This window comes from Clinocottus analis, unplaced genomic scaffold, assembly GCF_023055335.1.
Source record: "Clinocottus analis isolate CAN_PGR_092001 unplaced genomic scaffold, fCliAna1.0.p SCAF_10, whole genome shotgun sequence".
Classification (NCBI taxonomy): Eukaryota; Metazoa; Chordata; class Actinopteri; order Perciformes; family Cottidae; genus Clinocottus; species Clinocottus analis.
Window position 1 is genome coordinate 2,549,969 of NW_027175821.1, and position 68,717 is coordinate 2,618,685.

At 47.8% G+C, this 68,717-nt stretch overlaps 6 protein-coding genes and 1 long non-coding RNA gene across 11 annotated transcripts in view; all 7 read left to right on the forward strand.

Annotated features, from left to right (window-relative positions):
* The window catches only part of LOC137797522 (uncharacterized), a 2,796-nt gene extending 1,661 nt beyond the window's left edge, over positions 1-1,135 (forward strand). Inside the window, exons 5-6 of the long non-coding RNA XR_011078904.1 lie at positions 167-284; positions 878-1,135. This is a non-coding gene — a long non-coding RNA (uncharacterized lncRNA). The remainder of the gene's footprint in view (positions 1-166; positions 285-877) is intronic.
* Positions 1,136-7,086: 5,951 nt separating this feature from the next.
* On the forward strand, positions 7,087-10,093 carry LOC137796454 (ras association domain-containing protein 7-like). The gene is made up of 4 exons (XM_068594395.1): positions 7,087-7,189; positions 7,678-8,211; positions 8,294-8,562; positions 9,369-10,093. The coding sequence occupies exons 1-4, from the start codon at positions 7,087-7,089 to the stop codon at positions 9,516-9,518; spliced, it is 1,056 nt and encodes a 351-aa protein (XP_068450496.1). The 3' UTR covers positions 9,519-10,093.
* Positions 10,094-12,011: 1,918 nt separating this feature from the next.
* On the forward strand, positions 12,012-12,462 carry LOC137795303 (retinal cone rhodopsin-sensitive cGMP 3',5'-cyclic phosphodiesterase subunit gamma-like). The gene is made up of 3 exons (XM_068592682.1): positions 12,012-12,118; positions 12,204-12,238; positions 12,324-12,462. Exons 1-3 carry the CDS (start codon positions 12,012-12,014, stop codon positions 12,398-12,400), a joined length of 219 nt encoding a protein of 72 aa, XP_068448783.1. The 3' UTR covers positions 12,401-12,462.
* A 2,432-nt stretch (positions 12,463-14,894) lies between these two features.
* Positions 14,895-17,511, forward strand: LOC137793016 (guanylyl cyclase-activating protein 2-like). Its single transcript, XM_068588917.1, has 4 exons — positions 14,895-15,089; positions 15,812-15,961; positions 16,928-17,024; positions 17,390-17,511. The coding sequence occupies exons 1-4, from the start codon at positions 14,895-14,897 to the stop codon at positions 17,509-17,511; spliced, it is 564 nt and encodes a 187-aa protein (XP_068445018.1).
* Positions 17,512-20,019: 2,508 nt separating this feature from the next.
* Positions 20,020-21,893, forward strand: LOC137789013 (guanylyl cyclase-activating protein 2-like). Its single transcript, XM_068582251.1, has 4 exons — positions 20,020-20,220; positions 20,310-20,459; positions 21,565-21,664; positions 21,772-21,893. The coding sequence occupies exons 1-4, from the start codon at positions 20,020-20,022 to the stop codon at positions 21,891-21,893; spliced, it is 573 nt and encodes a 190-aa protein (XP_068438352.1).
* A 1,685-nt stretch (positions 21,894-23,578) lies between these two features.
* On the forward strand, positions 23,579-49,722 carry LOC137788990 (golgin subfamily B member 1-like). 4 transcript variants are annotated; one of them, XM_068582214.1, is made up of 29 exons: positions 23,579-23,795; positions 24,355-24,414; positions 24,970-25,128; positions 26,042-26,167; positions 26,244-26,357; positions 26,592-26,750; positions 27,064-27,225; positions 27,311-27,433; positions 27,551-27,664; positions 28,017-28,296; positions 28,618-28,733; positions 29,288-29,405; positions 29,536-29,627; positions 29,727-29,883; positions 32,498-32,586; positions 33,009-33,132; positions 34,103-34,236; positions 35,571-35,680; positions 35,767-35,935; positions 36,033-36,137; positions 36,263-46,732; positions 47,011-47,090; positions 47,199-47,235; positions 47,378-47,515; positions 47,638-47,754; positions 47,853-47,950; positions 48,338-48,427; positions 48,537-48,636; positions 48,717-49,722. In XM_068582214.1, exons 2-29 carry the CDS (start codon positions 24,370-24,372, stop codon positions 48,873-48,875), a joined length of 13,785 nt encoding a protein of 4,594 aa, XP_068438315.1. In that variant the 5' UTR covers positions 23,579-23,795; positions 24,355-24,369; the 3' UTR covers positions 48,876-49,722. The 4 variants fall into 4 exon arrangements, with proteins under 4 accessions (XP_068438315.1, XP_068438340.1, XP_068438331.1 ...); XM_068582239.1 differs by having other exon boundaries at positions 33,009-33,099; XM_068582230.1 differs by having other exon boundaries at positions 27,067-27,225.
* A 5,527-nt stretch (positions 49,723-55,249) lies between these two features.
* LOC137789023 (SH3 and multiple ankyrin repeat domains protein 2-like) overlaps positions 55,250-68,717 on the forward strand; it is a 92,521-nt gene continuing 79,053 nt past the window's right edge. For both annotated transcript variants that reach the window (XM_068582263.1, XM_068582274.1), the window contains exons 1-2: positions 55,250-55,353; positions 61,352-61,406. In XM_068582263.1, the coding sequence (XP_068438364.1) occupies positions 61,395-61,406 (12 nt within the window). In that variant the 5' untranslated portion in view covers positions 55,250-55,353; positions 61,352-61,394. The remainder of the gene's footprint in view (positions 55,354-61,351; positions 61,407-68,717) is intronic.

The following is a 68,717-nucleotide window of genomic DNA, read 5'->3' on the forward strand; positions in this document are numbered from 1 at the left end:
ACAACTCCAATGCAAAGACACACGAGTCACACTGGAGCATCATCAACCAGCTGACCAGGGGATTGTTCATCTGATCATCATTATGTTGAGATGAAAAACACAGACCTTATGAATGTTAGTGCAGTAGTCATCCTCAGGTGATCATTGTTTGCTTGATTGTTTTCAGGGAAGATACGGATTAACTTGGACTGATCGGTCTGGCGACAGAAAATACGGCCATTGGGCTCGTGGCCAACCAGACAACTCTTGGGGTCGAGAGGGTTGTGTCGAGATGAACTATGGGGGTAAGTAAGCTAAAGACTCAGGAGGAGAGGTTATAACTTAACAGAGATGAATGTAGACTTCTGAACCTCAAGAAAAGACACTTTCATGACCCCTGGTGGATGACCAACTACATGCATAAAAATCATCTCACGTGATGCTACTCAGTCAATAATATGTATTCTGATGAACTTCCTACTCAAGTGAGAGTTATACACACAGGAGAGAGTCTGAGAATATTACGTGAGTCAGAAAAGCAAACGTAACGACTCACATCTGAAATGAAGACAGAGAGAAATAAAGAATCTCAGAGCTCAACATGATGAGAACCTTAACACATGAATTTACTTCAAACAATGATGTTAACAGAGGAATCGAGCTGAAACAAGTGCTTTAATAACCACAGATGAAGTCCCTTTTTAGAAGATGAGATCAATATAACAAGTTTTCCGTGAAGGACGAGGCCTATCAGGAGCATACATTATTATAGTATAATGCACTAAGTACACACATTTATAGCAAGTTCACATTGTGTTAAGACAACATGACAATAAGACACTTCAGTACCACCAACCCTGAAATCCTGTTCATCACATGACTGTTTTCTGTTTTACAGGCTGGGGACTCTGGAACGATACAAAGTGTTGGTATAAAAGACCATATGTGTGTGAAGTGTATTTCTGGTAGTTCAGAGTGAGACTCTAGTAGTTCAGAGTGAGACTCTAGTAGTTCAGAGTGAGACTCTAGTAGTTCAGAGTGAGACTCTAGTAGTTCAGAGTGAACATGAAGAGCTGCAGTTGGACGAGTCTTCTTCAACTGTGACCACTTCAAGCTTTCACATTTACTTCAATAAATATTCAGCATCATAAAGACATCTTGATGGCTCCTGTGTCTTCTCTGTTTGTATTCAGCTGTATGACAGTTGATCATCAGTCTTCATGTTTACTTATTTCCTGTTATTTTCATGGGCGCGAGTATGAAACATGAACACATACCAAGTATGTACTGCCCATGCTGGTTAGTGATCTCTGTCCATAAACAGGCCTTTAAAACACAGGAACTAAAAACAAGAAATACAAACTCTTATTCTAAATACTTGACTAAAGATCCAGCATGTTCATATATTGAACAATATTCTGAAAAGTAATAACCAAGACAATTAATGATATTTTTCTTAAACTTTGGGATTCAAGAGGCAAAAGTTTTTCTGTCGTAGCACATTTTAATCTCCAGAGGAGGAAGTGCAGACAGATGTAAAGAATACGTCCTCAACTGTACCACTACTCAGCACCCACAAGGTGGCGCTCCAACACCACATAAGTCAAAAGGCTCCTTCGACTCAACCGCATTCATATTTTCAATATTTATTCTGAAGGCAGTAATTTGTGCTTGTGTAAACAGGTGTCTATTCTATAAGCAGCTATTTCATAATAGTTGGTTGTTAGAAAGCCGACCAGCAAACAACTGGTTTATCATACCAACAATCCAATGAAATATGTAAAATCCGGGATTATAAAATGACATACGTTAAAAGAGAACTGATGCAAATTAACAGGGTGTCCCGCCTGGACTTTAATGAGGACTCAGATGCAGAGAATATCCGTGAGCACGTTTAATTTGTGGTAATAAAACCAAACTCACAGCAGACTACTGACAGCACATTTGACCTCATCCTGTTCACAGTCTCATCACTTCATGAGAAGATGTGAGAACGAGGAAGAAGCTGTATTTATGGAAATGAGAAGTCCAGTTACTCTCAAGCATAATCAAGTGTTTTGATGAAGCAGATACATGGAGGGTCAATTACCCAGAGAAGAAATGACAGATACATTCTTGTAATTTTGGCATTTTTGAACATAATGAATGATCTTATTGGTAATTTTTCACATTAAAAACTTGAATTCAAACATATAAATTCAAATGTAAAACTGCAACAGAAAATTTAATTTGGAGAAAAACTTTGAAGAAAAATTATACATAAAGAATTGTCATCTTTATCATCTTGATCCTCGAACAATAGCGTTGTGTGATTTTTACCCGTGAGATACAGACGAGTCACACTGGAGCATCATCAACCCTAACCCTAACAATATTTGTGTCTGATAACTTTTTTTAATCACATGGTGTGAAATGCAAAAACAAAATGTAATACTGTAATAGTAACATAGCTGTGCTGTTGCACTAGTGTAGTACTGATACAGTAAATATATTATTGAACAATATTATTCTGGTTACTTTGACTTCTTACAGTCCAGTGACTTAGTATCCAGGAGACAACTCCAATGCAAAGACACACGAGTCACACTGGAGCATCATCAACCAGCTGACCAGGGGATTGTTCATCTGATCATCATTATGTTGAGATGAAAAACACAGACCTTATGAATGTTAGTGCAGTAGTCATCCTCAGGTGATCATTCTTTCTTTCTTTCTTTTTAGACTAATGAAGGATAAAAATGGCTCGATGGGTCTAAAGTCTCCTTCACCAATTGGGCTCATGGCCAACCCGACAACTCTTGGGGGAGAGAGAACTGCGTTGAGAGAAACACGGTGGTGAAACAGGACAGAAAAAAGAGCCTGATCTCACAGAAATATACTACCGTTTAAAAGCGACCAGCTGACTCCACCCTCCAACCCCATGCAGGTAGAGGACAAAGAGTCGTGTTCAGAGGAGCTGAGACTGTTTCCAACTGCTGAACAGACATTATTATTATTCATTTCTTCATCTAAGGATGAATCAGAGCTGCTAAAGACAAACACAAGTTCACTGTGTTTATATGTTTGCTGTGAAAGTCCTTCAGGGTGAGGAGTAGTCCTGCAGAGAATAAGTTTTATGATGTAAGCAAACAGAAAAATGAATTGTCTATGCTAATGAGTAAAAGTACAACACGGTGCTGCTGTGTTTAATAAACCGGTTTTATTCTCCTTTTTCACATTTGTAGCCGGGGGACGAGCCGGGGGACCAGGAAGCCGGGGGTTTGCCCTCAGGAGAGCCCCGGGGTGGCGGCAGCTCCGGGAAACAGAGTTGTCTTAAAACACAGGAAATAAAAATAAAAAATACAAACTCTTATTCTAAATACTTGACTAAAGATCCAGCATGTACGTGGTACAAATAATGAGTAGTATACACATGTTACATACAATGAGTAGTATACACACGGACATATAATGAGTAGTATACACATGGCACATGCAATGAGTAGTATACACATGATACATATAATGAGTAGTATACACATGTTACATACAATGAGTAGTATACACATGGACATATAATGAGTAGTATACACATGGCACATGCAATGAGTAGTATACACATGATACATATAATGAGTAGTATACACATGGACATATAATGAGTAGTATACACATGGTACATATAATGAGTAGTATACACATGGCACATGCAATGAGTAGTATACACATGATACATATAATGAGTAGTATACACATGATACATATAATGAGTAGTATACACATGGTACATATAATGAGTAGTATACACATGGACATATAATGAGTAGTATACACATGGACATATAATGAGTAGTATACACATGATACATATAATGAGTAGTATACACATGGACATATAATGAGTAGTATACACATGGCACATGCAATGAGTAGTATACACATGATACCTATAATGAGTAGTATACACATGGTACATGCAATGAGTAGAATACACATGATACATATAATGAGTAGTATACACATGGACATATAAGGAGTAGTATACACATGGTACATGCAATGAGTAGTATACACATGGTACATGCAATGAGTAGTATACACATGATACATATAATGAGTAGTATACACATGGCACATGCAATGAGTAGTATACACATGATACATATAATGAGTAGTATACACATGGTACATATAATAAGTAGTATACACATGGTACATATAATGAGTAGCATACACATGGTACATATAATGAGTAGCATACACATGGTACACGATACAAACCACCATCCATGAAGCAGCAGGAGGTAGAGAGGCAAGAAGATCACAGTAAAAAAGAAAGCGCTATGAACAGTTGGAGGCTTTCCTGTCGTAGCACATTTCAATCTCCAGAGGAGGAAGTGCAGACAGATGTAAAGAAGACGTCCTCAACTGTACAGGTCCTAAGCGCCCACAAGGTGGCGCTCCAACACCACGAAGGTCACAAGCCTCCTTTGACTCAACATGTGAATGGAAGCCACAAGACAAATACAGTATGTACAAACATATGTTGGTCTTTGAATTGTATCCATTTCTCAATAGAATATTGATCTGTTGACCGGCTTGAAAGGGGATATATCTATGAGTTGTATCTGTTACTCACAGGGGGAGGAGCCTGTTACTCACAGGGGGAGGAGCCCAGGTTCAGTGTCACGGTGACATCACTGTTCAGAGAGACAGTGGAAGTAGGAAGTATTCAACAACTTTTTATGAATTGAGAACACACTGTGAAAGGGTTAAAGATGTAAGAAGAAAACACGAACAACTTCAAAATCCAGACAACGCCGTGGTAGAGACCTGTCAATCACCCTGTAGCCCCGTCCCTAAAGCGTTCCATGCTTTATGGCCTGTTTGACTCTAACAGATCATAATGTACAAAATGAACATCATGCTGTATAGAAGAAGACTTGAAATCAGATATTGAGACATAAACTCATGTTTACAATGTTTACTGAGGGAATACATCAAGAGAGAAGTAGAGTCATTTATATAGACTTCTATACAACCAGAGGAGTCGCCCCCTGGTGGTCAGGAGAGAGAATGCAGCTTTAACACATGGAGCATATACTTCTATACAACCAAAGGAGTTGCCCCCTGGTAGTCAGGAGATAATGCAGTTTTAACTCATAAAGATAGACTTTTACACAACCAAATTTGTTCTATTCAAGAAAAAGTTTTTAGAGATTATCATAATGGAAAGAAGGTCAAAAATAAAGATGTGAGAAATGAAAGGAAGACGTTTGTCATGATTCCAGCGCACGCTAAAAGTGAGATGCAAATGTTTCCTTTAAAGATAAAGAGGAGTGAAAGGAAACTTGGGGAAATTAACTTAATTGCCTCCCACAACAGAGCGACACCACTTCTCATGCAACGCATCCTGAAAGGCAGCATTCCACAGCTACAATCCTCCTCCTCCTCTTCTTCCTCCTCCTCTTCCTCCACCAGCCTGAACACACAACAGTGAGAAAAGAGCATCAATGAAACGGAGAGCAGCTTGAAACCGGTAGGTGTTTAAAGTTTCCTCTCTGAGCTCTAATGACGCTGTAACCTGGTTGAACTGATTACGATCTCCTGAAATATTAGAGTTCTGTCTTTAAGAGCCAGGAAAAGGTTCACTGTAGATGTGTGTGACTTGTTTTTGGGTTTATCCATGTTATCTGTTGGAATGGAGCATAGAAAGACATCTTTCCCTTCATGCGTCTTCATTATAATCAGGTTCATGTCGGACATTATGGCCTCGTGGCTTTTTCACTTTTTAATTGTCAGAACACTTAAATTTAGGTTACAATCAGCTAAATTTAACAAGCCAGAAGCTAAACCAGGAAAACGTGCAGATAAAATCCAACAAGTTGAAGGTAAACATTTGGACAAAAGCATTCCTATAATAAAATAATATAATAGTCGTATTCTAGAAGTTATTCACTGAAGAAATCAAAGCTTCTGCAGGTGATTTGAGTGAAAACCATTCATTTACTTAAATACAGACATCTTTAAAAGGGTAAAAACAATCTTGCATCAAGGAAACATCTCCAAAAGGACTGAGCAGGTTGACCTTGATAATTCAATATTTTTTATCTTCTGGCAGGAAAACACTGTTTAACTTCTTAAACATATTTAAAAGATCAATCGCAAAGAGTACAACTTTTTGTAGAAATGGTTCCCGATGTTCCGGGGACTTTCTATCGATTCTTTTCTGACGGTGATACTGATGTTGTGACTGCTGGAGGTTGTGAACAGAGAGCCAGAGGAGGTATTTGTGGGCGGAGTCTGAATCTTTTAGGAATGTCAGCGTGTTCCGCCGCATTCCTGCTCTCTGCAAACCTGTGTGTCTCCTTCTGCAAACAAGCTACACACACACACATACACACACACACACACACACACACACATTCACACGTCACTGTCAAACACCGACATTCAAACGCTGCCTGGCGTGTTGAACGGATCACTATGTCGGTCCTCTTAGTGTCTGATATGTGTCTTGTGATTTATTAGTTTGCACCTTCCCGTACAGCTGGACGCGGTTCAGCACACAGTTATTAATGCACACCTTCTTAAGAAGAGCCCTGTCATAAATCTGTCATCTAATTATCATCGTGACTGCGCAACAAAATGAAACCAGTCCAAAGTGATTAAAAACAGTTTGGATGAGCCGGTTTCAAGTTGTTGGGAAGATGTTTTTCTCTCAAATTGACACTTTAAGCTGAAATGATCCTCTCAGGCCTCAGTCACAGTCAGAGCAAATATTTTACAATTCATGGAAAAGATTTCAAAACAAATGTAAAGAGTGCTCGTACCAACACTTTCAGACGTCAGTCTGAAACTTTGTGTGACAGCGGGAGTTTTGTTTGACAGTCTGGCTACATTCTAACTCCTCCTACTTTTTTTTCCCGTCCAATGAAATGCAAAAGATTTGATTGAAATCACTCTTGTAATTCAGATCACAGGAATTTGGTTTTAATAGTTTTTCTTCTTGGTTTTTTTTAGTTTTAGTTTACTGACTGATATTTGAAGTCCCGCTGACGGCGGTTACAGGTGCAGCTTCCTGCCCCCCCCCCTCCCGCAGGACGCCGGCGGTGCTGCAGCCGAGTGATGGAGCTGAAGGTGTGGGTGGAGGGCGTGGTCAGAGTGGTGTGCGGCCTATCGCTGAACACTTCCTGCCAGGACGTGGTCATCGCTCTGGCACAGTCGCTTGGTGGGTCTCATCGGCTCCTTTATATGTTTATTTACATGTTAATTAATACAATGTAGTTTTTATATTATTGATTTATTTTACTTTTAGGACACTTTGCATGTTTTTCTCCCACAAAACTTATTCTTTACCTAATAATATAACACACACATATATGAATATACATATATGGAAATATCTAAATGACTGAACTAACTAAACCTTTAATTTTTTTTAAAAACTTTTTTGGAAACCTGTTTATATTTTCTATCTTTTCTTCCTGCTCACATCGTCCGCATGTCTGTCACTTCATCCGATAGTTTCTTGGTGCATTTATGTTGAGACACAACACACAACATTGTGTTCTTGTTATTCTTAATATTTAGTTGAAATCATCCAACAACACTCTTTTTACGAGAAACCCCAAATATTCCGGCCTACATTAGCGACTGAGCTCCGCCCTCTCCATCCAGCTGTTAAAGTTCTGCTTCGTGTGTCTGCGCTCTCCTCAGGTCAGACGGGTCGCTACGTTCTCCTGGTGAAGCTGCGAGGGAAGGAGAGGCAGCTGGTGGCGGACGACTGTCCCCTCCAGCATCTGTCCCAGCTCGGTCAGCTGGCGCCGGAGGTCCGCTTCGTCCTGCGGAGGACCGGCCCGAGCGGCCGCGGCGACGGTGAAGACCCGGAGCCGGAGCAGCGTGGGGCCCTCACCGGTCCGGGTTCCTCGGCTCGCCCCAAGACGACTGAACCAAACAGGGCCTGGTCTCCGTCCCCGGATGCCCGAGCGTCCCCCGTCCCGCTCCTGGAGCCCCTCAACTCCGCCAAGGAGGAGGCGTTCAGGCGGATTCTGCAGCAGCAGAGGAGGCTGCAGGAGCTGGAGGAGCAGCTCCAGTCTCTGGAGATAGAGACCGAGGCGTGGGAGCGGCAGAGCTCATCCCACCGAGTTCCTGGTCCGGCCCCGGCGGCCGAGGCTGAACCGGAGGAACCGGATCTGATGCGCCGACGTCAGTGGGAGGAAGACTTACAGGACGAGACGGACAGAGAACGAGGTACGTGTTCAAACCGGTTCAAGTCCCCCCCCCCCGTCTCCCTCGAGACAAAACCAGATGCATAACCACCGTCACCAAACAGATTTGCACAGACGGCTGAACCAGATCCAGTCGTCCACGGACGAGCGCGGCCGTCAGGTCCGGGAGCTGCTCCGCCGCGCCGCGCTGCTGGAGCGGGACCTGCGGCTCGGAGCCCTCGGGCGGGGCTCTCGGGCGGAGGCGCCGGGGCCTCTGGGGCCTCTGGGGCCCTTGGAGCAGGAGCTGCAGCACCGCCGGCAGCAGGGAGAAGACCTGGAGGCGGCGCTGTTGGGGACGCAGAGGGATCTGCAGAGGAAGGAGCAGAAGCTGCAGGTACGATGCCGTCAGGGGACGCGCTCACAACGGGGCGTTTTCAAACCGAGGATTCAGCTCATGGGGTCAACGTGTCACATCCGGTCCCACTGAAGGTTCACATTTTTTAAAATGAGTGTTTGTGCCGAGGGGTTTGTTCACAACCTAATCATAACCTCATTTATATGTTTTATGGCATTTCTTTATATCTGTTGACAGTATTTTTTGATTTTAGAAAAATAAACCTTATGTTTACATATTCAAACAAAATATTTCAGAGAACTTGTCATAAATATAACTCAATGCCAGGGATCAGCTGGATAGCTCATATCTGTTAGTGGAGCTCAGGGGCGTATGAAAAGGTTTCAGGTCCAACTATAAAAAAACACTTCCAGGATGATTATTAGTTTGAAAAATGATGCAGCTGTAAAGTCCAACTCTAACAAACCATAGCACGACATGTGAACATTCAACACGTGAACATTCAACACGTGAACATTCAACACGTGAACATTCAACACGTGAATATTCTCCCTGCAAAGGTTGACTTTGATAAAGTGAAGCAGAACAAAGTTACAGAGGGTTTAGAACAGAGAACATTCAGGCGAGGACCCGATGGAGCCGTTGGGTCCATTGGGACTACTTGTATTTCCTCATGTACCAAACCATATATTTTACTTGTATATTACTTATGGAGTTGAATACATTCAAATACAGCAGTTTGGGGCTTTTTTTTTATAAAACATTTGATTTACAGTTTTGTTTAAGAATCATTCGTGATTGTTTAAACGTTGTGAATATGCTGGGGATGCGTGTGTTCCCTGCAGGGCAGACGGGAGATGCTGGAGGAGCTGAATAAGGAGCTGAGACAGTGTAAGCTGCAGCACTTCATCCTGCAGACCGGCGGTCCGGCCGCTGACCAGATGGACCTGACCGGCGCTGACGGCTACCTCAGCGTCGCTGCTTTACTGGAGTAGCAGCAGCGGAGTGAGCGCACGTCATCGCACGGAGTGAAGTGATTATGACGAGCTGCAGAGAAGCAAAGTGTCGCTGTGTGAACGCACTGCCGTTCCCTGTGTTCACGTACGCGGGAGATTAACTTTTATAACCCAAGCCCTATTTTATACACACACAAAAAAGGGTTTAAAAATGTGAACTTGATTATCTCCGAAATCACACGGTTGTATAACTTCATTTAAATTTCTACAATACCGCAACTCTTGTGAGAAGAGACTTGTGCTTTAAACAACATTCCCGTCAACGCGTCACCACGTCACACAGCAAGCACAGCGGCCCCAATCACACAAAGTTGCTCCATAAAATAAGTCATTTTTCCCTTTTTTAACCGAACGACCGAACAGTTTTTTGACTGGAACTCCTTCCTAACAGATCAAAGAAAGAAAGAAGGAAAGAAAGAAAGAAAGAAAACAAGAAAGAGCTCAAATAATTTATGATGAAGGATTAAACTGACGGTGATGTCTGACACTCAAACCCTTCCTGTTTCCACGGCAGGACGTCCCGAACAGGAAGTGTGTGTGTGTGTGTGTGTGTGTGTGTGTGTGTGTGTGTGTGTGTGTGTGTGTGTGTGTGTGTGTGTGATAAGCCAATCATTGGCATTTTCTTTGTAAAAAAATATGAAATAAGATTGTCTATGAAGTAAATTAAAATGTATTTGAATCCTACTGGTTGAAGATGAAGAGTTGTGTTTTTGAACTTGTCACATGAAGTCTTTTTTGTTCTTTGTTTTTCTCGTCTCTTATTTCTCGTTCGGATAAGTTCAGGCTCTCGTGAGGCAGTTTATCTTCGGCCCACCAGAGGGCGCCAGCAGCTTCGTCCGCGATGAGATCCTACACGTTGCAGCATTTAGTGCGTTACCTTACAGAAAACACACACACATGCAGACATTCACCTGACAGTAAACACTTCTGATCCTGATTCTGATCCTGATTCTGATCCTGATTCTGATCCTGATTCGGAGGGCAGCTGGACTGGAAACATGGACCAGGAAGTCTGTTGGTTGGAGGAACTTCCCTCCGTCCTTGTTGTTCGTAACCTGCTCTCACCTCAAAGCGTCGGACAGTCGCTCCACGTCCACTCTGCTGCCGTCGCTCTGGTTGAAGATTACATCACCTCATAACGCAGGTCGTCAAGTGTAATCCAATCAACATGCTTACCACCAACGATCAACACGCTTACCACCGACGATCAACACGCTTACCACCAACCATCAACATGCTTACCACCAACCATCAACATGCTTACCACCAACCATCAACATGCTTCCCACCAACGATCAACACGCTTACCACCAACGATCAACACGCTTACCACCAACAATCAACATGCTTACCACCAACCATCAACATGCTTCCCACCAACGATCAACACGCTTACCACCAACGATCAACATGCTTACCACCAACAATCAACATGCTTACCACCAACAATCAACACGCTTACCACCAACCATCAACATGCTTACCACCAACCATCAACATGCTTACCACCAACGATCAACACGCTTACCACCAACCATCAACACGCTTACCACCAACCATCAACATGCTTCCCACCAACGATCAACACACTTACCACCAACGATCTACACGCTTACCACCAAAAGTCTACACATTATTTGTAATTGTTTTGTGTCTTTTTTGCAGTTACTCTGTGACTCTTTGTAGTTTCTTCACGGTGTCTTTGCCGTTTATTTGTGTGTCGGTGGAGGCCTCGGGGCCGGTGCCGGCAGGCCTGTTGTTCATTAGTAATCCATTAAGGACAGTCGACTGATCTCATTGCTTGAAATCTAACCTGTTATCCGATCTAATGCCATCACATCTGATCCAACCTGGATCTGTTCATGAATGCTGGTTATCTAATTAAATCATTCTTAAACAACAAAAACAAAATGTACAATCTCAATGAGACACAAGAGCAACATTATAACATGTTTAAACTCTCTTCACGTCTCTTTTTCTCTATTTTTCACCACTTCATCTGTTATGTCATAACATACTTATCCGATGTCTCAGGCATTAATGAACTTGACTTCTGAGATGAGCGCTGAGCTTCAGGACGACCCACAATGCTTCATATCTGTCAGTACATGTCGCCCCACAGGTACGGGCTGTTCTCATGCTCATTAGATTATCCCTCTAAACTCCATTAACAGCTTTGTGTCCAATCTCGCGGCCGGTATAAAAACACTGACCCCGAGCAGGAGCGCACAGAGAGACGGAGAGACTGCAAAAAGAAAGAGAACTTTCTCTTTGTTTTGCATTTCTTTCAAGGCTCAGCACTTCCAGACAGCTTCACGTCGCCGATCCGTCGCCCAGAAACCCAACGCGCAGGTGAGGCGCTCGGCCGAGACGCCGTCCAGTGTGGAGCAATTTGTTGTAGTTCAACACATGTTCCAGAGAGCGATAATGCCATATTGTCTTCACTACCTTGTCTTGTTGTTTTGAACAGAAATGAACGCAGCAGCAGCGCCCGGAGGCTCCAAAGCCGCTCCCCCCCAGTTCAAGAAGAAGGAGAGCAGGCAGTTCAAGAGCAAGGCTCCCAAAGCCGGACAGAAGGGGTGAGTCCGGGAAAGAAAAAGAGAACACAACACAGAGGGTCAATCGGGACTGTCGGGTAACAAAGTCTGTGTCCTTTCCCCTCAGATTCGATGATGTCCCGGGGATGGATGGCCTTGGAGGTAACTATGGATCAAAGCAATCCCTGATGGGCGACTAGTCGTCCCTAAAAGTCCCTAAAATTGACGTTGGGTTTCTCTCCCGCAGATGCCGAGGTGGTGTGCCCCTGGGAGGCGTTCGGGGACATGGAGCTGAGCGATCTGGCCCAGTTTGGCATCGTCTAGAAAAGCATGGAAGCGGTTTTATTCCTGGCGGCTGCAATCCAGCAGCTCTTCTTTCATTTGTGAGCTCTCGTCATGACTCCTGGCCGTGGAGACGATCCTGATCGGGAACGACTGACGGACGGAGAGGGAACTCTGTTCCCTCCTCCCTCGATAAGAAGCTCTTGGACAGCAGCCCCCAAGAATGACTCTTCCTCCGTCCTGGGCCCGGAGGTGTTAGCATCTCTCTGAGCTGTCTCCCAGTCTCTCTCTCTACATTTATCTCGCTGATTTTATCTCAATGAGACTTCAGGGCGTCTCCTTTGTGGCCTTGTTGTCCCGTGCAGTCCAGAGCTTGTGTAAAAGTGTAACTCACTGTACCGCCGCTCGGGTTTGGTTATGGGATGACGGGGACCCACCTGGAGATCAATACATCTGTCCTGAAGTCCATGTAATCTATTTATCTGTCTGTGTAGCTACTTATCTATCTATCTTTGTCTATCTATCTATCTATCTATCTATCTATCTATCTATCTATCTATCTATCTATCTATCTATCTATCTATCTATCTATCTATCTATCTATCTATCTATCTATCTATCTATCTATCTATCTATCTATCTATCTATCTATCTATCTAGTATACTGTGGTGTTAAAGCTGTATACCCTATAATAAAGTATCTTAGTCACATGATTCTGGTCTGTCTCTCCATCCTGATTATCAATCTCCTTTTATTTGTGTCTGATCACAAACATTTAATGGGCAGTAAAACTCTCACAGCGAAAAGCCTCTTCTTGTGCATTGAAAATAAGGATCAGAAAAATTTATTCTTGGCATATTTCCCTTTTGTTTCATCGAGAAGGAACTGATTTATTGAAATAGTTGAGGTGTATCGCTCTTATTTTAAGAAGAACTGAGTCGAGGTTTGGGCCACGAGAGCCGAGGAAACCAAACGGAGCGTATTTGTACGAAGAGTTATGTGAGTTCAATCACAACCACGTCTGAGGCTCAAAGCGCTTCATGGCAACTGCCAATCTTCCAATTAGTGGACAAAGGTGGACACTAGCTGCTGAGGACAGGTAGAGTGCACCTTTCTTTGCTACGTCCCGATTAGTAGTTTCAGTTGAATGCTGTTGTGTGAAGACAGCGTTCGCGGAGAAAGGAAACACTAGATAGTTTGTCTTTGGGAGCTTCGGTTGCCTGAAGTTACCAAACCTCAGAGTCTCATTTGTCCAGTTAAACACTTCAGATTTTATATTTGGGAGGGAGGGGGTCATGAAAATGTGATTTGGTTCAGTTGTTGAACGTTATTTACATAAGTCGTTCGCCGGAAACCTCTAGTGGCTGTAGCAGGTATGACGGGAGCAAAGGAGGGAGTCAGGATGACCATCCAGGAGGCTTGTGGTCGTGTCCCGTGTGAAACCAAAAGACTTAACACAGTTCAGGACGTACATAATTCCCATTAGCGCCGAACCACATCACGTACTTTCTTGTGCTCCGCCAGGAGGTGGAGCCCCAGGAGGAGCCGTCACTCTGAAGCTAATTTAGTATCGCAGCTAAATAGAGGAACTAAAATTCTTGGGTCCATCACGTAGTCCAGCGGAGCATAAAAACGACTCTTTCCCACAGATGTACATCAGGGAAGAAACGCCCGTAACTCAACAGATATAAATGCATGCAGACATCATCTCAATCTGTATGTTTCTAACAAAACTTAAATGATCAAACTCTTCTGGGGAAGAGTGTAAAGTTCTCTTTACCCCACCGTCAATGTGCCACTGAGTGTTTTATGTAATGCGGTCGTTCATAACGCTTTCAATCCCCAGGGTGGGAGTATTCTCAGAGAGCATTATGGGTAAGCCGGTTCAGCTCACAGGGGACGTGTTTATTGTCACAGTTTTTACATGTCGACACATTATTATGTGTATTACAAATGTGTGTCGTAACGTTGCATGATCACATTGTCACATTGTCACATTGTTACATTGTCACATTGTTACATTGTCACATTGTCACATTGTTACATTGTCACATTGTTACATTGTTACATTGTCACATTGTCACATTGTTACATTGTCACATTGTTACATTGTTACATTGTCACATTGTCACATTGTCACATTGTTACATTGTCACATTGTTACATTGTCACGTTACGTTGTTACATTAAGTTGCTCTGTTGTTTTTCTACGTTACGTCCCGTTACGTTACATTTGACAACGTTTTGTCTCAGATCTGTTTTTCCGTCGTAGAGTAATAAGATTTTGTCCTGCAGGCTTCAGACATTATAAGGAGAAATATGTGTTCCTTTATGTACACAGTGTCCTGCTCCTCCTCCTCCTGACTCTGAGACTAAAGATCAAGTGATTAACGAGTCAATCCCATTAGCGTTTGGCTGCCAGAGCCGCTCAGTGTGGTTTCAGTGGCCGAGCGGACGCTTCAGGGACAACTTTCCCTCCGACGATCAGCCGTTTTTATTCATTTTTTGTGACTTGTCGCCCCGTCAGGACGAGCCATGGGGCAGGAGGAGAGCCGCAGCGAGGAGATGGAGCTGGCTCAGATTCAGGAGCTGTGCATCGTCTTCATGAAGGAGTGCCCGAGCGGCGCGCTGCACCTGCACGAGTTCAAGAGGATCTTCGGGGTGCCAAGCAGCTCCGCCGAGGAGTCCGTCTACATCGAGACCGTCTTCCACTCCTTCGACACCAACAAGGTGAGAGAGAGGGAACCGCGACCGGGCCTGGAGGCTTTCACTGGCCTCGGCTTCCCACCAGGACTCAGGCCAGTAGAGCCCAGTAGCACCAGCAGGCCACCAGGCCCTCTGACCACACTGTACAAATAAAAGGTTTTAAAAAAGGGTCAAAGGGCCAAACAAAAACCTTAAAATCAAGGTAAAAGAATTCAAATGAAGGACGTAAAACGTAAATTAAAGGAAATTTTCATTAAAGGTTTTGCAGTGAAACACTGTTTATTATCACGATCAAACACCTTTAATAAAGGGCCTACATGAATTTGCATTTAAGAAAGCAGTAAAAAATACTGTATAGATAATACAGTATTCTTTCTATTAAAAAAACAGTTGAGTAGTTCATTTCCAGATAATGTCTGTAATTTTAAAGAGTATTGTAAGTAATAATTTTAAAAAAACTACTGTAAAGAAAGTTATTTTTTGTAAAATGAGGTTGCTGTTTTTTACAGTGTAGGGCCTACTGGTTGTCCATGCAGCTTCAGGACTCACTCCAGTGAAGCCCAGTAGCACCAGTAGACACGAGGCCCTCTGACCAGGGCTCACTGGTGGTCCCTGCAGCTGAACTAGAAACTAAAGTGTGTTTTTGAAGTGGCTCCAACACCATGAAGGGCTGATTGAAACTGGACTTTGTGACAAAAAGTCTCGGCACTAAACGACTTCCTGCTGCGTTGACTCTCCGCCTCCAGGACAACACGCTGGACTTCCTTGAGTACGTGGCGGCCCTGCACCTGATTCTGAGGGGCAACCTGGAGGACCGGCTCAAGTGGTCCTTCAAGATGTACGACAAGGACGGGAACGGCAAGCTGGACCGGCAGGAGGTGAAGCGCATCATCCGGGTGAGCGCGCATCTTTTTTAGAGGGCGTCTGGGGTGAACTCAAGCTGACGATGATGACGATGATGACGATGATGATGTGAAGATTGTTGACAAATCCCCTCAGGGCAGATTATGGTATGGTGGCCCAGCGGGGTCACGTGCTGCAGGTCCACAGGGTGCAGGAGGAGGGGGAGGTCTATTCCTGAAGCGAACATCCCTGTTCAAGACTTAAAGCCAGAGACTCCGCCCCTTTCCCTGTGATCTCTCTTTCTGTTATAGCTCCTGTACGTGATATGTACTTATAATATTAGTATTCTACATTTACAGAAACCTCCAGAGAAATGAGGCCGTCGGGTTTGTTTTTTTGTGTTAAGCTTCTTAAGTCTCTTTTTCTTCCATAACTCATCTTCTTTCATTCTCGAGGATAGAAAATATTGATTTCATTATTTTGTCTGTTTGCGTCTGTAGATTTCGCCTTAAAGGTTTTTATTACATAATTCCTCATTTGCATATTTTAAATGAAGAGTTTTTCGTAACTTTAATGTCGGTTGACAGTATTTTATAATTTATGAAATGGAAGCCCATTCCCATACAAAAGAAAGTCATAATTCTGAAAAAAAGAGTCATAATTATAAAAAAAGCAAGTCATAATGACAAAAAAAGAAGTCATAATTATGATTTCTTTTTTTGAGTGGAAATGGGCTTTCATAACAAAGAGATATCATAGCTATGAAAACCTGTCACTCTAATATGTCACCAAAATAAAAACATAATTTGGAACTTGAATTTATTGAATGTTCACATTTTTATTCTGGAAAAGAATGAAAATTAGAATAAGTTAAACAAAGAAGCTCATTTGCATATTCAAACAAAACATTTCATAAAAAGTGCAAACCGTGATCGTCTTGGTGTCAGTGATCTGCTGGCGAGGGTTCATGGTGATGTTTGTTTTTTATCATGTTTTTTATTTAAATCATTTGATCTCAGATTCTTTACAAACTCAAACTCCCGTCGAGTGACGTCAGCATGACGGCATCTGAGATCTGCGACCGGATCTTTGAGCTGGTGGACCAGAACCACGACGGTGAGCACGCGCAACACGCAGGACATACCATAATATTCATAATCATTTCATCTGGAGCACTTGGTCACGTTTATTTATTCAGTTTCAGCTTCTTTCCACAAAAAAACAAGGAGAGTTTTAAATTAGTATATTTGTTTCATATTTATGTATTGAATATTAGTATGACATCCCTTCTTTTAACCACGTTTGTTTTTTACATACTGTATCTTTTTTATTATCAATATTTAGTTTTTAATTACATGCAAAACCCGGTTTTGCAGTGTTTTCAAAGTCCCCAGTAGTCCGGTTTTCAGACTTTGTGTGTGGGTGTGTGTGTGTGTGTGTGTGTGTGTGTGTGTGTGTGTGTGTGTGTGTTTGCCCTGCAGGTCAGATCTCCTTGTCAGAGTTCATCGAGGGCGCTCAGAAGGACGAATGGGTGATGAAGCAGCTGAAGCTGGACGTCAACGCCACCAGTTGGGTCATCCAGAACTGCGGGAAGTTACCGTGACCGCGCACTCGTTGGGTTTCTCCGCCCGAGGGTTTTGGTTTGAGGCGGATGCTGGCGCTTCCTTAGCGCTTCCTTAGCGCTTCCTTAGCGCTTCCTTAGCGTCTCCACATGGAGTTTCCTGCGGCTGCAGCTCGGTGTTCTCTCTCTGCAGCTGTGCTGTGGTTTTGACCGGTGGTCCGAGTCCTCGTCGTCTGGCCTTCAGCTGATGTCTCAGGACACCTCGCGCTCACAAAGGACCTGAAGAAATTATTCTATCTTTTCATTCCTCTTTATTGTATGTGTATGTTTTGATATTATGACTATAACCCTCCAAAGACGGGTCAATATAAATGTTATGTGTACCCTCTGTAGCCACAAGTATACTTGCAATATATACATATATATATATATATATATATATATATATATATATATATATATATATATATATATATATATATATATATATATATAAGAGAGAGAGAGAGAGAGAGAGAGAGAGAGAGAGAGAGAGAGTTTTTAATATTATTTTTTTACTAAAAAAACTACAACATGGTTATTATGGAGATGTAGTGGTTATATTTCTCGTTGAAGCTAAATCTTATTTTCATTTTTGCTCTGTGTTTGGTCTCCTCCTCCAGAGGGAAATGTCTCTTCAGCTGACCCGTTGATGTGTTGCATGTGTTTATGCAGCTTTGTGACATTATGTTGTCAAATATAATCTTTATTCTTTGTTCTTTTTGTGGATGTCTGTTATTTCTTCTGATTTCTAAACCTCAACTCTTCTGCAGTGAAGTGAACAGACTAATGTTTGCATTACATATCGGAGCCCTTTATTTCTGTAATTGCTCTTTTTGTTTGATCAGATGCTTTCATGATATTGTATTTATTGTGTACGTGAGGAGACGGTTTCAGCTGTGTATGGATTTTGTAATTAAAGACCTTTTTTTAATACACATGTTATGCTGTGTTTTGATAAATTGCTTGACAAGTCTTTCATAATTCTGCCACTTAATGTCAGAAATGTACAAATCTTGATCCGAGGAGCTTTAAGTCAAATCCTCCGAGGCTTAAATGCGTGAAGTCTTGGCTGCCAGTCAGTCCGTCTGCAGCTGATTGATCTCATGGGCTTAACGAGAGAAGAGCACATTATCCTCATCGCATCAAGGGAGCAACAGCGTAGGAGAGTCAAGCTGTTGAGTTTGTGGTTTTGGTCCAGATGTGATGGAAAGAGGAGACTATGTGGGACCCGGCTCAGAGGCTGGGTTTCATGAGAAGATGGATAGTTGGGTATGGATGAGGTGGGAAGGAAAGGGAAGGGTGGGTTGAGGACACAGGTGATAAAAGGTTTTGCTGAGGAATATCGCCCCACACATTTTATTACATTTAGCTGATGCTTTTGTCCAAAGAGACTAACATTGTTGCTCTGTACACCATAGTAGACACAGCAAGGGGTTTAGTGTCTTGCTCATGGACACACCGACATGGACTAGCGGAGCCGGGGATCGAACCACCGATCCTCTGATTGAAAGACAGGCATGCTAACCACTGAGCTAAAAGAAAAACCATTACAAAGTCCTTTATGATAAAACACCTTTCAAACACAATAGACAAATGCATAAACACAAGTAATTCAAACTAAGTTCATGAATCTATTTTTAATATTATCAGTGTTTTTTATGCAATTGGGACACTTTCAGAAACATTATTAAAAAGTTATGCTGATGTCATTCAACATCGACTGTTTGTGCTCAGAGGGGCTTTATTGGATTTGAGTGTTTGATCATTGCTTCTGCATCCATCCTTGAGAGCGTTCAGACGAAATACCTCAGAGGAGGAACTAAATACCTCAGAGAAGAAACTAAAGACCTCAGAGAAGGAACTAAAGACCTCAGAGGAACTAAAGACCTCAGGGGAGGAACTAAAGACACCACAGGAGGAACTGAAGACCTCAGAGGAGGAACTGAAGACCTCAGAGGAGGAACTAAAGACTTCAGAGGAGGAACTAAAGGCCTCAGAGGAACTAAATACCTCAGAGAAGGAACGAAAGATCTCTGAGGAACTAAAGACCTCAGAGGATGAAATGATCTAAAGACCTCAGAGGATGAACTAAAGAAGACCTCATTTAGACGTTGACGTCACGCGTCTTTTAATCCCGCCGAGAGCTCGGAGGTGGACTGATCTCTTCGGGGGGCTCGTTGTTCTCAAAGAGTAAGAGGAGGAGGAGGAAGAGCTGCTTACGAGCAAATGTATGAGCGCTCAGCATTGGGAATCACGAGTGTTTTTCTTTGGAGCAACATGGAGTGATTTTCTGATTATTTTTTGGGGATTTACAAATATTGAAAATTTGGAAGAATCTCTCTGGATCTGTCCACCAGGCTCACCGAGCAGCAGCCTGCAGCAGGCGGTCTGCTGGGCACGAGCCTTAGATCGATGGCTCCTGCAGTGAGGGTTACACATGAAAACCCCTCTGTGTGCTTTTATTAACTTTTAGCTATTTATCTTTGCTTGCTTGGTATTTTAAAAACCATGGGTCAAGAGCAGAGCGGCCCGGAGAAGGAAGTGACCCTCCAACACATCCAGGAACTCTACCGAAAGTTTGCCAGCGAGTGTCCGAGTGGAAACCTGCACCTGCACGAGTTCCGCAGGATCTTTGGTATCAACCGCAACTCCACGGAAGAAGAGTCCACCTACATGGAAAGAGTGTTCATCTCCTTTGACACTAATAAGGTAATATGTAGCGGGATCGTGTACGGTGATGGTGATGTGTTCAGGATGTGTTGGTTATTAAGAGACCTTGTTCCCGGTTCGCCCCTCAGGACGGTAAGATAGACTTCATGGAGTACGTGGCCGCGGTGCATCTGGTCCTTCGCGGGAAGCTGGAGGACAAACTGAGGTGGTCTTTTAAGGTTTATGACAGAGACGGAAACGGCTGTCTGGACAGACAGGAAGTGAAGCACATCGTCAAAGTGAGTAATCACTCGTTTTTCTTGGAGATGGGGGAGGAGTGGTTGAACATTTTTGCAAGAATAAAATGGGCACCAATGTGTACAATACAGTGCTCCGAAAAAGAGAAAAAAGATTTTACGGCACACATTCTTTTATTTGCACTGCTTACTCAGTGTGGCGATGGGCAGCAAGCAAGTACATACACACACACACACACACACACACACACACACACACACACACACACACACACACACACACACACACACAAAGTCTGAAAACCGGACTGCTGGGGACGTTGAAAACACTGCAAAACCGGGTTTGGCCTCTGGGATTGCTATAGAGCACACACAAAGTCATAACAAAACAACCTCCAAAGGACTTTTTAGGAAAACTTCACCAGCCAAGTTGAAAAGTCATTTCCTATTCATTGGATTGGTTCACACCGTGGGGACCATGGTTGTGGTCCCCATAGTGTTTTATGTCCCCAGGGTGTTGGTGTGTATTCATGTCAATGTCCCATCATGATAGATAAACGAAGGCACACACACACACACACACACACACACACACACACACACACACACACAAAGTGTTCCTGCTGGTTCACACGGTATAATAGGAAGCTAAACATAGAGGGACTTAAGATCGAGGAGAATGCAGGTGTGAATATTTATTGTTCAGAGTCACATGTAATGTTGCAGCGGTCTGAACTACTTACGTGTCAAGGATAGAACTTTAGTTATGGTTTAAAAACCCGCGCGCACACAGAAAGAGACAGAAAAGTCTCTTGCGTGACTGAGTGGCCGGGCTTTACCCAGCATGCTGTTTGGCGGTATAATTTGTTTTTAAACCATGAGTCAAGAATGTAGCTTTGACATCACTGACATTTAAAGTTGCTCCCTGCAAATGAATGCAAGTGAGGGAATCAAAAAGTAGTGTCTGTGTCTGGAATTGTTTAAACACTCTTCTCAAACTTGAACAATATTTACATGGAAATTGTGCTATCAACAAACTATCAACAAATGCCCATTTGGCCGGTCTCTGACCCCGAGCAGCTGAAGCCACACTTCTTAAAGAAGAATCATCTGAAGTGAGATGTGTGTTTTCTCCCCGTCTGCTCAGATCATCCACAGCATAAAGAAGCACCATGACCCGAGCGTCACGGGGGACGTCGAGGCCATCTGTGACCGGATATTTGAGCTGGTGGACAAGAACAACGACAGTGAGTCACAAGTTTGTTACAAGATTCTTTTTCTACTTCTTCTACTACTACTTCTTGTACTACTACCTCTTCTCCTCCTCGTATCTGACCACTTGTGAACTCTTCAGGTCAGATATCTTTGGAGGAATTCATCGACGGGGCCGAGAAGGACTCGTGGGTGATGGAGCAGCTGAAGCTGGACATCGGGGCCTGCGAATGGTTCATCGACCAGAAGGAGAAGAACCCCTGACGCTTGTCTTCCTGGTGAACGACTGGAGTGACAGTGAACACTCGGCCTCCATGTTGTCAACACGCGGAAACGTGAAAGTCTGCTTGGAAACGCGCAGCCGTGCGTTCAGGACGTCGTCTTCTCCTCTGGCGTGTATTTAAGAATCCTGGATCTGAACTTGAAGCATTTCCTCCTTTGGGACTTATTCAAAGTGGACGTGTGTTCTGAGCCACTGATCCGCAGCAGCTTCTAACGGATGCTTGTTTTCTATGAACAGTGAAATAATTGTTTTGTTTGATTCAGGAGTCTGACTCCAGACACGTTGTTTTGTTTTTTCATCAAGCCGATGGTGGAGCCTTGAGCGCTGCGCGTTGCTCAGGAGCTGCAGGAATAAAGACGACGATAAGCCGAAGTGCAAACAGGAAGTGAGCAGAAACTCCTCATGGATTCATCTGAAACGAGATGAAATGCAAGAATTAACTTCGCTGGAGAAGCACTTCCACGTTTTGGAAAATATGCGTGTTAATTTTCTTGCTGACAGAAAGATGAACATTACATATGGCCGGGGAACAGTTAGCATAGCTTAGCATAAAGACAGCTAGTCTGGCTCAGTGTAAAGCTCCTTGACTGACACATTGATTTTTATGTACAAACACTGAAGTGTGAAGTCCAAACGTGGCTGTTTAAAAAGAGACAACTGGCTGCAGTCTTCATGCTAAGCTACACTAACAGCCACCTGGCTGCAGCCTCATAGAAAGAAATTTTAGCAATAAAATGTGTTGTTTTTTTACAGACATATGTAAGAAATGCATGAAAATCATCATTGATGATCACAAACCTTAGATGAATATAAGCTGGTCAAGATATCAACATTAGAATGACCTGATCTTTTAATTTTAAATCCTGTTCTGTCTCCAAACTGTTTTTGAATAATAAACGTGTTTAAATCAGCGAGTTGGTGAAAGTTATTTGTGTTGTTTTTGCATATTAAAAGCAGCATGTTAGAGTGTTTGTTTCTCATTTGTAAAGAGAAGAACGCAAGCAGCTTTTCAGCTCCTGGACTCGCTGAGGCTTCAGGGGTTTAACCTCCAGCACTCAGCCTGTAAGGCTCTTTACTTCTTTACTTATTATCCTGCAGCTTTCACAAAGACCCGAAAGAGACCCTCACAGTGAACACAGAACACGGGTTCTGCTTTCGACGCTTTAACCCAATTCAATTACCGGAGGTGAAAACAAAACAACCTTCTTCAAACGTGTTTTCCTGCAAGAGACCCTGTGCTTACACACACATATACATATACATATATATACATATATATATATATATATATATATATATATATATATATATATATATATATATATATATATATATATATATATATATAATAATTGGCAATAGCATTGTTGGAAGGGATGCAGAACAATAACGTTATTACTGTAATTGTTGTAATTGACTGAAACTTTTTTTATCCAATACTTTTTTGTTGTTGTCATAATTATGACTTTTTTTGTGGCGGAAACAACCAAAGATATCGTCACAAAGCTGTTTATATACGAAAACGGAAACGAGAGGCGCGTTATCCTCTTGTTGTTTGTTTCCCCTTCGATGGGCTAACGGGCCTCCTGTGGAGAAACACGCGCACAGTGAGCTCATCGATATCTTCACGGCTTCATAACTCTTTACCTCAGCTTCAGCTTCCTTGTTTCTAGCCGACGATAATTAACACAAACACACACACAAAAAGCATTACTTCCGGGATCTGTCACCACGACCGCAGTGCGCATGCGCGTCGTTGCACTTCGGTTCTTCTGTTGACAAACGTGACCCTCCGATGTCCGTCTCTCTCCGGATTGCATCAAAATGTCGCTCCGCGGGGTCGCGTCGTGTTGCGTCGACTCTTCATGACGCCGCTGAATCCGGTAAGAACTTAAAAAAGTGACATTATGGATCGCGCGCGAGCTAAATCCATCAGGTGGACAGTCAAACATGATCAGCTTAGCATGTAGCGAGATAGCTAGCTGGCGTCAAACGCAGCGTCCCGAGGCTCTTCTTCTGGCGTGACCGGGTCGTAGCGTGGTGCTATAGCTCGCTACACCTGTGCTACACAGGCGCTACCTTTGCTACCTGTGCTCGGCGTTCACCTGGACGCCACGACCACTTTTTAGCCCGACACAACCACTCGGGGAGAGCGAGTTTACGTGTGTTACGTCAGATAACACCCATTTACGGCTCGTGTTCTTCATCATGAGCACGCGCAGTTTGCTTGTGCTTTAGGTGAACTGGTGCGAGCGACAGGACCAGTTTGACCTGATTACACTGCGTTTTTATAAACATGGAGTCACACCTGGTTTTATAAACATTTAGTTGGTTCGTAACGATGACAAACCAGAGAAACCCTAAACGGACACACTGCTGATAAAATGGATACTTTTCTGTCTTCTGAATAATTTAGTGTGTGTGTGTGTGTGTGTGTGTTAGGTCTAAACTGACACCATGCTGAAGTGGCTTTCCGGTGAGGAGGGCGAGCCGGGCCCTGCAGTGAGTACACCTGAATCATTGTATTCCTTCTTGCTCTCATCACCGGTATGTGTTTACTGGTAGTCTGTGTCTAGCACAACGATCTTTTCATTCAAAAGTAGTTTCCACAACCTGTCATCCGTCGCGGTTTCTGATCGGCCGAGTACACAAATTACACGCAGAGAGACTGACAACAGATGTTTTCCTTCTGCTCTCCTGCTGCAGCAGCTTAATGGGCTGAAAGGAGAAACACCAGAGAAGCTTTGCAGCGTTTCATGTGCAGAGAGACTGCTGAGCACAGCAGAGAGAGCAGACACACACTTCCTGTGGGGGGGCGGGGTCCTGTTGTTATTGCCCTTCAGCCCATATTCCTATCTGCATATCGGATCTAGCTGAGAACACAGGAGGTTTATGTAGACAAACACGTTGACTGGGAGTCTCTTAGAACAGTATACGGGGCGAGGGAGGTGAAGCCGAGGAGATGAAGGCCACTGTTCCCTAAACGCTCCGTTTTTAAAATGTCCGAACAGATACAAAGTCACCAAAGCTTCCCCTCCCTCCTCCTACCCCCCTCAGGGTCCAGGCTCCCCCCGCGCTGCCGGCGGCGGCGAGGTCGTCGTCGCCGTGGAGGAGATGGCCGAGCGGCTCTCCCAGACCGAGCGGCTCGTCACTCAGCTGAAGGAGTTGATCCGAGAGAAAGACGCAGCGCTTCACTCCAAAGACGACCAGATGAAGGTGAGGACCAGGCACGATGAGGTCATCACGAGCACCTCTGATACGATGACGTCATCATGAGCACCTCTCATGTGAGGACCAGACACAATTACGTCATCATGAGCACCTCTTATGTGAGGACCAAACAAGATGACCTCATCATGAGCACCTCTTATGTGAGAACCAGAAACGATGACCTCATCATGAGCACCTCTTATGTGAGGACCAGACACGATGACATCATCATGAGCACCTCTTACGTGAGAACCAGAAACGATGACCTTATGTGAGGACCAGACACGATGACATCATCATGAGCACCTCCTATGTGAGGACCAGAAACGATGACGTCATCATGAACACCTCATCATATTCCAGTCAGCTTGTACTTGCACCACTGACGTGATAATCTAACGTGTTTTTAACATGTTTTTTGCACTACCTGCGCTCTTGGGGCTCTGATCTCTCCCTCTGATCCGGCTCTTCAGACACAACCCGGGTCTGGTTAACTATTAAACCCTCGAAGTCAAAGTCTGACACGACAATAAAGACAGGAATGTGTGTGTTCCTTTGTGAGAGGAGCTGAGCGCTGGGAGCTTTGGCCGAAACCAGTAAAGGAAATATCCCAAAACAAATAAAGCTTTTGTTCCAACTTGTTTACAACCAGAGTTTCAGCGTAAGCTTTAAAAGTTACCGAACACACACACGCACACACACACACGATAAATGTGGCTATTGTTAGCACTCGCAGCTGTTCTGATAGCAGCTGGTGGAAGCAGCTTTTAACGCCTCCAGCAGCCGCAGATAACGGACATTTGATTCATTGATTGTTCTCAAATATAACAAATACATCTCTTAAAAAAGACCCCCACACACGAGCATACACACAGACACACACCCTTTAGCGTGAGGTAAAGGCCTGGCTGCCCCGCAGGTGGAGAAGGAGTCGTGGGAGTCCCGGCTGTCTAAGCTGCGTCTGCAAAACAAGGCCAAGGTGACCTCTCTGACCTCCCAGCTGGAGGAGCTGCAGCAACAGCAGGGAGGCACACCGAGCAAGAAGGTGAAGCACACACACATTCAATGAAGTAGTTCTGACAGCATGAAGCGGTTCTGACAGCATGAAGTGGTTCTGACAGCAGGGCTCAGAGGGAGGAGAGCAGGCCAGCCGGGGGAAGATCGTCCTGCTGAAGAAGAAGCTGGAGGACGTGGAGCAGCAGCTGGCTGTGAGGCGAGAGGAGCTGCAGCTGCAGGTGAGCAGTGAAGGACTGAAGCCCAGTTCACTCTCTGGTGAGGCGGGTACGACGTACACGACCCTGCTCACGTCTCTGGGGGTTCAACAAACACAAACAATTAGTTTTGTACATGTTTTAGAAACAGGAAGTCTCATTTCAGTCAATATTTTGGAGCCAAGTGAAATATTTTTTGGGATATGTTTTAAAATTTGTGTTTTCTAACGAAAGGCCGGTTGCTAATTATTTCTATAGCGCAAGGAGGCGGAGGCGCAGCGGCAGCGCGGCGAGGAAATGGACGCCATGCTGGCGGAGAGGGACAGGAAGCTGGCGGAGAAGGAGGCCTACATCATTCACCTGCAGGGGGCGCTGGCCGGAGACCAGCCGCCCGCCACGCCGGCACCGCAGCAGCAGGTCAGGACGCGGCACACACACGCACACGAGGACGAGCACACAGACACACACTCATGCACACGCTTCTCCTGCTAATCTAGAGATTAGCAGGAGAAGAAGATCATTCTCAAATAATCTAGATCTGGAGGGATTTTTTTCAATTGAAAAATTTAAACAAATATTTTGTCATTTACTTATAAACATTACAATTTTACATTTATTTGTATTTCTTAAGTCTTTTTTATTTCATTTTTATTTTACAAAATAAAAAAAGTCCTGGTGATCTGGTTCAAAGTCCTGAGATCCACTGGTCAACATGTGTGAACCCTGTCAGCAGGCGGAGGAGCTGCAGCTGCTGGTGCAGAGCCTCACCAGGAAGGTGGGGGAGGCGGAGGAGCGCTTCAGTCTGCTGCAGGAGCAGGCGGCCGGCCTCCAGGAGCTGCTGGCCTCCGAAAAGGACCAGTTCCTCCACAAGGAGAACATGTACAAGCAGAACGTAGGTTCCCCCGCACGGTTTCTGTGACACGCTGCGGCCGCCCCGGGTCCCATGATGCATCCTGTTTGTTTGTTTGTTGTTGTAGATCCAGACCTTCAAAGACATCATCATCCAGAAGGACCAGCAGCTGCTGGAGGTCCGCCAGATGCACGAGCAGGAACTCTTCAGGCTGGCAGCCAAGTCTGACGCCAGCAACGACCTGGACCAGGTACTCACTCACTCACTCACTTATTTACTCATCCACACATTCACTCACTCACTCACTTACTCACTCATTCACATTCTCATCATAGTGTCTAACCCTGTGAGGTCACTTCCTCCTCAGCTGTTGAAGGCTCTGAAGCAGAAGCTCCATGAGAAGGAGGAGGTGCTTCTGGGTAAAACGCAGGTCATTGACGTTCTCCAGGGAGAAGTGGACGGCCGGGACCAACAGATAAAGGTCAGGGGTCAATTTATTTATATATATATATCTCAAATTTTTTATTTTTTTATTTATATTTTATATATTTTTTAATTAATTAATTAATTAATTAATTAATTAATTAATATATATATATATATTTTTTTATTTTTATATATATATATATTTTTTTTTAATATATATATATATATATTTTTTATATATATATATATATATATATATATATATATATATGTATATGTAAAAAATAAAAAAATAAAAAAACGAAATATATTACTATAACAAAGTAAAAGTACAACATTTAGAATATTTGATGGTTCAAACTGACCCAATATGCCCCGCCCACCCTCATATGCCCCGCCCATCACAGGACCTGGTGGAGCGTCTCCGGCGGCTGCACGTGGAGCGAGAGAGCCTGGCGTCCAAGATGGAGGCGGAGAAGCACGTGATGCGAGCGCAGCTCCGCGACCTGATGGAGAAGCAGCAGGCGGAGGCCCAGCGGGCCGCTGAGCAGCACCGGGCCCAGATGGACCGGGCCCAGCACGAGCTCCTGGGACAGCTGGACGAGCTCAGGAGGGCCTCGGACCCCCGGGCTCCCGAGAGCGGGCCCCCGGAGCCGGCCTCCGTCCACAGGATCGCCGAGCTGGAAGGTTGGTGCTCCTTTACTCAGAAGACATTCAGGGGAAAGGTCTCCTTCACTGTGATTGTGAATAGTGTTTTAAACAAAAAAAGAAAATTTACTTGCAGATTTTCATATAGCTTTGTTTTATTTATTTTTTTAAATCAAGATTTTTACTCCTATTTAGCGTTTTATCCCAAAAAAAAATTTGTTCTAAAAAAATAAATAAAAACATGACTTTCTCTCTCAATCTCTCAATACATCTGGTAATCTCATAATCTCAACCCATGCAAAGCGTTGGTTTCTCGTGGAAGCCGCGGCGCTCACATCGTTTGATCTTAAATGTTCGCAGCTCGGTCGAAGCAGAAGACGGAGGAAGCCGGCAGGTCGGAGGCCAAGTTCCTGAAGATGAAGGCGTGGTCTAAGTCCAGGATCCGGCAGCTGGAGGAGGAGCTGAAGAAGAGCCAGGTGAGGCGATGAAGGGGTGAATGTTGAACTAGCATAACTATGTGCGCACGATGACGTCACAGATATTATTCACACAGCTGAGACCAAACAAATATAAAGGTCTTTAAAATCTACCTCTACTGTAAAACTTTAAAAACAGTTTTATTGTCAAATTTTTCACATTTCCAATTATTAATTATTTTTTTTTTGAAGATTTTTTGGGGAGTTTATAAAAATCTTTTTTTTAATTAAATTTAAAAAAAAAATGTTTGCTTTGATTTTTTTATTTTCATCAGTGAAGATTGTATAAATATTTAGCAGCCAAATATTTTACAGAATATGCAACCTCATTGTTTAATTCTAACACATTTAATACTTTATTAACTTTAAACAAACCCTGTGAAGAAAGAAGTAAAGTAGTTTATGAATATGAGCGATCTGAGATTACAGATTATAACGTCTCCAGTGGAGGTTATTTCATCAGTTTAGTGGTTACGCCTCCAGTCTGATGGTCGCCACCTGGTGGTGAGGAGGGTGGTGCGGCTCAGAGTGTAACCTGCTCCTTTCCCCTGCAGGCGGGGGTCGCTCCCCCGGACCTGACCGGCCTGCGGGGTCGCGTCACGGCGCTGGAGGAGGAGCGGGAGGAGAACCTCTGGAAGGTGGAGCAGTACGAGGAGCTCAAGGCCAAGAACGGTACCCGAAGGAACCCTGAAAGAACCTGCAGTGTCATCGGTGTGACGCCAAAATACACTGTGTGTGTGTGTGTGTGTGTGTGTGTGTGTGTGTGTGTGTGTGTGTGTGTGTGTGTGTGTGTGTCTGCTAGACATGCTGGAGGCCAAGCTGGTGGTGTATGAGGAGCAGCAGAGGAGCCTCCAAGCGGACCTGGAGCAGTTCACCAAGAGGGCTGCCTCTCAGGTCCCGCCCCTTTTTCTTTTATGTATTTACATTTATATATCTCCGCCTCCTCGCCGTCGGCGCTCCGGTGACGCTCCCTCCTTCTCCGTCCGCTTCCAGGCCAGCGAGTCCGGCAGCGCCGACGAGGCCCAGAACCAGAACCAGGTGCTGGAGTGGCAGGAGATGGTGACGGAGGCGGCCGGCGCCCGGGACCGGGCCCGCGAGGAGAAGGCGTCCATGGCGCTGCGCATCAGCCACCTGGAGGAGGAGCGAGAGGGTGAGCGGTCGTCCTCATGCTCTCACCTCATGCTCTCACTTCATGCTCTCACTTCATGCTCTCACCTGCTCAAACTTAGGTAGTTCTGATTATGTAGTGACTTAAATCTCCGTGACTCGACTTCTCCATCGCTCCGTCTTTAAGCTGCTGAGTTCATGAATGATCCGATGAGCAGTGAACTCGGTGTCCGGGTGTCCTGGCAGAGGACGGCTGTGTCCTCGTCCTGGGCTTTACCGAGGACCTGATCAAAGGGTCAAGGGTCAGAGGTCGTCGCTCACGCACAGACTTTAAAACATGTCAAAGTTTTAGATTTTTAAATTCCAAGTCGTTTTTTTTAAATTTTGTAAATTTAATTTTCTTTTGTATTTTTTTGATTTTTCTAAATTCATTTGAGATCTCTTTTGTTTTTTTTTAGATTTTTATTTTCTTTGTTTGATCTTGTTTAATTTTTTTTCGGATTTCTTTAGGAGTAAAAACAAATAATAAGAAAGTAATTCAACTAGTTCAAAGACCTGTCATTGAGGATGACATATTCCATGTTAAAGATTCATAAAAGAGAATACTGTAAACAATCCAGAGTCTTTTTAAATCATATTTAAAGGTAAAATCATAAACGCTCGATAAAGAATCCTAGCTTATTTTTTTTAAATAACCTTTTCATTACTACTAGCTTTATTTATGACAGTGGCAGATAAAAGTCTCCACTATTGTTGTTATTATTATTGTTATCCAAGTTACTTTCAACTTGTGTTTATCTTAAATATTCAGCTTTAAATAATATTTGTTTGGCGTTTTCTCTCCCACTCGTGATCCTCCGAGAAACAGCAGCAATCCAACAGCCATAAATCGCGTTAATTTAACCACAATGACACAAAAATTGCACCAACATCTGTTTTCTTTTTGCCTTTTTTTGCCAAGCTTTTTATTTGTAAACCCCAAAAGGAGATTTGAAATGCAGCCACTCCCCTCATGTCTCATATCCACACACGAGTGTTCCTCTGTTGTCTGAACATTACTTTCTTTTTCTCATTTCCCTCCCCCGCCCTTGCCGAGCGAGCGTTTGGTCCCCTCCTCCCCTCCCCACTCTCCTGCCCCGCTCCAGGGATGGGAGCAGCCAATCAGAGCGGTTTCCCATCAGTTTTGTGCATGCAGGTTTCCCCCCCACCTCGGTGCCGCTCGCTCGCTGTACTGCCGGCCGCTCGCCCTGACGTCACCTTTCGGTCTTTTGGAGAGCGGCCGGCAGTACAGTGGCAGGCCGCCGCCTTAGAGTCCGCCATTTTATTTTCTCCATTCTTCCCCGTCTCCTGTGTTGTTCCTCTGTTCCTTCACCTTCTCCATCCTCCTGCTTCCTTTTGATTTGTGGTGTGGACAAACTAAAATGACAATAACCTGCTGACAACGACCACGACTCTGTCTCTCTCTGCCGTGGTGGAGGCGCTCACTCTCTCTCCTGACCACCAGGGGGCGACTCCTCTGGTTGTATAGAAGTCTATGCTTCATGCATTAAAGCTGGATTTTCTCTCCTGACCACCAGGGGGCGACTCCTCTGGTTGTATAGAAGTCTATGCTTCATGCGTTAAAGCTGGATTTTCTCTCCTGACCACCAGAGGGCGACTCCTCTGGTTGTATAGAAGTCTATGCTTCATGCGTTAAAGCTGGATTTTCTCTCCTGACCACCAGGGAGCGACTCTTTTGGTTGTATAGAAGTCTCTGAGAAAATGACAACTTCTTTCTAGGCTTATTGTTATATTATAGTAACATATAATATTATAATTTATAAGAGCAGACGACTCATATTTTTGTCTTCCTGACTCATCTCTACAGTTCTTCTATAAATAATCTCAGTAATAATCTCAGTAGTGGTTGTTGTTGAGATGATGATCTATGAATGCTCATGTCTGTAGTCTGCTCCTCTGCTGTCACCCTGAACTCCCTTAACCTTTAACCCCCTTAACCTTTAACCTTTAACCCCCTCACCCAGCCTCTCTTTATGCCCCTCCCTTTGCTCTAAGCTCCACCCCCCTTCCTACACACCCAAATCAGCCTGCTGTCACAAAACAGATGGGAACTCATCTGCTCCGCCCTGCTCGGTCCCGTTCTATGCTCCCTCTAAACTGAGCAGGGGCCACGCCCCCTTCCTCTCACGCCGCTTGGCCACGCCCCCTTCTTCACATGCCGCTTGACCACGCCCCCTTCCTCTCACGCCCCTTTCCTTCCACGCCGCTTGGCCTCCTCGTCTCCCGCGTGTTTGATTTCCTCTGCTACGCAAATTAGATGCATGCTGAGAATGTTGCTCTCTCTCTCTCTCTCTCTCTCTCTCTCTCTCTCTCTCTCTCTCTCTCTCTCTCTCTTTCCCTCCGTCTCTGTTGTGCCTGAAGTTGTTTTCTTGTAAACAGTTAGTTTGTGTTGTTGTCGTCTCTTCGTTCACCACGCGCTCCACCTGTTCTCGTTGTGTGTCTTCGAGCGTCCCTCTTCTTTCACTCTGCCTCATCCTGTCCTCCTCTCATCCCTCCATCCCTCCATCATTCACCCTCGACCCAACCCCAACACCCCTCTCCCTGTGGCACAAAACTGATTGAGGATGACTGGTTCTTTCCTGGCTGCTCCGATCCAGCACTGGCCAGCCGGCAGCAGGAGCTGGAGGAGCAGCTGACTCGGCACCGGGCCGGCAAGATGGCGGCGCCGGCCCGGCGCAGCCTGCAGGTAGGCGGAGTTTAAATAACGCTGCAGCTGTTGGTGGAGGAGGCAGGAAGACAGTCTGAAGGAGAGAGTTCGACTGCACAGTAAGAAAGCAGGAAGTAGGTAGTAGGAGCTAGTAGTACTAGTACTACTACTACTATCGGTAGTAGTACTAGTAGTAGTAGTAGTAGTACTAGTAGTAGTAGTAGTAGTAGTAGTAGTAGTAGACTCAGAAATGAGCAGGGGCCACACATTTGGTGTTTGTAACAGGCTCAGCTAAAACCAGGTTTAGATGAGACCAAGATCAGATGAGACCAAGATCAGATGAGACCAAGATCAGATGAGACCAGGTTCAGATGAGACCAGGTTCAGATGAGACCAGGTTTAGATGAGACCAGGCCCAGGAGGAGTTCAGGTCTCTGTGTAAAGACCTCCTCTCCCTCCAGGAGGACTTTGAGTTTGACGGACAGGCCTCGTTCCAGGACCCGCGGAGCCCCTCTGAAGCCACGCCCCCGATGGAGGGAGAGAACATGGGAGGTTGGTGGCCCGAGCACAGTTCCCCCGACACAGGTGTGAGGCCGCCGGTGACGCCGGCATGCGCACGTTCACCCGTTCACCCGTCACCCTGTTTTGGAGGGTTCACCCTCGCGCTCCAAACCTCATTTGGTGTTTGGATTGTTGGCTGTCGTTTGTATCCCCCCCGCCCCCCCTCCTTTTTTTCATTTAAGCTCCTCACACATTTGTTTAAACTCTGGGACAATTGGTGTAACCCCAGGAGAGAGAGAGAGACTCACTCATCATTGGTGCATCCTCGTGGTCACGGTGTCTGGACGTGGTGCATGCTGGTTGAGCTGCAGAGTGTTTGGTTTGTTGGGATCGGCGCGGCGGGTTTTTGTGAGATGAATGAATGAATGAATGAATGAAGGTGTCTGGATGAAGAGATCCGTGGTAAGTTTGTTTTCTTCTTTTTTATTGTGTGCATGTTCTGCTCTTTTTCTTTCTTCATTTCCTCTCATCTTGTCTTTGTTTGCCTTCTCGTCACGATAAAAACAAAAAAAAATACCTCGGCGGTTGTTGTGATTACCAACGATTTAAACCAGTGGTTTTCAAACTGTTTAATGCCTCTGCGCCCCACTAGAGGGCCGCACCCCACCTGTAATACTGCTGCGCCCCACTAGAGGGCCGCACCCCACCTGTAATACTGCTGCGCCCCACTAGAGGGCCGCACCCCACCTGTAATACTGCTGCGCCCCACGAGAGGACCGTGCCCCACCTGTATTACCTCTGCGCCCCACTAGGGGGTCGCGCCCCACACTTTGAGAACTACTGGATTAGTTTGGTTTTCTCGCTGATGTACTTTGTTGGTTGTTCGTGGTGTTTTATTTCACAGCCTGTCTTCTATCTATATCTATATCTACGTTATAGATATAGAAATATAGACAGTCTGTCTTCTACAGCCTGCCTTTGGCTCCGCCTCTTTGCCTCAGACTCCTCCTCTTTGCCTCTGACTCCGCCTCTTTGCCTTTGACTCCGCCTCCAGAGGGCCTGCGGTCCGTCGTGGAGGAGCTGGAGCTGGAGAGGAACCAGCTGCAGGAGCAGATCCTGAGTCTGGAGGAGCGCTGCCAGGACCTGGAGGACCGGCTGCAGCTCCAGGCCCGGATCGAGTCCTTACAGGTAAAAACCTCAGGTGTTCCCACCCGGAGGAAAATCCTCTTAGTGGATTAATTTGCATGGCCCCGCCCCCTCTAGGACCAGGGTTTAGTAACGAGCCCTTCTAACGCAGGTGACGTTTGATGTAGATGACGATGAGCAGCCATGTTGGGTATCCCAGGTGTGTTGGTGTGTGTGTGTGTTGTTGTGCGTGTGTGTGTGTGTGTGCGTGACGGCTAACGGTGTGGTGTGCTCGTCTAATCTCGACAACCTTCTGGTTTTTCCACTCGCTGGGTGTCGTCATCACTCTTAATGAATTAAAGGGACAGTACGGACGTTCATAAGTGTGTTTTATGAGGTACTTCTACACACTCTGTGTTTTACTGCAGTAAATGAAGTAATGTTCTGCTGTGGACGTATTTTAGAGTAAAATAATATATATATCCGTTAAAGTGAACGCATTATATTAATCTTGCTGTCAAAACTGAAGCTGTTTTGTATGGAAATCCATTTACGCCACACAAAAATAAGTCATAATTGTGACAACAAAAAATCATAATAATGACAACAATTAAATGAAAAAAATATATATATATATTTTGAAATAAAATGAAAAAAATAAATGTCATGACAAAAAGAAAAAAAAGTCTAAATGATGATATAGTAAAAAATAAATTGTCATGACTTTTTTTTGTCAACTGTTTTTTTTGTCGACTGTTTGGTCCTACTTTTTTTTGTCCTACTTTTTTTTGTTGGCGTAAATGTGCTTCCTTAGTTATGTGCTCTTGAAAAACACCAGACTCCATTTAAAAAAAACACCATTTAACCTCACAAATCACAGGAGCTGCTGTTCTACTGCTGAATCCATCACTAGCTTATGTGTGTAGCTTGTGTGTTTTGTTGTGGGACTTTGATGTTTTAAAGGGTTAATTTTGAGTCACCAAAGTCACACAATAACATAAACACACTAACAGATGGAGTCAGCAGTGAACCAGCAGCTTGCGAGCTCTGAGAGGTTAAATCAGTGTTTTTATGAATGGAGTCTGGTGTGTTTGCAGAGCGCAGAGATAACGGCTTTACTCACCGTCATAAAAGATAGAGGTGATAATATTGTAAATAAAGTGTCTATTTAAACTGATATAGATTATTTTTAGCATCATGACTTTTCTCTATCAACTGCAGTAAAACCCGTAGAAGAAGAAGCCCACAAACACACTGCTAAACATCACTTTTGTCCCTTTTTAAATTTTTAAACTGTCAAAAATGGTGACTCTTAAAGTCCACTACTTCCACATAGACGGGTCTAGAAACTCTAGAATCGTCGTGCGTGTCCTGATCCGTCTTTTCTCTCCGGGCAGACCGAGTCGGAGCGTCTTCAGGGTCAGCTGTCCGGCCTCCGGCTCCAGCAGAGCCGCGACGCAGAGAACCACCAGCTGCTGGTCGGCGGCCTCAACGAGCAGCTGAAGGGGTGAGCTTGCGTCCGGACGCTTCTTTAGATTTAAAGAAGTAGTTTTTTGACCCGGTCGATGTGCTCCTCATCCTCCTCCTCCTCAGCCTGAGCAGCACGCAGGAGTGCCTGGAGAGCTCGCTCATCGAGAAGGAGAACACGCTGGCCAAGACGTCGGAGAAGCTGCAGCTCATCGACGACCTGCGGGAGTCTCTGGGCCAAAAGGAGATCCAGTGCAAGGACGCGTCCGAGAAGCTGCTTCAGGCCGAGCATGCCGTGAGAGCCGCGCCTCCTCGTCCTCGTTAGCGAGCTATCGTATTGTTCTGCGGTTAGTTCATCTTTGTTCTGTTTTGTTGCCCCCCTCTCCCCGCAGCTGGAGAACGTCTCCAGGAAGTGCAGCGGCTCGGAGAAGCGCTGCACCGAGTTGAAGGCGGAGGTGGCGGAGGTCACGCAGAAGCTGAGCGCGCTGAAGGAGAAGGTGGGTCACGGCCCCTCGGTGGGTTCAGGGGTTCGAGTCCCAGTGAGCGTCTCTCTCTCTCTTATACGGTTTTGCACGAGTGATGACAATCTTTTTTTTCTCTTTTTTAATCTTCTAATTTCCAGACGCAGAAGCAGGAAGTCGCCATCGAGACGTTACAGACGGAGCTGGACCAGACGACCGAGGAGCTGGACAAACTGAACTCCGCCCACCTGCAGGAGCGAGCCCAGCTCATCCACGACCTGCAGGGCTGCGAGCGCGAGATGGACCGCCTGAAAGACGCGCTGCTGGACAAGGAGGAGGAGCTGCGGACGCTCTCGGGGAACGTGGCGGAGCACGCGGAGCGGCTGGCGGCGCTGAAGCTCGAGCTCGAGCTCAAGGACGAGAGCCTGGTCCGCGCAGAAGACGCGCTGAGCAAAGCGGAGCGGGAGGCCGCCGCCGCCAGAGAGTCTCAGACGACGGACCAGCGGGAGCTGGCGGAGAAGGCGAAGGACGCCGAGGCGGAGGTGGAGCGCCTGACCCAGCGGAGCGAAGAGGACGAGCGAACCATCCGGGAGCTGCGGGGCGAGATTCAGAAGCAGCTCGCCAGCCACCAAACCTACGTCTCCGAGAGCGAGACGCGCATCGCTTCCCTCGGAGAGCAACTGGCCGCGTCCGTGCAGCAGCAGCAGCAGCGGGCGGAGGACGGCGACGCCGGCAGCGAGCAGCTTCGGCAGCAGCTCAGCGAGAGAGAGCAGACGCACGAACGAGAGCTGAAGTCCGTCAAGGACGAGCAGAACAAACTGCTGGAGAAGCACGGCGGTGAAATGCGGGCGTTGTCCGAGCGGCTGGAGGAGCAGACGCGGCGGGAGGAGCTCGTCCGAGGGGAGATTCGGGAGAAACTGGAAACCATCGAGACGCTGGAGAACCAGCTGAAGGCGGCCGGCGAACGTGCCGAGGCCGAGAGGCGGAGACTCGACGACGAGCTGCGAGAGCGGGACGCCGAGAAGGAGAAGCTGAGCGGCGAGCTCAAAGGCAAGACCGAGCACGTCTCCAAGCTGAAGAGTCTGGTGAAGAGCGCGAAGGCGGAGAAGAAGCAGCTGCAGGACAGAGCCAACGGGCTGACGGAGGAGCTGCGGCGGCAGAAGCAGGACGCGGAGGAGCTCGGCGGGAAGATGGCGTCCGCTCTAGAGCTCAACCGCACGCTCGAGATGCAAGCGGCCGTTCTCGCAGAGGAGAAGGAGCGGCTGGAGCTGGACGTCGCCGGGAGCGCGGCGCTGACGCTGGAGAGGGATTCCCTGCGGCGCGACGTGTCCTCGCTGCAGACGAAGCTGTCGCAAAGCGACGCGGCCGTCGAGGAGCTGCGGAGGGACAAGGAGGACTTGACGCGAGCGCTCGACCAAAGCTCGAGCGCCGGCGCCGAGATCCTACTGGCGAAGACCAACGAGTGCGGCGACCTCAGCCGGCTGCTCCGGGAGAGGGAGGAGGAGGCGGAGCGGCTCCGGCGGGACCAACGGTCCCAGACGGAGGCCCAGCAGGTCCAGGAGGCGCAGCTGCAGGAGGCGCTGTCTCTGCTTCGGGAGCGGGAAGCCGGCCTGGAGGCCGCGCTGAAGGAGAAGGAGGCGGCGCTGGCGGAGGAGCGGGAGGGGAGCCTGCGTTTGCGCGGCGAGGTCGCGGAACGGGAGAACGCCGTCACCGAGCTGCGAGCCGAAGCCGCTTCATTGCATGAGGAGCGCTCGCGGCTCCGCCAGCTGAACGAAGAGCGAGAGGAAGCGCTGAGGGACGCGGCGGGAAGCAACGAGCGGCTGCAGGAGGAGCTGGAACGGAGCAGGGAGTCGGTGTCCCGACTGACCGCCGAGAGGAGCTCACTGCTGGAACAACACGCCGAGCTCCAGATCCAAACCTCCGAGAATCAGAAGATGATCGACGGCCTGTTGAGGGAGAAGGAGGCGCTCGCCTCTGCGGAGGAGGGATTGAAAAAGATCCTTGAGGAAAGCGAGCGCTCGAACTCGGCGCGTCTGCTGGAGAAAGCGAGCGACTGCGCCTCCATGTCGACAACGTTACGGGAGAGGGAGGCGCAGCTGGAGGCTCTGCGAGAGCGAGCCGGCGTACTCGACGCGTCGCTGAACGAGAGGCAGAACCAGCTGCTGCAGCTCCGGGATACGGTGTCGGCGTTGCAGGAGCAAGGGGTCGCGCTGAAGGCCGGGCTGCTGGAGAAGGACGCCGCGCTTCAGCGGGAAGCGGAGGAGGGTCGCGTCCGCCGGGAGGAGGTCGCGGCGCTGAAGGCACTCGTGTCGCAGAGCGAGGAGCGGAGGGAGGCCGAGGCCGTCGCGCTGAACGACGGCCTGCGGGCGCTGACCGAGCGGAACGCGAGAGTCGAGTCTGAGCTTCAGAAGACGCTGACGGAGTCGTCCGGGGCGAGCGAAGAGGTCGAGCGTCTCAAAGCGGCGGTCCGCGACGCGGACGCCAAACTCCAGGCGGCGCACTCAGAGAGGGAGGGGCTCAACTCGGCCGTGCGAGGAAAAGAAGACTCCCTGAGACAGCAGGAGCATCTGATCCAGCAGCTGACCGGCAAGATCGCTGAGCAGGAGCAGCAGCTGGAGCGGAGGGCGCTCGACGACGCCGGTTCAAGTGAAAAGGCGTCGGCGCTCGAGGAGTCTATCCGTGAACTCAGAGGACAAGTCGAAGGCCTTTCTTCAGAGTCTTCCCTACTGAGAAATGCTTTGGCGGAAAAAGAACAGCAGAGTGTTGACTATCGGGCTCAAGTTGAGCGTCTCAGGTCCAGCCTACAATCCAAAGAGGCCGAGTGTGAGGGCTTACAACAACGGGCTTCCCTTCTCGAAGAGTCGGTCACGACGCTCGACGGCAGCCTCAGATTACTGACGTCCGAGGCGGAGGATCTGAAAAAGGCCTTGGAAGAGAAAGAGGCGGCTCTCTCGGACCGAGCGAAGTCTCTTCAGGACGCTCAGAGGAGAGCCGACGAGGCGTCGCTCTTCAAGACCCAGTTCGTGGAAAGCGCGGAGTCGGTGTCGCGGCTTCAGAGTCAAATCCAGCTCCTGTCGGCCGAGTCCGGAAACCTCAAAACGTCGGCGGAGGAAACGCAGAGCGCGTTCGACAACCTCCGGGAGAAGTACGGCGTTAGCTTAGAGGAGCTGCGCGACGCGAGGGAGCGGCTCTCCCAAGCGACCGCCGAGGCCTCCGACCTCCGGACGTCGCTGGAGGACGCCGGCGTCGAACGTTGGACGGCGACCGCCACGATAGAAGCGCTGAGAGGCCAGTTATCTCTGAGCCAAGACCTGAACGCCGCTCTTTCGAAGGAAAAGGACGAAGCGTTGGCTTCCCATCAGGCCGGCGTGTCGCTGCTGACCGTAGAACTGGAGCGACTCAAGTCGCAGCATCTTCACGTCGTGGCGAAGATGAACGCGCTCACAGAGAACCTGGAGCAGAGGGAGATGGCGCTCCACGCCATCAACAGCCAGTACACGTCGCAGGCCAAACAGGCGTCCCAGCTGGTCTCCGAAATGCAGAAGCTGGAACAGCAGAACAAGCGGCTGAGCGAGGAGATGGGCCTGTCGAAGGAGGAGCACCAGAGGCGCCTCGAGGCCGCCGGCCGCGAGAACTCGCTTTTGCAGGAGCAGCTCGGGAAACATCTCGCGGAGAGGGAGGAGCTGGAGAGGAGGCACCGCCAGGCGTCGCAGGTCCAGATGGAGCGGCAGTCCAGCAGCCTGAGCCGAGCGACGGACAGCCTGCAAGCCGAGGTTAGTGCCAAAGACGAGGAGGTTTCTCGGTTAAAAGAAAACATTGAAAAGATAGAGCAGGTCCTGCAGGACTCTGAGAAAGAGTGGCTGTTAGTTCTGGAGAGGGAGAAGCAGGATAAGAAGCTGCTCGCGGAGCAATTGAACAGCGTTGAAAACGAAATGAAATCCAAAGACGTTAAAGTCGACGCTCTGAAGGGAGACCTGGACGGCTTGCAGGAGAAGCTGGCCGAGGCCTCCGCCGCCATCGGCCGGGGGTCCGATCAGCTGTGCGCCAAAGAGTCGGAGGCGTCGGCGTCCAGGGTCCAGCTGGAGAAGGTGTTGGCGTCCGTCCAGGAGAAGGAGAACGTCAACGTCGGTTTGCGACGAGCTCTGAGAGCCGCAGAACGCGATCTGCAGAAACTCGTGGCGAAAAAGAACGACGGCGGCGGCGACAACCAGGAGTCCTCTGTGTCCGAGGGATCGGCCGCTTCTTTACAAGACGCGATCAAACGAGTGGAAGAAAGCCATCGCTCCGAGGTCGACGCCTTGAGGGAGGAGTTGGAGGGAAGCGTCGGGCAGTTGCAGACGGCACGGGACGCGCTCAATAGAGCGGAGAGCAGTGACGACGAGAGGAACCAACAGATCGCTCTTTTGAAGCAGGCGGCGGAGCGTCTGCAGACTCGACTCGACGCCGAGGTGGAGACGGGGAAGGAAGCCGCCGCCAAACACTCGTCCACACGCAGAGAGTCGCAAGCGAAGGACGAGCGGCTCGACCGGATGAGCATTCAGGTGGCTCAGCAGAAGGAGCTACTCGCCGGACTCAGTCAGCAGTTGAGGGATAGAGACGCGTCCATCGGCCAACTCATCGAAGCCGCCTCAAGCGAGAGAATGAAACTCGGTGAGGAAAGAAAGTCTCTGGCGGAGCGGCTGGAAAGCCTCGAGCGGGAACGCGAAGCCTCCGCGAAGAGGCTGGAGGAGTCGGAGGAACGTCTGTCGCGCTCGCTGAGTGAAATCGAGGCAAAGGAGTCTGAGAAGCTCGAGCTGGTCGACAGAAACGACGAGCTGACGGGCGAACTGGCCACGGTGGCGAAGGAGAGAGACGCGGTGAAGAAGAAGCTCCAAGCGGCTCTCGTCGTGAGGAAGGACCTGCTGAAAAAGATCGAACGGCACGAAAACCAAAAAGAAGAGAGCGAGAACGCTAAAAGCGAGGTTTCGCTTTTACGGGACGAATTGGAAGCGGTGGCGAGTCGAGCTCAGGCCGCCGCAGAAAAGAATCAAGAGAACGTTTCTCTCCTAGAGAGGACGCTCCTGGAGAAGGAAGGAGAGATTCTTCGACTCCAAACAGAAAGTGAAAGCCTCGTGGAGCAATTGGAAACTGAGATGCGAACGTTACGAGCGGCGTGCGACGAGAAGGAAGCTTGTTTGTCGGAGGCCGTGTGGACGCTGACGGAGAAAAGCTCGCTGCTGGAGCAGCTGCAGGCCGCAGCCGCCGAGAGGGAGGACGCGTTCGAGCGAGACCGGACCGGCTGGCTGCGGAGATCGGAAGAGCTGCAAAAGGAAATCGAGTCGTACAAAGAAGACTCTAAGGACAAATCTTCCTCCGCCGCCGCCGATCTGGAGAGCGAGCTCGCGCAGACGAAGCTTGAAAAGGCGAAGATCCAGAAGAAGGCCCAGGCCGCTTTGCTGGCACGCAAAGAGACGCTGAAGAAAGCCCAAGAGCAGGAGAGGAAGTGGACCCAGGAACTGGCCGACCTAAAGGACGACTACAAGGCTCTACTGGAGCGGCGCTGCCAGCAGACCAACGAGCTGAACGCCGTCCAGTTGGAACTTGACGAGAAGGTCCGGGAGCTGGAGGAACTCCGGAGGAGGTCTTCGTCCAATCGAGACGAGCTGGACGAGTTGAGACGGCTCGTCGAGGAGAGGGATGGAACCCTACAGGACCTGAAGGTGTCTCTGGCGGAGAAAGAGAGCCGGTGCCGTGCTCTGTCCAACGCGCAGGCGCAGCTTGAAGATGTGCAATCCAAATTTGAGAGCGTGTGTCTCGAGGTGGCGAGTAAAGACGAGGCTCTGGCAGTCGCGGAGAGAAGAGCCGACGCGCTGAAACTCGACCTTCAGGTGGCGGAAAGTCGCTTGGAGAAAGCTCACGCGGAAGAATTTCAGAAATATCAGGAAGAGATTCAAGTCACTGAGCTGAAGAGCCAGCAGGAGAAGCAAGCGCTGTTGAATGAGCTGGAGCGCATGCACGCACACGAGGACAAGTATCACCTCTTGTTGGCGCAAAACAATTCCGTTTTGGAGAAAAGTGACCAGATGAAAGAGGAACTAGAGGCTCTAGCGTCACAGAAATCCTTGGAGGTTTTGGCCGTCCGACAGACCGCGGCGGAAACGGAGCAGCGGCTCAGCGACGACAAAAATGTTTTGACCGAGGAGCTCGAGAAAGCCCAGCGGCATTGTTCTGAAACCCGAACGGAGTTGGATTCGTTAAAGCAGGACAAGGAGCATTATCTCAGATTGATCGGTGAACTCGGAGACGAGCTGACGGCACTGAAGGAGAACGCCAAGGAGTCTCGAACCGTCCAATGGATTGAAGGGAACGAAGCGCTCTCCTGTTCGTCCTGCAGATGTGCGGAAAACTTTGAAGAGAAACTAAAGCAGAGAGACGACGCCTTGTCGCTTTCTCAGGCTCAAGTTTCAGAAAGGGAAGGACTAATATCTGCGCTCGAATCGCAGTTGCAGCACCAAATCAAAACGCACGAAAGTGCCATCGAAAAGATGAGAACGGAGGCCGCCGAGCTTCAGACGTCTGGGGACGATCGGGCCGGCGGCCAGAGCAAAGCCGCCCTCGTGACCAGGAGGCTTCAAGCTGCTTTAGTTTCCAGGAAGGAGCTCCTGAGGGAAAACGCAACCCTCAAAGAGGAAGCGGGAAAGCTGTCGGCCGAACGCGACGCCAGAGAAGCCGAGTGCCGCTCTCTGGAATCGTCGGCGATGGAGTTGAAACAGCGGAACGAGCAGCTGGAAAGCGCCGTATCGTCTCTGACCAGGGAGAAGGACGAGCTCCGCGGCGAGGCGGACAGCGTCTTCGCCGATAACCGAAGCCTCTCGGCCGCCTGCGAGAGCTTGAAGCTGACCATCGAAAGCGTCACGCAGCAGAAGGAAGCCTTCGCCTGCCAGCTGGAGTCTCTGAAAGACTCGCAGACGGATGAGCTGTCCGCGTGGAAGTCGAAGCACGGCGAGCTGAAGCAAGACTACGAGTCTCTCCTCCGGGCTTACGAGAACGTGAGCAGCGAAATGGATAAGATGAGGCAGCTCCTGGAGGGAGCGAAGCGAGAGCGGCAGGAAGCCCTCCGAAAAGTCCACAGCCGGGAGGCCGAGATGGAGATCCTAGACGAGCGAGCTCGAGAGGCGGAGGAAGAGAACGAAAGGATTAAGGAGAAGATGCGGGAGTTCTCCAAAGAGAAGCGGCAGAAGATGGAGCAGCTGGAGGAGGAGAATCAGAAAATGAGAAAAGAGCTGACTGAGCTCGAAGAACACCACAAAGCGACCAACAATGAGGACCAACAATGGGAAGCGGAGACCCGCAGACTCGGAGAGAAGCTCACGGAATCGGAGGCTGAAAATAACCGACTGTCAGAAAAGCTTGAAGAGGCTCGCCGTTGGTTGGAGGAGAAGCACTCAGAATCAAACGCGTACGCAAGCAACATGCAGCTCAAACTCGACGAAGCGCTCACCTTGAATAATTCACTGACGGCCCAGATCGAGGCCCAGAAAACCGAACTCGGAGCTCAGTTGGAAATCGACGGTCTGTTACAAAAGGAGAAGCAACATCTTTGTGAAAGATTCGAGAGGTTACAGAACGACCACGAACTGCAGCTGGGAAAGAAAGACGATGACGTGAAGAAGCTCAAGGAGGTCATTGACAAACGCGCCCAAGAGAGCATCAGCCTGAATGAGAAGGTGAGGATCTTAGAGGATGACAAGTCCCTTTTGCAGGAGGAGCTTGAAAACTTCCAAGAGGCTTCCGACAAGGTGAAGAACGAAAACGAACATCTGGAAACCGTGATTCAGAAGAACGCCGAGAGGCTCGACGAACTGAGCGAGTCCGTCGCGGCTTTGCAAACCCAAAACGCGCAGCTGTCCTCTCAGCTGGCAGCGAGCAAAGAGACGAGCGGTCGGGTCCGCCAGGAGAAAGAGGCGGAGCAGCTCAAGCTGGTTCGGGAGTTCGAGGAGAAGCTCAAGACGGTTCAGAGAGGCAGCGAGGGCTCCAAGAACGTGACGAAAGAACTGCAGGAGCTGCTCAGAGAAAAGCACCGGGAGATCAAACACCTGCAGCAGAACTGCATCCAGTACCAGGAGGTTATCCTGGATTTCGAGAGCGCGGCAAAGAGCTCGAGCTCGGCCCGTGAACACCTGGAGAGAGAGCTGAAGAAGAGCTCCGAGCGAACGTCGGCTTCGGAGGAGAGACGTTGGCTGGTGGAAGCCGAGATGGCGGAGCAGGCGGAGCTCCTCCGGGAGGCGACGGAGAAGATCCTGAGGGTGGAGTCTGAACGAGACCAGCTGGCTCTGGACATCTCGCGGGAAAGTCGCGAAGCAGAGGATCACAACACCCCGGCTTTATCGCCGACTGTCGATGAGAGACAATTCAATTCCTATTTGGAGGATCAGTTGGCTCTACAGCAGCAGATAGAGGACCTGAAAGAGCTCAAGGACAAAGAGAGTCAAAAGGTGCACGAGCTGAGGCAGCGCTCGGACTCTCAGGATCTGCAGATGGACGCGCTGAAGAGGTCGGCCGAGACGACCGAGGCCAAGCTGTCCGCCCTGACCGCCGCTCCTCAAGGCGTGGAGGCTTCCGGACGCTGGGACGATCTGTACCAGAAGACGCTGCACGAGAAGGACAGCCAGCTCCTGGAGCAGGGCTTCGTCATCAAGCGGTTTCTGGAGGACATGAGGGTGAAGGACAAGGAGGCGAACGAGCTCCGGGTGACCAAGTCACGGCTGGAGAGGACCCTCGGCGAATACTCGGTCGCCGCCGCCGCACAGCAGCGGCAGCTGTTCCTGCTGAGCGCGAGCAACGCCGAGCTGTCCGACGGCGCCGAGCTCGCGGCCGTGCGGGCGAGGGAGCTCGCCGCTCGCGCCCAGAGACTCGAGCAGGACAAGAGCGCTCTGAACCGACTGCTCGCCGACAAGGAGGGCGAGGTTTCCCGAACGCGGCTGAACTTGCAGCAGGTGGAGAAGACGAGCGCGGAGGCGGACGCTCGGCTGCTCCTCCTGCAGTCTCTGAACGACCGACTCCGAGCCGACTTCGAGAAGCAGGAGGGCGTTTCCCTGCAGCTGAAAACGCTCCTCCACGGCAAAGACGCCGAGATCTCCTCCCTGCTGTCCTGCAGAGACGGACAGACGTCCGGCTATCTGGAACAACTGCAAGCCAACCACCGCGCCCAGGTGGCCGTGTACGAGGACAGGCTGGCGTCCTCGCGTTACCAGAGGGAGAAGGCCGACAAGGAGCTGAGAGGCCTCGAAGCCACGGTGAGAAACCTGCAAATTAAAGCCAACCGGTCGATCCAGGAGAAGGAGCAGGCCTCCGAGAAGATGGAGTCGTTCAAGAACTCCATGGTGTCTCTGCAGAGCGAACGGGAGCGTCTGGCGTCCGAGTACAGGATCCTCGAAGCAAAGAGCCAGTTGGGGTTGAAGGGGAAAGACGAGGAAGGCGGCGCCACCAAAGGCCTCAAACACGAGATACGGAAGCTGTTGCATCAAATGGACGATCTCAACTCTGAAAACGCCATGCTCCGGGCTCAGCTCGTCCGCTACAGGGAGGATCTGAACCAGGTTTTATTCCTGAAGGACAACCAGCAGAAGGTGCTGCTGAAGAAGCAGCAGGACGTGATCAAAGATCTGGAAAACCAAAAAGCGGCGGCCGAGAAACAGCTCGCAGAGTCTCGGTCGGAACTCCGAAAGGAAGTTGAGGCGAGTCGTGTTTTAAGCGCAGAGACGTCTCAACTCAAGGCTCAGGTTTCCAGTCTGGAGGCGGACGCGTTGACTTTCAAACAAGAAAGAGCCGCGACCGACGAAGGCAAGGTGATCGCCGATTTGCGGGAAGCGGTCGCGGCCAAAGCAGCCGAATGCAACAACCTCCAGCAAAAGCTTCTTTCGCAGAAGGTCCGAGCCGACGAGCTGAGGGACAAAATGCAGCAGGTCGAGAAGGACACGGACAAAAGCTTGTCAGAAGCTGAGGACAAGTACAATGGCGAGCTGGACGCCTTCGAGCGCGAGGCCGAGCTCACGAGAACCGCCCGGGAGACGGCGGATCTCCGGACGGAGGAGCTCGCCGGAGAGCTGCTGGAGATGGAGCGGCGGCTGTCGGAGGCCACGACGCAGAGCAGAGACGCCCGGGCCCAGAGCGAATCCATGCGCGGCGCCATGGCCGCGCTGCAGAACGACCGGGACCAGCTCATTCAAGACTTCAAGGTCCTCAGAAACGGGTACGATGAGGAGCTCCGAGAGGCTCGGGCGTCCCTGAGCAAGGCGGAGCGCGGCCTGCGGGACGCCGCGTCCGACCTAGCGGCGTCCGCCAAGGAGCGGGACGTCTTCGCCCGGACGGCGTCCGGCATGAAGAGCAAAGACGCGCACACGGAGCTGAGCCGGCTGCTGGAGGAGCTGTCGGGGGAGCTGTCGGCCAAGGAGAGGGAAGCCAAGCGGGTCGCGCTGGAGAACGAGGCACTCGGCCGGCAGCTGTCTGCGTTCTCCAGATCCATGGCCAGTCTGCAGAACGACCGCGAGCGGCTGATGGACGAGTTGGCCGGGGCCAAGAGGGCCATCGAGTCCAGGCAAGGGTCGAGCCCGGAGGCGGGAAGGTCCGACGGGAGAGATGGAGACGGGCTGGTAAGTGGAGTCCACGCGGCCGTGGGGTTTAAGTTGTTTGGCTGCTCGCTGTCACTTCACCTCTTTGTTGCATCGAGCAGAAAGAAAGCATGCGGCCTTTAGGCCGGTTGGTTTCATACATCACGGCTTTGACTTGCATGGTGGGGGTTTGTGTGTTTGTGTGTGTGTGTGTGTGTGTGTGTGTGTGTTGGGATGCTCATGTGTCTGTGAAGTTCAGTCTAACGGCATTTAGTTCAGGAGGAAGAGGAGTTTCATCTTCATGACCGTTGTCGTTGCAGGAAACGAGACAGAAGACGGACGAGCTGCAGCAGAGCGGAGCGAAGACGACCGGCGACCAGCTGGGATCCACACACCGGAGGTAGAGGAAGTGCAGCCGTGTGCTCGATTGTTTGGCAGATTAAACAGTTTACGGAGGATTATTATATTTTACTATCGTACTAAAGCTTTCACTGTTCCTATTTTGTAGATCCGACACGGAGAGGAAGGACGCGCTGCCGGTCGAGGTAGAGAGACTGCTGCGTTTGACTCTTGTTTTAAGTCTAAAAAAAGACTATTTTTCTCTCTTTAGGTGTTTTCCTTTTGGCTGATAAAAGCTTAAACCGTTCCGTTTTCCATCTTTTTTCTTTTCCCGCTTTGCCTCAACAGGGCTCGGTGGTTCTGGGCGGAGCCAACGAGGCGGTGAGGCGCTTGGAGGCGGAGAAGCTCCGGCTGCACGGAGACCTGCAGCGCTGCCTGATGGAGATCCAGCAGCGGGACCAGTACTACCAGCAGCTCAACCTGAAGGTACGCCAGCGGCCGAGCTCTCCCACGCCCCTCAAACGCAGCACGACCAGCGTTGTTGTCATGCTGATTGCTGCGCTTTCTGCAGACTGAGAATGAAAAGCGTATCTTTCTCTCCTCTCCAGATGCAGCAGGCGGTGGAGGAGAAAGGTGCGGCTGCAGCTCAGTTGAGGGCCATCTCCCAAACCCTGAGGGACAGCGAGGACCGCTGCCACTGGCTGGAGGACCAGGTTCAGACTCAGGTAGACGGTCCACAGGTGTCCCATGTACCGCCCCGCCCCTCCCCTCTTGTCTCTGCTCTTAGAGGAGCGTACCTGTAATGCTGCGTCTCTACCACCAGGGGTCGGTGTTTGCTGAGGATGCACCCGGAGCCCCTCAGGAGAGGAGCAGCGACGCGGCCGCGGCCGAACCCGCCGAGAACACGCTGCTACGAGAGCGGTGAGGGTCACTGGCTCTCTGGGACATTAGAAACAATAGAAAACAATAGAAACATTAGAGACGTAAGAACAATAGAAAGATTGAAACAATAGAGAGATTAGAAACAATTTAAAGACAGAAACATTAGAAACATTAGAAAGATAGAAACATTGAAACATTAGAAACATAGAAACATTTGTTTCTAATGTTTCTAATAGAAACATTGAAACATCAAAACATTTGAAACATTGAAACTTAAAAACATAGAAACAGAAATGATAGAAACATTAGAAACATAGAAACATTAGAAACATTGCAACTTTAAAAACATAGAAACAGAAACGATAGAAACATTAGAAACATAGAAAGATAGAAACATAACTTGACGTTTCCTCCTCGTTGCTTCAGGCTGTTTGAGTTGGAGCAGATTCTGACTGCAGAGAGAACGAGGAGAGAGACGGCTGAGGAGGCGCTGCGCCTCACTGAGGACGCCAAGAGGTCACACACACACACACACACACACACACACACACACACACACACCGTAACCCTCGACGTCGTTGTAGTGTTGCGTGCGGCCTGTAGAGTGACGGCGTTGTGGTTGCAGCGCCTGCAGAGACCCGGCGAGGGACTTCAGCATCGAGATGGAGGCGGAGGAGGAGTGGCAGCTCAGCCTGGACCCCGGCCAGCCGCTGCTCTCACGGAAGGTGCGCTCTGACTTCCTGCCGCGTGGCGTTCTCTCCTCCGGACGGCGTCTCACTGACCGCCCGTGTGTTTGTGCCTGCAGGTGAAGGGCGGCGCGGCGGCGTGCCGGCGCTGGCTCCGGGGGCGGAGCCTCTACTTCTCGCGGCTGCTGACGGGCCGCGCCCGCTCTCGCTACTTCTTCCTGTTCTACCTGTTCACGCTGCACCTGCTGCTGCTCATGTGCCTCACCGGAGCCCTGTAGACACACACACACACACACACACACACACAGGGGGGTTGCCGCATGACTGTGGTCCTCCTGGTGTTGCAAAGCATGCTGGGACATCAACAGGCACACAGAGCGTCACCGGCATGTTGAGCACCATCGTGTTGCTGGACAGAATGTAACGCCCCCTTTTTTAAATTCCTTTCTCTTTACTTACAGCAGGTGTGTTTTTCTTTAAGCGTTCTCGGTGATCGAGCCTTAAACGTGAGATTCTTAAAGCAGCGCCGACAGCTCCGTTGGCTCCGTTGTCTGGAGTTGCCTCAGACAGAAGTTGCCTCAGAAGTTGCAGGAAGCCATGCCCGCCTCTCAACACTACTCGTTGCTCATGTTGCACATAATCGCGACGCTGAGTTCAAACTATGCACTGAAGCTCCAAATAAATGTCTAAATGTTAATCTCATATATATATATAGATATAGATATAAGCTCTGAAGCACTACGACACACACACACACGCACACGCACACACACTGCTCCCTTTAAACTGAGAAGCCAAAAAGGCGTCCGCGCCGTCATCTCACCCGTTTGGGGGCGTGTCCTCGTGGTCATTAAGTTAAAGAAAGAACTCACTGTATTGATGGGTTTACGTATTTATGTGCTCACGCCCGTGAGCACGCTCGTGCTGGTAGAAGCGACTCTTCTGTCGGGTTCTGATGTACATAAAGATAATAAATGAAGCGGTGAAATCAATAAATCTATTTATGAGGAAGATGCTGACAGAACGTTCAGGTGGATATTTTTCTAAGAGACCTTCCGGTGCAGGAAACGTGTCATCGCACCCTTTCATTCATCTGCAGAGACATTTAATAAAAAGCTCATCCAACTTTTCCTCTGTGGTCTCGTGATGTGTGTCTGAATGGGACGAATATTACAAAGCTTGTGATACTTTTGAAATGATTATAATTTGTTTTGGGGTTCACTTCATTCTCCTCGATCAGCTGAAATGAAACGAGGTCGATTTAAAGATGGAACATGTTTTTATGTTGACACACAACACATTGTGTTCTAACAGGTGATTACTTTGCTCAGCGGCTTTGTTCATAATTCATAATCTTTCAGGTGAGAAATGAACTGTTTCAACCCAATAGCAATAATTTGACTTCATGCACCCTGTGCTCGCTCTTCAAGTAGCCTCTTGAGCCCCACAGGAGTTTTAATGTGTTCACTCGTATTGATCTTCTCAAAGGCTTTCCTGAAAGGGCGCTACGACACGCTGGAGACTCACTGCTGCTCTAAATGCTATCGTGCTAACACACTTTCCACCGCAAAGCGTCTCGACAACAGAGGACGACTCGGTTGACACATTGTATACCGATGTGTCTCAATAGCAACATTTTCAACCCAGAGAATCAAACTTTCTTCTAAAACTTTGTCGTCATCGTCTTTGTGTTCAACAGACCTCTGGGTTCCCTCATCTTGAATAAATCTGAGCGTTATGAAGGCCTCAGATTAATCCGTTAATCTAACCAACCGTCTCTTTACAAATTAGACAAACACAATTGCCTCGATTTTCATTAAGTATTGTAATTCCCACCGCTCCTGAAGGCGGCGGCCCTCACCGTCAACTTTTCTCTCTTTTTTTGCCGTTGCTAAGGCAGAAATTCTTCAAAAAAAAATTATTAGAAAAAAAAATATTCTATAATAATTATTAGAAGACTTATTTTGTATCATGACGTCTTTTATTTTTTAAATATTTTTTTCATGACTTTGTACTTTTTTTTTTCGTGACTTTTTTGTTGTCATATTTCTGACTTTTGGCGCGAATGGGCTTCCATACATTTTACAGGAAGTTTAATGCAACGAGCACACGGAGCCACCAGGTGGCGACGTCGGCTCATTGAACAGCAGACGAGTCAGAAGAAGAGAGAACAGGAAGCTCTTCACTTCCTTCAGGAAGCAGAGTTCACGGTTCTGCTCCTTTTTCCTGGTTCTTTGGTTCTCGACCTCGTGAATATGAAGTTCTCCTGAAGGGAAAGATGTTCTCCTTTAGAACCCTGTTTCATGTTCTCTACAGAACGATCGCATGTTCTCCTTTAGAACCCTGTTTATGATCACTTCTCTGTTTATTTCCTTTCTCTTTCTCCTTCATTCTCTTCATTTTATCTCGTTTTTTCTTCCTTCATCTTCTTTCTCCCTCTCCTCTGTTTCCGTTCTCTTCCTCCTCCACAGTGAAAAGTCCTCTGGAGCGGCTGACCCACTTACCTTCAGAGGAAGAGGAAGAGAAGTGGAGGAGGAAGAGAAAAGGGGCGTGGAGGTGAAAACATGTGGGAGTCTGCTGAGAGAGAGAGAGAGAGAGAGAGAGAGAGAGAGAGAGAGAGAGAGAGAGAGAGAGAGAGAGAGAGAGAGAGAGAGAGAGAGAGAGAGAGAGAGAGAGAGAGAGAGAGAGAGAGAGAGAGAGAGAGAGACTCTCATTTCTCATTGGTTTCTGTCTCTCAGGCTCTTTTCAGATAAATAAGCAGTCAAATCACTTTGATCCTCCAGAGGATCGATGCCATCGGTGGTGACCTCTTCTTCCTCCTTCTCTCCCTCCTCCTCATCTTCTTCCTCTTCCTCCTCACTGGCTGCTCAGTGACATCTTCATTCTTTTGGATCTTATTAAATCTTTCCTCGCAGCTCCGGATCCGTTTGGAGCTGCTGCGTCTCGTACGGCGTCCCACAAGGTTCAATCTGAAGCCCTCTGATGTTCTGGCTCCAGACAGCGAAGCTTTCTGTTAGCAAAATGTCTGCAGGTCCACGTGAGGCCGGGGACTGGTGGTTATTCTAGTGTGTGTGTGTGTGTGTGTGTGTGTGTGTGTTTAGTCTGGACACTGCAGGACTTCACTGCTCTTTTCTCTTTTTAGCCCCACTTTTATTTTTTCAATGTGTCCTATTTAATGTCCCACTTTATAATCAGGTCCGCTGGTGGAGAGGAGATTCCTTCTGTGTGTGTGTGCGTGTGCGTGTGTGCGCGTGTGTGTGTGTGTTCATCGCCTCTGGTATTGGGTTTACTTGTCAAATTTTCGAAGCGATGTCCTCCACCAGAGCTGGTCAGCCTACCCCTGACTCTTCTTCTTCTTCTTCTTCCTCCTGATGATGATGAGATGCTTCTTGTCTCTCGTCACAAGTAGAAAACGTCCCACTTCATCTTCTCTCTTGAAGGTCTGACCCCGTCGCTCCACATGGTTCATTAGTCGCTATAGCAACAGGGTCTTCCCTGGTAACCCCCCCCCCCCCCACACACACACACACACACACACACACACGACGGTCCAGATGACTTCTGTCTCCATCGTCTCTGAGCAGATGATGTTTATTCTCTAAAGAGCAGTGAACTGACAATGAAGATTATATATATATATATATATATATATATATATATATATATATATATATATATATATATATATATATATATATATAATCTCCAGAGGAATGTTGAGCGAGTGAAAGATCTGCTGATGAAGGTTGCTCCACGGTTCTGCGCTGGTCCTCGTCTCTTTCTCCCGTTCCAGATCTAAATTGTTTATTTACATCGTTTCATCTTATCGGCCGGTTCAAAGGCAGCAGGCCGGGCGACGCCCAGATGATAATGACTTGTTTCTCCCTCCGGTCCCAGCGGCTTGTTCCCGAGGAGGAGGAGGAGGAGGAAGAGGAGGAGGAGGAGATGCTAAGCTCTCTGCTTCCTTTCACTGAGAGGAGCTCGTTCATCTCGTTGCTTTCCTCCTCTTTGTGTTGTGAGGAACTCGTCTTCAGGTTCTCGGGTTCTCCTCTGGTGCGTCACATGGTGTGTGTTCCTCCTCCTGCTCTTAAAGGCCGTGACCTTTTCCTGTTGTCACGGCCTTTGTGTTAGCGCAGCGCCGCTTCCTGTCCTGCTGTGTTCTCCGGGTTGAAGTGAAGCTTCATCAGAACATCGTCCAGGAACCATCTCGTGTTCTGTGTTTCCTGACAGACGATGAGCAGCAGCTTCATTCTGACATCTGAAGGTTCCACTGGCACAACGTTCCACAGGGTGCTCTACAGGGTTCCCTTCATGGTTCTCTACATGATTCTCTTCATGTTTTTTACATGGTTCTCTTCATGGTTCATGGTTCTCTTCATGGTTCTTCACATGTTCCTCCACATGGTTTTCTTCATGGTTCTCTACGTGGTTCTATTCATGGTTTTCTTCATGGTTCATGGTGCTCTTCATGGTTCTCTACATGGTTCTCTACATGGTTCTCTTCATGGTTCTATTCATGGTTCTATTCATGGTTCTCTTTTTGGTTCTCTACATGGTTTTCTACATGGTCCTCCACATGGTTCTCTTCATGGTTCTCTACATGGTTCTATTCATGGTTCATGGTTCTCTTTTTGGTTCTCTACATGGTTCTCTTCATGGTTCTCTACATGGTTCTCTTCATGGTTCATGGTGCTCTTCATGGTTCTCTACATGGTTCTCTTCATGGTTCATGGTTCTCTTCATGGTTCTTTACATGGTTCTCTTCATGGTTCATGGTTCTCTTTTTGGTTCTCTTCATGGTTCTTTACATGGTTCTCTTCATGGTTCATGGTTCTCTTCATGGTTCTCTTCATGGTTCTCACGTCACAAACTTCTCTCTGTCTCTCGTGTTCAAAGCGGTTTGTTCACGACACATTCATAACCTCAGCTAAACAGATTTATTCATAAAAACATGCATGAAACTGATTTCTCTTGATTGTAAGGTTCAGATGCCGCATGTGGAAAGGTGTGAACATTATGGAGTATTTAATGAGATGAGGCCTCGGGTTTCATATTGAATGAACACTTCAGTAAAGATGTATTAATGGAAGTGATGCGTTCATATCTGTGGTTTCTCCTCTCAACATCTGCATGTTGACTTTTCCTTTGTCGTTCCTCGCTGACATGAACACATGATCCATCAGAAGCTCTGAAGGTTCCTCCTGGCTCCGGTCCAGCTTCTGAATATTTACGCCAAGACCTTGAGTCATAGATATCTGGCGCATGTTTCCCATGATGCACCACTCTCACTGATTAAACAGGGTTTTCAGAAGAACTGCGTTTAGGTTCTTTCGGTCGTTTCCTGACGACTGAGATGATATAAAATGTCCAGATCGGAGACGAACACGAGCGCTTGACATCCGACACAACGCAGGCGTCCTGATGCTAAGCTAAACTAAGCTAAGCTAAGCTAAGCTGGAGGTCTGCGAGTCAGAAACTCAACCCCCCCCCCCCCCACCTCCTCCCTCCCCCCGCTGTTGGTTGACTTTCTGCCAGCGTTGCCGTGACCAACAACATCCCATTCCTGGCTGGAAGCGTGGTTGTCATGGGAATGACCGTTTATATGCTGAGAAGAGACCGAACAAGGATATACAGGATATATATATATATATTTATAAATATATATATATTTATAAATATATATATATATATATATATATATATATATATATAAATATATATATATATATATATATTTATAAATATATATATATATATATATATATATATATATATATATTTATAAATATATATATATATATATATATATATATATTTATAAATATATATATATATAGGATTTACATCACAGAAAATGTGAGAAATATGTGAAAATGTCAAATAAAATATATGGAAATATGGAGAATAAAAAATTGCAAACAATGTGTGAAAAGATGCCAAACAATTCTAATGAATGTATGATGTTTTGGGGGAAAATATATATAAAATATATGAAGATTGACTCCGAACAAAACAAAAAACCCAAAATGTCTGAAAAATATGTGAAGATGTGAGTTGGTCCCTCAGTGAGAACAGAGCCGTGTGAGTCCTGACAAAACACTTTGTGTTGAGCTCTAAACTAAAGACATGATTTATGTTTTATTACATTAAACTGCTTCACGTTACTCTTTGCTATTTTTAACCAGCTGGTTCCAGCCGCCTGATAAAGAATAGATCGACACCGAGGTGTGTGTGTGTGTGTGTGTGTGTGTGTGTGTGTGTGTGTGTGTGTGTGTGTGTGTGTGTGTGTGTGTGTGTGTGTGTGTGTGTGTGTGTGTGTGTGTGTGTAAACCAGAGGCGCACATCCACCTGTCTTGGGGCTTGCACTCCTCCTCCTCCTCCTCCTCCCCCTCCTCTTCCTCCTCTTCCTCCCCCTCCTCCTCCTCCCATGTTGGAGTGCAGCAGCTCGCTGGTTGTCTGTTGCTCGTGTCGGGTTCCCGCGCGGCAGCAGTCGGGTTTCTCTCCGGGTGATCAGGTTTAGGACCCCCCCCCCCCCCCCCCCCCCCCCCCCCCCCCCCTTCTGTGCACAGATCCTCTCTGAGTGGAGGTCCTCTCTCTCTCTCTCTCTCTCTCTCTCTCTCTCTCTCTCTCCTCCCCGAAGGCAGAGCCGGACCATGGAGCGGCGTTAAGGGAACACATAAGGACAGAGGACTGAGGAGAGAGAGGACATAGGACAGGACCAAGGGAATAAAAAAAGGAGTCAGGACGACGTCCAAGGTAAGAAGAGCTCACACTTCCACTTCCTTCATGAACATGAAGCGGAACACGGAGAACCTGAAGAGAGTTGTGTTCCTCCAGAGGAACCGGAGCGCCGGCTGCAGGCGGGACGCCGCTTCCTTTACTATTGTTATTGTTGTTATTGTTGTCATTGTCATGGAGGACCCGTCTCATGGAGGAACTCTCCTCTGAGTTTTAGTTATTAAACATTAATACGAAGCTTCCGGTTGCCGGGTGATCAAAAACAGTTATTATAGATTATTCATTCATGATGAACCAGTTTATGATGAAGTGATGACATCACTAACGGCTGGAATTATATGTATTATGATTATAATTATTATAAGTTGAACTTTCAGAGTGATAATAAAACTTAATAATACAATTTAAAGACTCTTCGCTGCTGCGGGACGTTTCTTTGATCGTTTGGGCTTTTTCAGCATAAATAATCCCAAAGTTAAATTGAGGTTTTGGGTCATTGGGTCCAGGATGAGCTGCTCCAGGAGAATAACCTCCAGTAAAAGGTGATTTTCACAACCTGACAATCCAGGAAGTGTTCTAATGAAAGGCTTATAGCGCATCCACAAAGCAATAATCAACGGTTTATTAATCATTAATTAAAGTTCTGCTGGAGGACTCTGTCGGCTGCTTTGACTCGAGCTTTTATTTCAGTGTAATCATCAAATATGCAACTAAAGCTGGCAGGAGGAACACGGGACACACACATGGAATACCTTTTATGAACATAATTCCACCTTAATAACTGTTGATAGCTCAGGATGGTGGCGGTCGCAGCCAGCAACTTCCTGTTTGCTCGACCCTGCGATTGCATCACTTTTCCGTGTCTCCGCTCGTCATGAGGTCATGAGGTCATCAGGATGCTCTCTGGCGGTTCTTGGTCTCTCGTCAGTCTCGCTGATGAGAGACCAAGAGGAAGGAATCTGCTGTCCTTCCTTCGCTCTTTTTAAAAACGTCTCGTCGCCATCTTGCTTTTTGATCGTCGCCATCTTGGTTTTTTGATCGTTTCTGTGTCTCCGCTCGTCATGAGGTCATGAGGTCATCAGGATGCTCTCTGGCGGTTGTTGGTCTCTCATCAGTCTCGCTGCTGCGTCGGCTTTTTAAAATGACTCGTCGCCATCTTGGTTTTTGATCGTCACCATCTTGGTTTTTGATCGTCGCCATCTTGGTTTTTGATCATCGCCATCTTGGTTTTTTAACGTCGCCATATTGGTTTTAGATCGTCAACATGTTGGTTTTTACTTTCACCATCTTGGTTTTTGATCATCGCCATCTTGGTTTTTGATCGTCACCATCTTGGTTTTTACTTTCACCATCTTGGTTTTTGATTGTTTCCGTGTCTCCGCTCGTCATGAGGTCGTGAGGTCATCAGGATGCTCTGGCGGTTGTTGGTCTCTCATCAGTCCCGCTGCTCCGTCGTCATTTCAAAACGACTCGTTGTTTTCGGCGCCTCGTCTGCGACGTGGACCAATGGGAGCTCAGCGCTGCCTCTACAGGTCTCACCTCACCGAGTCACTTGTCTTTGTGTCAGACATCGTTTCTTCCTCTTCTTGAAGTTCGAAGTGTTTTCTGGAGGCTTGTTTGAGTAAATGTCTCTCTGAGGTCAGTGTTCCACCAGGTTTGTGTTGCGTTGTTAGATTATTCATAATAGTTGTGATGCTGCTGATGAACTCCCCCGGGCTGCGGCGCAGGATTATTTTCTTTGGCAATTAATCTCTTAATACCTTTTTTAATTAATCGACTAACAGAGTAGTCCCCCAAAAAAAAGAAAGTTACGAAATGACACAAAAACCCTTCAGGTCATGAGTCCAACATTCAAACCACAGACAATGTTGATCCTCCTCCTGCCGGCTGAAGCTGCAGCTTTCTGTTTGTTTTCTATTGAAACATTTTTAGTTGATAAAGAATTTCACTTCATTTTCTGTCAATTATGAACTGCTACGTCTCCTACGCGGCTGAGCCTCTGACCAATAAAACACAAGTAAAGAAGCTTAAAATCGTGATATTTGCTCAACAACGTTGTCGTTTTGCGTCTCATTTAAAATGTCGTTCTAAATAAAATTTACTTCAACCAGATTCTGTAAAAGTTTTCTATGTTTTTGATCGCCATCATCTTGGCTTTTACTTTCAACATGATTTTTTTCCACCTCCATCTTGGATTTTGCGGCCGCCATCTTGTTTTTGGATCGTCACATCTTGGTTTTTGTTTGAGGTCTGTGGTGAGAAATGGCATTTGGCTAATTTAACTAAATGCATCTTGCTTCTAGACCGCCGCCATCTTGGTTTTTGGCCGTAACCATCTTGGTTTTTGGGCATTGCTGCCGCCATCTTGGTTTTTGTTTGAGGTCTGTGGTACTGTTGATCTAAATGTCAGCCGTAAAGTCAGTGATGCGTTCAAGAAAAGTTGAATTAAAGCGTGACATGTTGCCGCCGGCGCTTCCAGTGGAACAGATGTCAGAATATTCCATGACATCACATCACCAGTCAAAGCATTATTTATATTATTTACAGACACATTTCTTCCCTTTTTGAAATGGAAGCACGTCAGATCATGTCTGTGAAGATGATGAAGGTGATGAAGGTGCAGAAGATGAAGAGGAACCATCTCCACGTGGTTATGAAACAGATCAGAGTGAGGAACTCAGACGGAGGAGAAAATGGAAAAGATGAAATCTGCCGACACCTCGTCCGGTTCAGACTCACCCCGGTCCTCCAGAGAGAGAGAGAGAGAGTCTGTGTGTGTGTGTGTGTGTGTGTGTGTGTGTGTGTGTGTGTGTGTGTGTGTGTGTGTGTGTGTGTGTGTGTGTGTGTGTGTGTGTCCGTCCTCAGCAATGATCAAAGTCAATCTTTGGGGACATCTGAGTCCATCACTCAGAGTCTCATTAGAGAGAGAGAGAGGGAGGCCAGAGGTGGGAGGAGACATGGAGGACAGAGGAGGTGGAGGGAGGAGACATGGAGGACAGAGGAGGTGTTGGGAGGAGACATGGAGGACAGAGGAGGTGGAGGAAGGAGACATGGAGGACAGAGGAGGTGGAGGGAGGAGACTTGGAGGACAGAGGAGGTGGAGGGAGGAGACTTGGAGGACAGAGGAGGTGGAGGGAGGAGACATGGAGGACAGAGGAGGTGGAGGAAGGAGACATGGAGGACAGAGGAGGTGGAGGACAATCTGCTCTCCTTCCTTCTTTCCCGTCTCTTTTCCTCCTTTTCGTTCTACGTCTCCTCTGTCCTAGCCCTCCGCCTCTCTGTGTTCGTCGCCCGCCGTGCGTCCATCTGCTGCTCTCTGCTCTCTGCAGGGCGTCGCCCATCTCCTCCTCACGCTGGAGGAGAGGAAGCAAACGGCTCTTTTGGGGATTTGATCTTCTTTCATGTGTTCTGTCCCTAAAACCAACGACCTTTAGCGCTGGCGCCATGAACGCAACACAACAACACTTTTACTTTGAGGGCGTCACGTCTTGGTTCTAGTCCATCTCATCTTGGTTCTAGTCCGTCACATATTGGTTCTAGTCCATCTCATCTTGGTTCTAGTCCATCTCACCTTGGTTCTAGTCCATCACATCTTGGTTCTAGTCCATCTCACCTTGGTTCTACTCCTTCACATCTTGGTTCTAGTCCATCTCATCTTGGTTCTAGTCTGTCACATCTTGGTTCTAATCTGTCACATCTTGGTTCTACTCTGTCACATATTGGTTCTAGTCCATCTTATCTTGGTTCTAGTCCATCACATCTTGGTTCTAGTCCATCTCATCTTGGTTCTAGTCCATCTCATCTTGGTTCTAGTCCATCACATCTTGGTTCTAGGTCTGTGATGTCGTAACCTTCCAGACACGTCCTGAAACAGGTCCCGTCTTGGTGTTTTGTTCGCGTCCCTTCTCCTCCGCGTCATCACGGTTCTTCATCTCGTCTCTGATTCAGTTCTCAAAGCTTCTGATTGATTCTTTTATCTTCGAGACTCAATACAAAATGATTGTAATTCAGAGTTTTCCTTTCCGTAATCGAGCAGCCGCAATAATGTGTGTGTGCTCTATTTATCTTCACCAAACACACACACACACACACACACACACACACACACACACACACACTGCTGCTAATCTATAGTCTAATTATGAATATTGTCTCCACACAAAATGCTCAGAGTCGGTGGGGTGGCTATGCAGTCACCATGGATACCTGATATCATCGTAAACGGATGCTGCTTTTGTTTAGCAGTCATCTGCATGTTTTGTTGTTGTTGTTGTTGTTGTTGTTGTTTACCGTTGACTTCGCCAACCTCTTTTGTGATGAAGACTCTGCTGGGATGTTTCTGCAGATCAGCTGTCAATCAAACTACTCTTTGATGTTGTGAGGTTTGTTTTTACGTGTGTAGTTCAGGGACTGTGGGAGCAATGAGTACTGAGAAGTACTGCTGTGTAGTATTACATTTGTGTGTGTGTGTGTGTGTGTGTGTGTGTGTGTGTGTGTGTGTGTGTGTGTGTGTGTGTGTGTGTGTGTGTGTGTGTGATGGATTCTGGACTGAAGTTCTGAAGGTATTACTGTACTAATGAGGTCCGTGGAGAACGTGTCGCTGCTAAAATAAGCTCTGATCCCACAAACTGACGACTCAGCAGAAGTCGTTTCTCTAGAAGGTTACAACAACAACAACAACAACAACAACAACAACAACGTGGAGGAATTCATACAAATATGTTGCTTTAAAAAAGTATTCGTGGACTTATCTTTAGTTAAATTACAGTTTTTTTTAAATAATTGTCCATTTTCAGTTTTTCTGACTTCGTTATTGATTTTTTTTTTTTTAGCAAACGAAGACATAAATAAAATTCATTTCCTTGCTCATGGATGTCTGGACGTCTCTGAGACTTTGCTCTGCATGTGGATGGATTCATGTTGCTGGTGCTCAGAGCATCACTGCACAGCAGCAACGTCTCTTTACGTCATTCATGACATCATGACATCATTCATGACATCATGACATCATTCATGACGTCATGACATCGTTCATGACATCATGACTAAAGAGCTAGCGGGGCTAGCGCTGTTGTTCCTGCTCATCATGAACGACTTCCTGATCCTCTGGACCCTAAAGAGTCTGAACTCCAGGAGGACGAGCAGAGCGGCTCTTTCCTCTTCTGTCTTTGATCTTCAGTTCTGTTTACTTGTTTGCTTTACCCTCCTCTTCCTCCTCCTCCTCCTCCTCCTCCTCCTCTGAGATGTGACTGTGTGCTGAGGTTCCATTGAGGCATTGATGTCTCCATCATGCAGCAGCTGTAGTTCTGTAGTTGTGTAGTACTGTAGTTGTGTAGTACTGTAGTTGTGTAGTATTGTAGTTGTGTAGTTGTGTAGTTCTGGGCAGAGCCTCCGTGTCTCTCGTGTGTTTAAGAGTTTGTTTGAACAACTTTAAAGACAGACGTGTCTCAGTTAACATGAATGAACAGAATGAAGCTGCTGTTCCTCAGAGGGATGTGATCAATGTCCTGTGTTCACTAGATGCAAACAGTGTCTTGTTTATACACATTTATTATCGACACATACGATATAAAATACTAAAGCTGATAACATGCAGGATGCTGACGACTGTGATTTCATTTACTGTCCACCTCTCTGTCTCCTTCCCTCTCTGTCTCCTTCCCTCTCTGTCTCCTTCCCTCTCTGTCTCCTTCCCTCTCTGTCTCCTTCCTTTTCTGTCTCCTTCCCTCTCTGTCTCCTTCCCTCTCTGTCTCCTTCCCTTTCTGTCTCCTTCCCTTTCTGTCTCCTTCCCTCTCTGTCTCCTTCCCTCTCTGTCTCCTTCCCTTTCTGTCTCCTTCCCTCTCTGTCTCCTTCCCTCTCCGTCTCCTTCCCTTTCTGTCTCTTCCCTCCTCTCTCTGTCTCCTCCCTCCTCTCTATTGCCTCCTCGCTCCTCTTTCTTGTCTCCTCACTCTCTTGTCTCCTCACTCTCTTGTCTGCTCCTCCCTTGTCTCCTCCTCCCTTGTTTCCTCCCCCTTAGGGAGTCTTGTGCATCAGTGGAAGCTCCTCCTCCTCTGGGTGTTATGGCTGACATGGTAGGTAGGCTCCGCCTCCGTCTGGCCTTGAGGGCGTGGCCTTTGTGTGTTAATGTTCTTCATGATGAGCTTTAAAGAGCAGTTGTTATGACGACAGCTCACGTGGTGCGTTCACTGGCTCTCTGGAAAAGAGAGAAGTTCATCAACACTGTCGGTCGAAAAAAAGAGAGAAATGTCTGTTTCTGTGTCATCATTCCTGAAAGATTAATCCAGTAATGAAAATGTTCTGGAAACAGAAAACACGATTTTACATTTTTTACACTTGAAGCCAAAAATAAACTTTGAATGTTTTTTGAAACAAAAATATGTTTCAAAAAAACACAAGTTGAAACTACTGAAACTACTAAACTACTAAACTACTGAAACTACTAAACTACTGAAACTACTAAACTACTGAAACTATTATAACTACTGAACCCCTGAAACTACTGACACTATTATAACTACTGAACTATTGAAACTACTGAAACTACTAAACTACTGAAACTACTAAACTACTGAAACTACTGAAACTACTAAACTACTAAACTACTGAAACTACTAAACTACTGAAACTACTAAACTACTGAAACTACTGAAACTACTAAACTACTGAAACTATTATAACTACTGAACTACTGAAACTACTAAACTACTGAAACTATTATAACTACTGAACTACTGAAACTACTAAACTACTGAAACTAGTAAACTACTGAAGCTGCTAAACTACTGAAGCTGCTAATCTATTATAACTACTGAAACTATTATAACTACTGAACTACTGAAACTACTAAACTATTGAAACTACTAAACTATTGAAACTACTAAACTATAAAACTACTAAACTACTGAACTACTGAACAACTGGTTGTGAAACGTTGAGTAAAACAAAGTGAAAAGCAGGCAGCCCTCCAGACGAGCTTCAGGACTCAGAGACGCTGAAACATGAGGAGTGATGTCATTCTGCCGCCGCGTGCAGTGAAGGAATTGAACCGTCGGCTTTTGTTTCTTAACGCTAGAAATGTTTTTAGTTTCATTTTGTTCTTTTAAGTTGTTTTGTGAAGCGGTTCTTTAATGAATTATAATGTCACAGCGGCATGTTTCATGCTCTTTACTCCACATTACCCAACCGTGTGTGTGTGTGTGTGTGTGTGTGTGTGTGAGTGTGTGTGTGTGTGTGTTTGTCTTTAAATCTAAATCATGTTTGTCATGCGGCTTCATTGATTGTCCCCAATCACTCTGCCTGGCAGTGATTGCGTGCACACACACACACACACACACACACACACACACACACACTCCTCTGAGCCATCATCCTGCATTTTGCTTTTCATGGGATGTTTTCTTTTCTTTTCCTTTTTTTTAAAGCCGTCGTCTCCAAACACGCTCAATAACAGAGTTCTTCTTCTTCTTCTTCTTCTTCTTCTTCTTCTTCTTCTTCTTCTTCTGAAATGATTATTAATGATGTCACTCGTCTCACTTTAATCAACAGTTGTGTCTCCAGCTGACCCACTTTCACCTCCTATAGAACATGAATAATTCATGTTATATATATATATATATATTTATATGTATATGTTCCTGCTGTGTGTGTGTGTGTTGTTGGCCTGTATTTTACTCTGGAAACAGACCAATCAGCAGCATGTTCACACACGCTCTCCCTCTGAAAAGAGTTGTTGTTGTACAGAAAACCCTTGTGAACATAGATAATCAGTTTATAAATGATAGAAGCATCCTTTCCTCTCCTGATAGAAGCATCCTTGCTTCTATCAGGAGAGGAAAGGATGCTTCTGTCAGGAGAGGAAAGGATGCTTCTATCAGGAGAGGAAAGGATGCTTCTGTCAGGAGAGGAAAGGATGCTTCTGTCAGGAGAGGAAAGGATGCTTCTATCAGGAGAGGAAAGGATGCTTCTGTCAGGAGAGGAAAGGATGCTTCTATCAGGAGAGGAAAGGATGCTTCTATCAGGAGAGGAAAGGATGCTACTATCAGGAGAGGAAAGGATGCTTCTGTCAGGAGAGGAAAGGATGCTTCTATCAGGAGAGGAAAGGATGCTTCTATCAGGAGAGGAAAGGATGCTTCTGTCAGGAGAGGAAAGGATGCTTCTATCAGGAGAGGAAAGGATGCTTCTATCAGGAGAGGAAAGGATGCTTCTGTCAGGAGAGGAAAGGATGCTTCTATCAGGAGAGGAAAGGATGCTTCTATCAGGAGAGGAAAGGATGCTTCTGTCAGGAGAGGAAAGGATGCTTCTATCAGGAGAGGAAAGGATGCTTCTATCAGGAGAGGAAAGGATGCTTCTGTCAGGAGAGGAAAGGATGCTTCTATCAGGAGAGGAAAGGATGGTGCAGGAAGGAGGCGAGCTCATGAGCATGTGTAGAAGTTATGATCATAATGTGGATGCTATATGCAGGATAATGAGTATAATTTAATGTAGTCGGTCTGAATCGAACCGTTTCCAATTAGAACAGAGAACGGAGAACCGGCACGCTGCCACATGACATGTTCTGGTGTCGTTCACATGACGTGTTCTGGTGTCGTTCACATGACGTGTTCTGGTGTCACGAGCTCGTTCTGCAGAACCAGAACGTCTTCAGCTCGGCCCGAAGCCTCCAGAGCCGAAGAGGCCGATAATGAGAGCCGGTCCTTAAAGACGCCATCAGCACTAATAAGCTGCAGCTTCTACTGCAGAGACCCAGGGGAGAGACTGCATACACACACACACACACACACACACACACACACACACACACACACACACACACACACACACACACACACACACACACACACACACACACACAGCGACCCTAGTGGCGTTTATTGATCGGGGACGATGGCTGCTGCAGTTTGATCTCTCAGCCAGGAGGACTCATTAGGCCACTGCTGCTCTTACTCAGGAGGAGGAAAAGGAGGAGGAGAAGGAGGAAGAGAAGGAGGAGGAGGACGAAGAGGATGAGGATGAGAAGGAAGAGGAGGAGGAGGAGGAGGAGGAGGAGGAGGAGGAGGAGGAGGAGGAGGAGGAGGAGGAGAAGGAGAAGGAGGAGGCGACTGCTTTAAAAAAAAAAAAAGGAAAAACATCCCATAAAAAGTCCTGGGAGACTTCAACGGTCACGTGGGTAATGACAGTGAAACTTGGCGGGGGGTGATTGGGAGGAACGGCTTGCCCGATCAGAACCCGAACGGTGTTCTGTTGTTGGACTTCTGTGCTAGCCACGGTTTGGCCATCACAAACACCATGTTCGAGCATAAGGTGGTTCATAAGTGTACTTGGTACCAGAACACCTTAGGCCAAAGATCAATGATCGACTTTGTAATCGTATCATCTGACCTGCGGCCGTATGTCTTGGACACTCGGGTAAAGAGAGGAGCAGAGCTGTCAACTGATCACCACCTGGTGGTGAGTTGGATCAGATGGCGAGGGAGGCGGCTGGAAAGACCTGGCAAGCCCAAACGTGTTGTGAGGGTGAACTGGGAACGTCTAGCTGAGGATCCTGTCCGGAAGGTCTTCAACTCCCACCTCCGGAAGAACTTTTCACGCATCCTGAGGGAGGTTGGGGACATGGAATCCGAGTGGACCTTGTTCAAAGCCTCTATTGTGGAAGCTGCTGTCAAGAGTTGTGGTCGGAAGGTCGTCGGTGCCTGTCGCGGCGGTAACCCGAGAACCCGGTGGTGGACACCGGGGGTGAGGGAAGCCGTCAAGTTGAAGAAGGAGGCCTTTCGGGCCTGGTTGGCCCAGGGGACTCCTGAAGCAGCTGATGGGTACCGGCAGGCCAAGAGGGCTGCAGCTGCGGCGGTAGCGGATGCTAAAACTCGGTCATGGGAAGAGTTCGGGGAGGCCATGGAGAAGGACTTTCGGTTGGCCTCAAAGAGGTTCTGGCAAACCATCCGGCGGATCAGAAAGGGAAAGCAGGGCCTACCCCAGGCTGTTCTCAGCGGGGGAGGGGAACTGCTGACTCGGACTGGGGACATCGTCGGACGGTGGAAAGAGCACTTTGAGGAACTCCTAAACCCGGCCAACATGTCCCCTGGGGAGGGGGCAGTGCCTGAAGACCTTGGGGTGGGTGCACCCATATCCCTGGCAGAGGTCACTAAGGTAGTTAAAGAGCTTCTTGGTGGCAAGGCGCCGGGGGTGGATGAAATCCGCCCTGAGATGCTGAAAGCGCTGGACATTGCTGGGCTGTCTTGGCTGACACGCCTTTTCAGTGTCGCATGGGGGTCGGGAACAGTGCCCATGGACTGGCAGACCGGGGTGGTGGTTCCCATTTTCAAGAAGGGGGACCGGAGAGTGTGCTCGAACTATCGTGGTATCACACTACTCAGCCTCCCGGGAAAAGCTTATGCCAGGGTGCTGGAAAGGAGACTCCGACCGCTTGTCGAACCTCGGATTCAAGAGGAGCAGTGCGGATTCCGTCCCGGTCGTGGAACAGTGGACCAGCTCTTTACCCTTGCGGGACTACTGGAGGGGTCTTGGGAGTTTGCCCAACCAGTCTACATGTGCTTTGTGGACTTGGAGAAGGCTTTCGACCGGGTCCCTCGGGGGGTTCTGTGGGGGGTGCTGCGGGAGTACGGGGTGCCGGATCCGTTGGCACGGGCTATTCGGTCTCTATACGCCTGCAGTAGGAGTTGTGTCCGTATCCTCGGTATTAAGTCAGACACGTTCCCGGTGGGTGTTGGCCTCCGCCAGGGCTGCCCTTTATCACCGGTCCTGTTTGTGACCTTCATGGACAGGATTTCTAGGCGCAGCCGGGGGGCGGAGGAAATCCGGTTCGGGGGCCTCGGGATCGCCTCTCTGCTGTTTGCAGATGATGTGGTCCTGTTTGCTTCCTCGGAACGTGACCTCCAGCATTCGCTGGGGCGTTTTGCAGCCGAGTGTGAAGCGGCAGGGATGAGGGTTAGCGCCTCCAAATCCGAGGCCATGGTTCTCTGCCGGAAACCGGTGGATTGCTCCCTTCAGGTGGGGACAACATGCCTGCCCCAAGCGAAGGAGTTCAAGTACCTCGGGGTCTTGTTCACGAGTGAGGGTAAGGTGGAGCGAGAGATCGACAGGCGGATCGGTGCGGCTGCAGCAGTAAAACAGGCGCTGTACCGGTCCGTCTTGGTGAAGAGGGAGCTAAGTCGGAAGGCGAAGCTCTCTATTTACTGGTCGGTCTACGTTCCAACCCTCACCTATGGTCACGAACTCTGGGTCGTGACCGAAAGAACGAGGTCGCGGATACAAGCGGCCGAAATGAGCTTCCTCCGTAGGGTGGCCGGGCTCAGCCTTAGAGATAGGGTAAGGAGCTCGGACATCAGGGGGGAGCTTGGAGTCGAGCCGCTGCTCCTTCGTATCGAAAGGAGTCAGCTGAGGTGGTTCGGGCATCTAATTCGGATGCCTCCTGGACGCCTCCCATTAGAGGTTTTCCAGGCACGTCCAACTGGGAAGAGGCCCCGGGGAAGACCCAGGACACGCTGGAGGGATTATATCTCCCGGCTGGCCTGGGAACGTCTCGGGGTCCCCCAGAACGAGCTGGAAAATGTTGCGGGTGAGAGGGAAGCCTGGGTCGGTCTGCTGGGTGTGCTGCCACCGCGACCCGACCCCGGATAAGCGGCGGAAAATGGATGGATGGATGGATCCCATAAAAAGTGAAACGCAGGATGAAGGGGCTGACGGCTCGAATTAGTGCGTGTGTGTGTGTGTGTGTGTGCGTGTGTGTGTGTGTGTGTGGTAAAAAGGACACAATGAGTTCCCATCATGCACCAGGGCTGGGTTTGATTTCAAAGTGATATTCTTGCACGTTGTTGGCGTTTCCGTGTATTCGCTCCCAGTTGCAGAATCCTCACTGAGTCTGACCTCTGACCTTTGGGTTGAGGCTGTTCAAAGAGTCCCATGGAGGGTTAGGGTTAAATGTTTGCACATTGAAATTTGTTAAAAAGTCATGGAAAGTCATGGAAATTTGGTTTAAAGTCAGGAAAAAGTCATGGAATTCCATTCCTGTGTATGAAGCCTGTCATGGACTTGCAGACAACATCGTACGCACAACCAGCCTTTGAGAAGAGGCGTCTCTCCTCCGAATGGATCGCGGAGAACCGGGTAGCTAACGACGGAGACGAGCGCTAGCTAACGCAACGCACTTCAGAGCCGTCCTCGCTCTGAAGTGGATCCGATGAACAGCCGCATGGACCGGCTGGGTCTCCCCAGAAGCCTTCGGGGTTGCAGAGGGATGAGGCGTGACATTAAAGTTTTGTTGGCGCCGTTGTGGCTCCGCAGACGGTTCTTATCCGCCGTCAGGCGCCCCCGGCTCGCACACAAAAGGAGAAGGTTTTTATCGCTGTGGTGGTTACTGAAGCCTCTCATTGGTTTGTTTGTTGTGTGAGGGGGAAGGAGGAGGGAGAGTGGTCTTTTGTCCGACGCCTCGAGGAGCCAATAACAGTTATTGTGCGTTTGTTATTGCTGCTTCTCATTGAGAGGATCCACATGAAGCTTAGAGAGCAGCTTTCTGACCGAGAGGCCAGGAAACGATAGAGATTCCCTAAAAAAACATCTAGAACACAAAATTTATTCAAATGAAATTCCAAGAAAACATCCTTAGAGTCTTTCTTTCTGAAGAGGTTTTTTTTTCTCCATCATCTGTGGTGGTTTCTTATTTTTTCATCCAAAATACTTCCATGCAGTTCTCCCTCATTCTTACTCGTCATATGTTGCAGAGTGGGCAGCCGTTAGCGTAGCATTTAGACGCCGCGGAGGGTCCGCGTGGTTATTGTTGCGTAACGGTGTTTTTAGGTAACGCAACCCGTGGTCAGGGTTAGAAAAAAGAGCACGGTCTGATCGCTCGGTTGTGAATTGTCAGATTGGTAAATTAAAGAAAATGAATTCTGAGTAGTATGAAGCTTCTTCTTCAGCTTCCTGTCCACGATACAAGCGCTTTAACAATTAAGACCCGTCTGATGAGGAACGGCCTTTTGATCGCAGGAGGCGTTCAATGTCAGACGGAGTTATTGCACTCTTCACGAAACGTATTCTTACTTTTAATAAAAACATATTCAGCTTCAGGAGTCGAGGCGCTTCGACCACATCATTGTTATGTTCTGAGCCGACTGTTCTCCAACGTCATCCGGCGACTCAAGTGGTCGTTCACACGTCGTGTATAAAAACGCGTTTTAAAGCCGCTTGAACTCTTTTTACCCAGTTACCAAGCAACGACAGCCCGCTCTCTGCGATGATGGGGATGACGAAATTGCGGTAATTTAGCAGAAAGTCTCGCAGACTGAAGTCAAAAGGAGGATGAATGGATGAGCTAACTGTAAATCGCAAAAAAAGTGTCTCTTTGACCTTTCGACCGGGTGTCGATGGAC

Excerpts from the sequence above, each read along its gene's own strand:
- LOC137796454 (XM_068594395.1), top strand. The coding sequence starts at position 7,087 with ATGGAGCTGAAGGTGTGGGTGGAGGGCGTGGTCAGAGTGGTGTGCGGC. Across the intron at positions 8,212-8,293 it reads CGAGACGGACAGAGAACGAG|ATTTGCACAGACGGCTGAAC; the intron begins GTACGTGTTCAA and ends GTCACCAAACAG. Across the intron at positions 8,563-9,368 it reads GGAAGGAGCAGAAGCTGCAG|GGCAGACGGGAGATGCTGGA; the intron begins GTACGATGCCGT and ends TGTTCCCTGCAG.
- LOC137795303 (XM_068592682.1), top strand. The coding sequence starts at position 12,012 with ATGAACGCAGCAGCAGCGCCCGGAGGCTCCAAAGCCGCTCCCCCCCAG. Across the intron at positions 12,119-12,203 it reads CCCAAAGCCGGACAGAAGGG|ATTCGATGATGTCCCGGGGA; the intron begins GTGAGTCCGGGA and ends CTTTCCCCTCAG. Across the intron at positions 12,239-12,323 it reads GGGGATGGATGGCCTTGGAG|ATGCCGAGGTGGTGTGCCCC; the intron begins GTAACTATGGAT and ends TCTCTCCCGCAG.
- LOC137793016 (XM_068588917.1), top strand. The coding sequence starts at position 14,895 with ATGGGGCAGGAGGAGAGCCGCAGCGAGGAGATGGAGCTGGCTCAGATT. Across the intron at positions 15,090-15,811 it reads ACTCCTTCGACACCAACAAG|GACAACACGCTGGACTTCCT; the intron begins GTGAGAGAGAGG and ends CTCCGCCTCCAG. Across the intron at positions 17,025-17,389 it reads GGTGGACCAGAACCACGACG|GTCAGATCTCCTTGTCAGAG; the intron begins GTGAGCACGCGC and ends TTTGCCCTGCAG.
- LOC137789013 (XM_068582251.1), top strand. The coding sequence starts at position 20,020 with ATGGGTCAAGAGCAGAGCGGCCCGGAGAAGGAAGTGACCCTCCAACAC. Across the intron at positions 20,221-20,309 it reads TCTCCTTTGACACTAATAAG|GACGGTAAGATAGACTTCAT; the intron begins GTAATATGTAGC and ends TTCGCCCCTCAG. Across the intron at positions 20,460-21,564 it reads AAGTGAAGCACATCGTCAAA|ATCATCCACAGCATAAAGAA; the intron begins GTGAGTAATCAC and ends CCGTCTGCTCAG.
- LOC137788990 (XM_068582214.1), top strand. The coding sequence starts at position 24,370 with ATGCTGAAGTGGCTTTCCGGTGAGGAGGGCGAGCCGGGCCCTGCA. Across the intron at positions 25,129-26,041 it reads CCAAAGACGACCAGATGAAG|GTGGAGAAGGAGTCGTGGGA; the intron begins GTGAGGACCAGG and ends GCTGCCCCGCAG. Across the intron at positions 47,091-47,198 it reads CTGGGATCCACACACCGGAG|ATCCGACACGGAGAGGAAGG; the intron begins GTAGAGGAAGTG and ends CCTATTTTGTAG.